Source organism: Zea mays, chromosome 8, assembly GCF_902167145.1.
Source record: "Zea mays cultivar B73 chromosome 8, Zm-B73-REFERENCE-NAM-5.0, whole genome shotgun sequence".
Classification (NCBI taxonomy): domain Eukaryota; kingdom Viridiplantae; phylum Streptophyta; class Magnoliopsida; order Poales; family Poaceae; genus Zea; species Zea mays.
Window position 1 is genome coordinate 93,830,731 of NC_050103.1, and position 72,089 is coordinate 93,902,819.

A 72,089-nucleotide genomic window follows, 5' to 3' on the forward strand; every position below is an offset into this window, starting at 1 on the left:
ACTTCCCTGCACCTGCTGCTATACTATCACTAGTATGGTCTCTGATGACAAACCCTCGGGCCCCTACTTTCAGCTCTGGTAGAAAAGCTCCATCACAATTAATTTTGAGGAAACCTTCAGGTGGTGGAGTCCATCGTTCTTGCATCTGTACAACAACTGCATTTCTTGGTTTCCTACCTTTCACAATTTTCTCCCATCCTGTCATGCTCATTACCGAGTGAACTACTTCATCAGTTGAGTTCATTTTTCCCCATTGATCACTTTGTTTCTTACATTCAACCAAGCCCAGAGTAAATAAATAATCTCCAAACAAACTGTCTTTGGTAGTTTAATAATTTCATGGACCATGTTCAGAGTCATTGCTTCTTTTAACAGAGTTCATCTGAATTCTTCTAAACCAAGACTCCTCCAGCATTGTTTAACATCTTTGCATTTTAGGAACAAATGGCCACCATCCTCGTCAAAACGACTGCACATTGGGCAACGTGTGTCTACTTGCATACCTTTCTTTTTCAAATTTGAACACAAAGGATGACTATTATGAGCTAATCTCCATAAAAATTGAACCACCTTTGGTTGGCATTTCAGTTTCTAGAGGCGAGACCAAATTTGTTGTACATTCCTACTTGCTCCATTTGAAGATTCACCCAACTGTCTCTGATCCATCAATTCTTCCTTATCTTTTATAGTGTGATAAGCTGATTTCACATTGAAAAGACCCTTTGTATCAGGGTGCCATGCCACGTGATCCTCCTGATCCATCTGAATTGGAATGGCAAGAATTAAATTTGCATCAATGTCCCAGAAAACTGCCTCAACAAGTTCTCTATCCCAAGAGCCAGTATTAGGATCAATCAAATATGCCACCTTTGTTAAGATAGTCCTTCCTTTTGGTGTCGCTGGTCTTTGATTTGCCCCATTCGGTATCCAAGGGTCCAACTAGATGTTAATATTTTCTTCATTTCCCACTCGCCAAATGAGCCCCTTCTGTAACGCTTGAACACCATGAAGAATACTTCGCCATGCATAAGAAATCCCTGATTTCTCTTTTGCCTTGAGTAGATTACCGTGTGGGAAATACCGTGCCTTCAACACTTGAGCACATAAGGAATCATGGTGATGAATTAAACGCCAGCCCTGTCGAGCTAACATGGCCAAGTTAAAACAATGTAAATCCCTAAAACCCATGCCTCCCTTTGATTTTCGTTTGCTCAACATCTCCCAGGACAACCAGTGAATTTTCTTCTCATTATCCTGGTTTGCCCACCAGAACCTTCCAATCATGGAGCTGATCCCATCACACAACATTTCGGTCAGGTCAAAAACAGACATCGCATAGGTAAGCATAGACTGAATGACTGCCTTAATGAGTACTTCCTTCCCTGCCTTGGACAGAAGTTTTATTTTCCAACCTTGAATCTTCTTCCATATTCTATCATTCAGATATGCTAAGGTTTGAGCTTTAGATCTCCCCATATAAACCAGCAATCCCAAATATTTATCATTCATGGCTTCAGTCTTTATATTCAATTTCCTCATCACCTCTTCCCTGATACTCTGCTTGGTATTCTTACTGAACATGATGCACGACTTTTCCTTGCTTATCATTTGCCCCGAGCAAACCTCATACAGTGAAAGAATATTTTGCAGGTGATTCACACTCTGTACATCACCTTTGATCAGAAGTAGAGAATCATCAACAAATAATAAATGGTTAACACTCGGTGCATTATTGCAAATACAGATGTCCCCCAACAGACCCTTCGCTTCCGCATCATAGAGTAAGGCTGAAAAACCTTCAGCGCAGAGGAGAAAAAGATAAGGGGATAGTAGATCCCCCTGTCTGAGCCCACATTGTGGCTGAATGATATCAGTTAAATCACCATTGATATTAATTTGATAAGAAATAGTAGTCATACACTTCATAATGATGTTGATCCACTGTTCATGAAAACCTAACCTCATCATTTTTTCTAAAAAAAAACCCCACTCCACACGGTCATACGCCTTACTGAAAGGGAAATGGGGTCAAACCTTTTTCCTAAATGATTTTGGTGGTTGAATGCCCAACACAAATAATTGGACTAACTAGTTTGCTCTAGATTATGTATTCTACAGGTGCATAAATATTCAACACAAACCAATAAAAGATCAAAGTTAGGGTTCAAAAGAAAGGAGCAAAAGAAACCGAAGCGTACCCTGGTCTGGCGCACTGGACTGTCCGGTGTGCCACCAGACAATGTCCGGTGCACCAGGGGCCGTACACTCCAAACTCCTCGGCTTCGGGTTTCTCAGAGGCCGCTCCGCTATAATTCACTGGACTGTCCGTTGTGCCACCGGACTGTCCGGTGCACCAAGCGGAGCAACGGCTATCTACGCAACGGTCGTCTGCAAAAGCATGAACAGTGCGTGAATAGTGCACGCAGAAGTCAGAGCAGGCGCCAGAGGTGCACCGGACAGTGCACAGTACCTGTCTGGTGCGACATGAAGACAAAGCTCCAACGGTCGAAACCGCCAGAACCCTAACGGTTGGGTGACGTGGCTGGCGCATTGGATAGTGTCCGGTGGCGCACCGGATTGTCCGGTGCACCCATCAATAGCAGCCTTCCCCAACGATTGAATTGGTGGTTGGGGGCTATAAATACCCCACAACCACCTCCACTCCAACCATCCAAGCATTCACAACAGTGCATTCAATACAAGAGCAAAACAAAACACTCCAAGACACAAATCAAAGCCTCCGATCCAATCAAAGTCCCCAAATCAATTCTAGTGCTCTAGGACTTATGAGAGGATCGCTTATGTTTCTTTGTTGCTCTTGTTGCTTGGTTGGCTTTCTTCTTCCCCATTCTTGTTCTCAAAGACACTTGTAATCAAAGCAAGAGACACCAAGTTGTGGTGGTCCTTGTAGGGGTCTAAGTGACCCGTTTGATTAAGGAGAAAGCTCACTCGGTCTAGGTTATCGTTTGAGAGAGGGAAAGGGTTGAAAGAGAACCGGTCTTTGTGACCACCTCAACGGGGATTAAGTTCTTTGGAACCGAACCTTGGTAAAATAAATCACCATGTCATCCGCTATATTTCTTTGGTTGATTTGTTTTCCCCTCTCTTTCGGACTAGGATTTATTTCTAACGCTAACCCCGACTTGTAGTTGTGCTTTAAGTTTGTAAATTTCAGTTTCCGCCTATTCACCCCCCTCTAGACGACTTTCAATTGGTATCGAAGCCCGATACTTCATTAGAGTCTAACCACTCGAAGTGATGTCGGGAGAACACACCAAGAGGGAGATCGTGACCGGCGAGAAGGCCACAAGACACAGGAAGGCTCCATCGAGGGAGTCCGACAACAAGCTCAAGGAGGGATCACCTCTTCACAAGTCGCATCGGAGTGGCGACAAGAAAAAGAAGATGAAGAAGGTGGTCTACTACGAGACCGACTCTTTGTCGCCATCCACCTTCGGCTCCGACACGCTGTCCGTCACTTCTAAGCGCCATGAGTGCAAGAAGTATAGTAAGATGCCACTTCGTTATCTCCATATTTCTAGACGCACTCCTTTACTTTCCGTCCCACTAGGCAAACCACCGGTTTTTTATGGTGAATATTATTGTATGTGGAGTGATAAAATGAGGCATCACCTAACCTCACTCCACGCTAGCATATGGGACATTATTGAGTTTGGAGCGCAGGTACCATCACTACTAGAAATATGCTTATTTAAGACACACATTTTAAGACGGATATCAGTGTATTTATAGAAGCATCTTTTATCGTATGGTGATGAGTAAGGTAAGACGGTTTGTTGGGGATCCGTCTTAAATAAAAGAAGTGTTTTGAGACAGTTACATCATAAGAAATGTCCTATATTAATTTAAGATGGATTGTTATTGAAAACCATCTCAAATAAATATACCTTTTGAGTCATTAAGATTGCAAGAATTGTCTTAGATTTTGGTTAGTATATTAGACACTTCTGTATATGAAACCATCTTAAATAAAGATATTATTAGAGTCGTCTAAACTATAAGAATTGTCTTAAATTTTAGTGAGTATCCAGACACTTCTAAATATAAAACTGCCTTCGTATGATATTTCTAATAAGACGTATTGTAAAAAAACGTAGTAAATAGTGAATTTGGCTTAGTTTGGTGATATATATGATATAAAATTTAAAACTTATCTCTGCAACTTGATACATATATAGTAAAATGGACCCACATGCGACCCGATCATTAACGTCACACAACAGACCTAAGTCATCATTTTACTTTATTTCATATCATTTACATACCAAGGGGTTTAGGGTTAATTGTTGAATATTGTGAGTGAGATGTACCATTTTCTATAAGTGTGTCTACATTTTGTTCTTTATCTAACTATTCTTTTAATAGATGCACGAGAAAGATAGACTAATACAGAGGCATACACTACAACACATGTAGCTACGTATTGCCCCCATGCTCTGTGTTGTTTCCTTCTCTATGGCCTGCACTGTCGATGTGCGGCGCAAGCGCTGCTACCTCCTCCTGAACCCCTCCGTGTGCACAAGGATGCTCTGCCATGCTGCCCCTAGGTGCTAACTCCCTCACCTGAATCGCTTAATTTTTCTCTCGCCTCCACCCAATCTCAGATCAAGTCCAAGCTGTTGGGCCCACTCTGATGACCCAGCCCCAAAATCCCCAATCGAGCTTGATCAAAGCTCGTCGATTCCACCGGATTTGACCTCCCGCCGCATTTGAATTCCTCACAATTTCCACTTCTAGTAGCTTCTCGAACCTTCTGGAGGCATTGCAGCTCCAACTCTACCCTTTCCCCTAGGGTTTCGTGTTTGCCTCGGCGATGGGGGACACCCCAGCCACCACCGCGGCGGCGTCACCCGCTTGTTCCATGCAAAAACAGAAATGCGACGATGCTAGCGTGGGCTGTGGCTGGTGGCAAAGATCGTGATGGTGTTGTCGGCGGTCGGGGAGGTGCATGGCAGGATGGAGCCCACTGCGGTGGAGCAGGCGCTTCCGGTCGAGGCACGAGAGATGCTTACCACCGACTTCGAGGGGCTTGTGCGGCCCAAGATCTGTTCTCGAGGAGGGGGTGCACGCGGTCGTCTAGGATCTCAGGCTCACTATGGGGTTTCGCCATCCCAAGGCCTCCATCGCTGACAGGCTCATGCTTACTAAGCGCAAGGTTTTGTAAACTCTCTGTCATTTACACCCATTCCTGCGCAGTTTACTAGCCATTTTGGTATGAATTTTGGAGATCTTAACTGAGGTGATCGTTGCAATATGAGAATTCTTGTATGACCATTATACTATATTAATTTATATGTCATGGCAATGTTGTTTGCATAGTGCATGCTATCGCTTCTGAATGATACGTTAGCGAATAATGATTCCACACTTGTGATGATTGCTGCAGAGTTAAGCTTAATAAATTTGTTTTGATGATCTTGCTCTGTCTGAAAATCCCACATTACAGTAACCTTTTCATACAACTAACCAATCATAATAATTCTGCATTTTGAATGCTTAGGACTACACTACTGGATATCGGTAAGCTTCAACCTCATCAGAATTTTGGCCTTCCATTTTAGCAAATACTATCGGTGTACCAATTTTATTTGCAGTTTGTCTTCAAATTTTATTTCATGTAATATAAACACTGTCTATAATATTTTCAATCCTTTTGCAGTTAATCCAATTAATTTTATGTTGAATCCGGTAGAGAGGGCTTCTAAGTTAGTAGTACACTCTGTGGCTATTTCACTAAATTTCTTATGTGCTTAAGCTTCCGTCAAATCCATGGAGTTTTTCTTAGTAAGACCATATTAACCTTGTCTATCTATATCCTCTAAGATCAACGGTGTTTTCATACAAGATTTACCGATGTACTGCTAATGTCCTATGCCAATGAAATATGGGAAGCCTGTAGATATATGGATTTTCATTGCTTTGCAGTCTTTTTTGTGTTTTGTTTCTAATTTTTAAATAGGTCTTGACCTGCCACCTCCACCTTCTAATATTTAAATAGGTCATGACAATACACATGAGTAAGACTATAGGATGATGACTTGGACTACTAATATTTCTGAGATTTATGTGAGAACATAATAAACAACATTAATATTTCTAGGAATGTATTATGGACTCTGACTGTATGACTATACCAATATCTGTACAGAGAGATCGCCCCTCGCGTAATAGCTGACGGGCAGGTATGCACTCCTTTTTGTATTGATTGAATAACTTGTAGAGTGGTATATTTTCAAAAAAGTAAGTTGGTATGATGCTTGATGTATATCAATGTATGACTACTCTATTTTCTCTTTGTATTTCATTTAGATAAGAAACATCAATATTCATGCTACAACAACAAACTAAATAATGTACAGAAGCACAAGATTCTCACTTCAGGGCTTGTTTGGTTATTCCTATCCCATGTCCTTAAAGCTATTGATTATGTGCATGAATTGAGTATGAGGTAAATCAATGAGCTTAATTTGCGTTTAGTATTCAAGGTCGTAATATGATACCAATACAACTTGTGTCCCCATTTTTACAGGTGCCCTGGCCAAAGCGAGTGTTCTACTGTACCCAAAAACTTTAGGTAGTTGTGTTGTCTTTAGTGGTTCAGTTCCTCTAAGTAAATCATTCGCTCAAAAGGTGTCATCTGAAGCTAGAAAGGTGATAACCCAAAGATATATGTGCTTATGTTTAGAACTTGATCTTCTTACTCTTATATAACCTAAGTATGAACTCTTATTTCAGACCGGTATTATGGTTTACTCTTATATAACCTAAGTTCATATGTCCTACCAAAGCGAAAATAGTTTATGAAGCATAATAGTTTTGCCAATACTAAATTCTTGAGTGGTATATGTGAAAGTACTATAGCTAAGACCGATCAGTATTTATTTAATTATTTATGATGAGATGTTAATGTCTAATGTAGTAATGTGACCACGCAGATCGTAGTTGATGTATAGGGTGTGTTTATTGGTTCATCATTTGAAATATAAGCTTCATACTTCTAACAACTATTAGCATAGCATATTTTTTAAACCTTGATTCCACAAGTTACTGTGAAAAGCTGCAGACCTCCTGACCTTAACTGGATGGAGCGTAGACACTGAATTTTGATGGCAATGATGCATGTCTATATTGTGAGAATCTGGGCACCATTTATTTGTTGTTTATATGACTTTTTGCAAGCACCAATCACTTCAATTTACCTTACCTTAGTTTCCTATTATCTTCTGAACACTGCCATCTTCTCAATAATCCTCTATGCTTCATGACTGTGGCAGTGCCTAGGAGTTTTCTTATTTAATATTTTATTCTTCATATTTGTATGATTATATCAGCCATCCTGATAAGATCTTTGGTACAATAGATATTTATTTGTGGTGTCAGTTATTCATCTTCATGTTGATTCTGTACCAAACTAATATATGTCCGTGTGTTTTCAGAAACCCCTTGTATGCAAAAGCTTCATACTGTCAAGGCTGCTACAATGGTCTGTTATAGTACTATCCACACTCAATAGCCCATCTTACCAACTTTGACTGGTTTAGTTGTCCCTCCTGTTAGTTTAACAATTATGTTGAGTGTTGACTCCTCCCATGAATTAGTCACCTAAAAAAAGGTAGTTAACAGGTGAATAAGTGGGTTGAAGAGGATAATAATTACCTCAATTATATTTCTGCTTTCATAACTTAGTTTACTACTTTGTATCAGGTCAACTTTGAGCCTCTGTAAACAACGTAATTGACCAAGAGCGGGGATGAGTAGAAGAGGATGATCCTGGTGTGTATATTACTATTCGAGCATTGCATGGTAGCATTAGAGAACTACGTCGCGTCGGATTCAGGTTTGCTATTTTCTGCGTATGATCATGGTTTTTGGACTACGCTGATGCATTTGCTATCAATTAGGTTCTTCAACTCTGTCCTTCAGCAGAGAGATCGAATTCTATTATCATCTTTGTCTTCCCAAAATATAACAACTTGGTCACTTTCTCCCGTTACAGTGCATGCATCAGACCAGGACATGCAGAAGAGTTGTGTCATTTTATTGATGGTTCATGCCCAGAAATTCTTAGAAAATTTATTCCATCATTCCATAAATTCAGCCAGTTGCAAGATTTTAAATAGACTGCCAAACTGTGGAGCAATTGGGGCACATAAATACTATTGACATCCAATCCAGGCTTTTAGCAGGCCTAACCACAGCTAGAAGAATTTATAGAGCAGTTGTTCGCATATTTGTTGTTCAGGACCAGGCACAACCTTATTTGTGTCAAATTGCATTCTAGAATTTTACTTTAAATTGCATCCTAGAATTTGCAAGAGTTAAGCAAAAAGAACAAATTGCAGGCTAGAATTTTACTTTAAATAGATAAATCAAATTTGCAGACTATAACTTTGTTGTTCTATAATTTGACATCCCATCTAGACTGTTAGCAAGCCTAACTGGAACTAGAAGTATTTTAGTGAAACAATCAGACAATACAATTCAAAAGATATATAAGCAGAATCATATGGAGCAAGTCCTTTAGGTTAAATACATTGCAATGACCATTCTGATGTATGTAGTCTATGGAGCAGAATCATATGTTGTCAGTGCAGCTAGCAATATACGCCTACAAATAATTTAATAGATGACATTTGTGCTGACATTTAAGCCCCTCTTCTCCCATTTTCTCTTATGCTTCTGTTATGTTACTTGGAGAATCTATGCTAAAATTTGCATATGTAGTCTATCCTATAAGATAGATGCATGCAGGCTCCATTTTTCTATGGTGAAAACAAAAAAAACGATGATATGGTCTTGATATTGTCTACACTTCCATGTTGTTGATTGTACGTGTTGTTTTGGTGCCTAATTGTTTTACTTCCACTGTTTCTTTAGGTGACTGGATTCTAAGCGAGGCTACTCATCGCCCGTAACTTTGGAAGTGTCGGTTAGTTGACATACTATTCACTTGTACCTCATGCGATTTCTTATACATGTACTTGTAATTACTGATTAACTAGACGTATAACTCAGATTTATAAGAAGGCAGAAAATGATGCAAAATCTAAGTGTTCTTTTGGATCTCACCAATTGTCAGCACGTCTGCTTATAGCGAAGTTCTAGAGAAGGTAAATTCTTTTGATAGATGCAAAATCTAGCATTATTTTATCCTTTTTACGCGTTCATATGACTTTTGTGATATGTCACGTTGTGAAGTGTTCAACTGTGTCTAACTACGTATTATTGCCTTCTCCTTTTTGTTGTACAGGAAAAGTTGGAATGAAACTCAAATTTTGGTGGATGCATAAGTGTGGAGACTTGAATTCATATATACTTAATTAGGCTCAACGTTAGCGCAAACAGTTGATGACCAAGTTTTTTCATTAGTATTTTAGTTTGGATTTAAAGTACACTTATGTATGAGTTATTTGACAATGCTTATTTATGATATATTGAATGATACTTATCTATATTATATTAATTATAATGTTATTAAATATATGTGTGTATGTATATTTCTCTTTCAAATTATTATAATGTTGTATCTAAAAATGATTATATAAATTGAAGAATGTATAAACAAGACAGTTTAAATCTTAATAAGACGGTTTCTAAAACGTCCAATATCAGTCATCAAAATAAGATAGTTTCTAAAACGTCCAATACCAATCTCCTAAATAAGATGGTTTTCCTGTTACAAGCGTCTATTATTATAGGATATTCTAGACAGTTTAATAAATATCTTGTGACTTATAATGTATGTATGTTCGATGGTTCTTTAGAAGAAGTGTCTTAAACAAAAACCTAATTCAAGACGGTTTATCAGACAAAATGACTTAACCAAATACCTTTTTAAATGGTTATGAATTAAAAACTGCCTTATATAGTATCTTTTTTAAGACAGTTATAACCATCTTAAATACGAGACATATTTTGTGACTCCATCAAATTTGAACACTTCATAAGCGTCTTAATAACTAAAAATTAACCGTCTCATATAACATGTTTTGTAGTAGTGCATCATCAGGGGACGAAGGCTATGATTCGGACGAGGTCACCCAAATCAAGCACTTTGATTCCCAAGCAACTACTATACTCCTCGCCTCTCTATGTCGAGAGGAGTATAATAAGGTGCAAGGGTTGAAAAGTTCTAAGGAGATTTGGGACGTACTAAAGACCGCGCACGAGGGAGATGAGGTGACCAAGATCACCAAGCGGGAGACGATCGAGGGGGAGCTCGGTCGATTCGTCCTCAACCAAGGAGAGGAGCCACAAGCAATGTACAACTGGCTCAAGACCTTGGTGAACCAAGTGCGCAACCTCGGGAGCACCAAGTGGGATGACCATGAAATGGTCAAGGTTATTCTTAGATCACTTGTTTTTCGTAATCCCACTCAAGTTCAATTAATTCGTGGTGATCCTCGATACAAGTTAATGTCTCCCTAGGAGGTTATAGGAAAGTTTGTGAGCTTTGAATTGATGATCAAAGGCTGCAAACAAATCATCAACTTGGAGCAAGGCGCCACCTCCACACTTGAGGTACAACCCGTCGCATTCAAGGCGACGGAGGAGAAGAAAGAAGAGTCTACATCAAGTAGGCTTCCCATCAACGCCTCCAAGCTTGACAATGAGGAAATGGCGCTTATCATCAAAAGCTTTCGCCAAATCCTCAAGCAAAGGAAGGGGAAGGACTACAAACCCCGTTCCAAGAGGGTGTGCTACAAATGTGGTAAGCCCGATCATTTTATTGCAAAATGTCCTATGTCTAGTGACAGTGCAGGGGCAATGACAAGAGGGGGAAGAAGAAGGAGAAGAAGAGGTACTACAAGAAGAAGGGCGGTGATGCCCATGTGTGTCGGGAATGGGACTCCGACGAGGATGCCGCCAACATCGCCGTCAACAAGGGCCTCCTCTTCCCCAATGTCGGCCACAAGTGCCTCATGGCAAAGGATGGCAAAAAGAAGAAGGTAAAATCTAGATCTTCCACTAAATATACAACATCTAGTGATGAGGCTAGTTCTAGTGATGATGAGGATGATTTGCTCACACTTTTTGCCAACCTCAACATGCAACAAAAGAAGAAATTAAATGAATTGATAGGTGTTATTCATGAGAAGGATGAACTCTTGGATAGCCAAGAGGAATTCCTTATTAAGGAAAATAAAAAGCATGTTAAGGTGAAGAATGCTTATGCTCAGGAAGTAGAGAAAAATTAAATATTGACTAAGGAGCTTAGCACTTGCCATGATACTATTTCCAACCTTAGAAATGAGAATGCTAGTTTAATTGCTAAGGTGGAAAACTTTAATGCTTGTAATGGTTCAATTGTCAGTCTTAGAAATGAAAATGATAGTTTAAGTGCTAAGATTGATAAATTGAATGCATCACTTTCTAGCCTTAAATAAATTGAGAATGATAAATTAATTGCTAAGGCTAAAGATTTAAATGTTTGCAATAATTCTATTTCCAATCTTAGAAATGAGAATGCTATATTACATGCTAAGATCGATGATCTAAATGCTTGCAAACCCTCTACATCTACTGTTGACCATGTTTCTATTTGCACTAGATGTAGAGATATTAATGTTGATGCTATCCATGAGCACCTAGCTTTAATTGAACAACAAAATGATCACATAGCTCAACTTACTACTAAAATTAATGAGCATAAAATAGAAAATGAAAAATTTAAATTTGCTAGGAGCATGCTCTATAATGGGAGACACCTTAGCATTAAGGATGGCATTGGCTTCCAACAGGGAGACAATGTCAAGCTTAATGCCCCTAAGAAATTGTCTAATTTTGTTATATTTTATATCCTACAGGTTATCCCAAACACAAGATTAGGAGAATTCATGCTAGGAAGTCTCATTTTGTTTCTCATCATGCTTTTATATATAAGAATGAGGCATCTAGCTCTAGGCAATCCACCCATGTTAAATTGCCTAAAAGGAAATCTCCTACTGCATCAAATGACCATAACATTTTATTTAAGACTTTTGATGCTTCTTATGTTTTAACTAACAAATTAGGCAAAATAGTTGTCAAATATGTTGGGGACAAACACAAGGGCTCCAAGACTTGTGTTTGGGTACCCAAGGTGCTTGTTTCTAATGTGAAAGGACCCAAGACCGTTTGGGTAGGCTCAAGTTGGATCATTGATAGCGGATGCACAAACCACATGACAGGGGAGAAAAGAATGTTCTCCTCCTACGAGAAAAACCAAGATCCCCAAAGAGCTATCACATTCGGGATGGAAATCAAGGTTTGGTCAAAGGACTTGGTAAAATTGCTATATCACCTGACCACTCTATTTCCAATGTTTTTCTTGTAGATTCTTTAGATTACAATTTGCTTTCTGTATCTCAATTATGTAAAATGGGCTATAACTATCTTCTTAGTGATACTAGTGTTACTGTCTTTAGAAGAAGTGATGATTCAGTAGCATTTAAGGGAGTGTTAGTGGGTCAGCTATACTTAGTTGATTTCAATAGAGCTGAACTTGACACTTGCTTAATTGCTAAGACTAATATGGGTTGGCTCTAGCATCGCCGACTAGCCCATGTTGGGATGAAGAATCTTCACAAGCTTCTAAAGGGAGAACATATTTTAGGACTAACAAATGTTCATTTTGAGAAAGACAGGGTTTGTAGCGCATGTCAAGCAGGAAAGCAAGTTGGTACCCACCATCCACACAAAAACATCATGACAACGGACAGTCCACTGGAACTACTCCACATGGATCTATTTGGCCCGAGGGCATCAAGCATGAGTTCTCTTCTCCCTACACACCTCAACCAAATGGTGTAGTAGAGAGGAAGAATAGAACTCTACTGGACATGGCAAGGACCATGCTTGATGAGTACAAGACTCCGGACCGGTTTTGGGCCGAGGCGATTAACACCGCCTGTTACTCCATCAACCGACTTTACCTTCACCGAATCCTCAAGAAGACATCATATGAACTCCTTACCGGTAAAAAGCCTAATGTTTCATATTTTAGAGTCTTTGGTAGCAAATGTTTTATTCTTGTTAAAAGAGGTAGAAAATCTAAATTAGCTCCTAAGGCTGTAGAAGGCTTTTTACTAGGATATGACTCAAACACAAGGGCATATAGAATCTTCAACAAATCCACTGGATTAGTTTAGATTTCTTGTGACATTGTGTTTGATGAGACTAATGGCTCCCAAGTGGAGCAAGTTGATCTTGATGAGCTAGATGATGAAGAGGCTCAGTGCATCGCGCTAAGGAACATGTCCATTGGGGATGTGTGTCCTAAGGAATCCGAAGAGCCTCTATAAGCACAAGATCAACCATCATCTTCCATACAAGCATCTCCATCAACTCAAGATGAGGAACAGGCTCAAGGTGATGAAGAAGAAGATCAAGAAGATGAGCCACCTCAAGAAGAAGGCAATGATCAAGGGGGAGATGAAGAAAATCAAGACAAGGAAGAAGATCAGGATCAAAGACCGCCACACCCAAGAGTCCACCAAACGATTCAAAGAGATCACCCCGTGAACTCCATTCTTGGTGACATTCATAAGGGGGTAACTACTCGATCTCGAGTCGCACATTTTTGTGAGCATTACTCTTTTGTGTCCTCTATTGAGCCATACAGGGTGGAGGATGCATTAAGAGACTCGGATTGGGTGTTGGCAATGCAAGAGGAGCTCAACAACTTCACGAGGAATGAGGTATGGCATTTAGTTCCGTGTCCTAATCAAAATGTTGTACGTACCAAGTGGGTATTCGAGAACAAGAAAGATGATCATGGTGTGGTGACAAGGTACAAAGCCTGACTTGTGGCCAAGGGTTATTCACAAGTCGAAGGTTTGGATTTCAGTGAAACCTATGCACCCGTAGCTAGGCTTGAGTCAATTCACATATTACTTGCCTATGCTACTTACCATGGCTTTAAGCTTTATCAAATGGACGTAAAAAGTGCCTTCATCAATGGACCAATCAAGGAAGAGGTCTATGTTGAGCAACCTCCCGGCTTTGAAGATAGTGAGTATCCTAACCATGTGTATAAACTCTCAAAGGCGCTTTATGGGCTCAAGCAAGCCCCAAATCATGTGTATCCTAACCATGATTTATGAGTATCCTAACCATGTGTATAACCATGTGTATGAATGCCTTCAAGATTTTCTTATCACGAATGGCTTCAAAGTCGGTAAAGCCGATCCTACACTCTTTACTAAAACTGTCGCAAATGATTTGTTTGTATGACAAATTTGTGTTGATGATATTATATTTGGGTCTACTAACAAATCTACTTGTGAAGAGTTTAGTAGGATCATGGTACAAAAATTCGAGATGTCTATGATGGGGGAGTTGAAGTATTTCCTAGGATTTCAAGTCAAGCAACTCCAAGAGGGCACTTTCATCAGCCAAACAAAGTATACACAAGACATTCTTAACAAGTTTGGAATGAAGGATGCCAAGCCCATCAAGACACCCATGGGAACTAATGGGCATCTCGACCTCGACATGGGAGGTAAATCCGTAGATCAAAAGGTATACCGGTCGATGATAGGATCTTTACTCTATTTATGTGCATCTCAACCGGATATTATGCTTTCCGTATGCATGTGTGCAAGGTTCCAAGCCAATCCTAAGGAAGTTCACCTTAGGGCCGTGAAACAAATCATGAGATATTTAGTATACACTCCTAAGTTTGGGCTTTGCTACCCCAAGGGATCCACCTTTGATTTGATAGATATTTCGATGCCGATTGGGCAGGGTGTAAAATTGATAGGAAGAGCACATCAGGGACTTGTCAGTTTCTGGGGAGATCCCTGGTGTCTTGGGCTTCAAAGAAACAAAATTCAGTAGCTCTTTCTACCGCCGAAGCCGAGTACATTGCCGCAGGCCATTGTTGTGCGCAATTACTTTGGATGAGGCAAACCCTTAGGGACTATGGCTACAAATTGAGCAAAGTCCCTCTCCTATGTGACAATGAGAGTGCTATCCGCATGGCGGAGAATCCCGTTGAACACAGCTGCACTAAGCACATAGCCATTCGGTATCACTTTTGAGGGATCACCAACAAAGGGGGGATATCGAGATAGCCTATATTAACACCAAAGATCAATTAGCTGATATCTTCACCAAGTCTTTAGATGAGAAAACCTTTACCAAACTTAGGAATGAGCTAAATATACTTGATTCTCGAAACTTTGATTGACACTTTGCACACATAGCTCATTTACTTACCTTTGATCTTCTCTCTTTCATTTGCTACGACTAATGTGTTTCCAAGTGTATTTTTATGCTAAGTCGTAGATTGAAAGGAAAATGGAGTATTCGGCAAAGACAACGCTTCCACTCAAATCCATCGATTTCATTAACTCTTTGCTGGTATTCCATCATCTCTCTACATTGGTCTAATCTTTCACTCATATATTGTTTGCCAAAGGGAGAGAGAATTTAAAGGGCTCTCAATATCTCCGTTTTTGGCGATTCATGCCAAAGGGGGAGAGAGTATTAGCCCAAAGCAAAAGGATCGCACCACCACCAATTTCAAAATTTTTGAAATAAAGTTTTCAATTAGTATCTTTCAAATTGGTATTCCTCTAAAAATTATATCTCAATTGGTATCTATATTTCAAATTGATATATATCTCAAAACTCTCTTGAAAGCTAAGAGGAGAATTTCATTAAGGGGAAGTTTTGTTTAGTCAAAGGAAAAGCATTTGAAACAGGGGGAGAAATTTCAAAATCTTGAAAATGCTTCTTATTCATATGCCTTTGTCTATTTGCAAAAAGGATTTTGAAAAGACTTTTTCAAAAGAATTTGCAAAAACAAAACTGTGGTGCATGCGTGGTCCAAAATGTTAAATAAAAGAAAGCAACCATGCATATCCATTGAAATTATTAAACTGGTTTAACTCCAAAGAACTTATGCACTTACATTATGCAAACTAGTTCAATTCTACACTTATATATTTGCTTTGGTTTGTGTTGGCATCAATCACCAAAAAGGGGGAGATTGAAAGGGAAATAGGGTCAAACCTTTTTCCTAAATGATTTTGGTGGTTGAATGTCCAACACAAATGATTGGACTAACTAGTTCACTCTAGATTATGTATTCTACAGGTGCATAAAAGTTCAACACAAACCAATAAAAGATCAAAGTTAGGGTTCAAAAGAAAGGAGCAAAAGAAACCGAAGTGTGCCCTGGTCTGGCGCACCGGACTGTCCGGTGTGCAGGGGCCATACACTCTAAACTCCTTGGCTCCAGGTTTCTCAGAGGCCGCTCCGCTATAATTCACCGGACTGTCCGGTGCACCAAGCGGAGCAACGGCTATCTGCGCAACGGTCGTCTGCAAAAGCGTGAATAGTGCGTGAACAGTGCGCGCAGAAGTCAGAGCAGGCGCCAGAGGCGCACCGGACTGTCCAGTGCGCCCATCGACAGCAGCTTTCCCCAACGGTTGAATTGGTGGTTGGGGGCTATAAATACCCCACAACCACCTCCACTCCAACCATCCAAGCATTCACAACAGTGCATTCAATACAAGAGCAAAACACAACACTCCAAGACACAAATCAAAGCCTCCGATCCAATCAAAGTCCCCAAATCAATTCTAGTGCTCTAGGACTTGTGAGAGGATCGCTTGTGTTTCTTTGTTGCTCTTGTTGTTTGGTTGGCTTTCTTCTTCCCCATTCTTGTTCTCAAAGACACTTGTAATCAAAGCAAGAGACACCAAGTTGTGGTGGTCCTTATAGGGGTCTAAGTGACCCGTTTGATTAAGGAGAAAGCTCACTCGGTCTAGGTGGCCGTTTGAGAGAGGGAAAGGGTTGAAAGAGACCCAGTCTTTGTGACCACCTCAATGGGGATTAGGTTCTTTGGAACTGAACCTCGGTAAAACAAATCACTGTGTCATCCATTATATTTCTTTGGTTGATTTATTTTCCCCTCTCTTTTGGACTAGGATTTATTTCTAACGCTAACCCCGGCTTATAATTGTGTTTTAAGTTTGTAAATTTCAGTTTCCGCCTATTCACCCCCCTCTAGGCGACTTTCACTTACTCATGTCGAGCTTAATTGCAACGTACCCATTAGCTCCTGATTTCTTATTCCTCATAGTGTGTAAATTTATAGGCTAGAAGAACATTCAGTAATCATTCTCCCCGGAATGAAAGCACTTTGATTTAGAGAAATTATATCTGGGAGGATATCTTTTAATCTATTTGCAAGGATTTTTGAGGCTATTTTGTAAATCACATTGCACAGACTGATAGGCCTAAGGTCTTTGACATGCTCTGGCTTGGGAATTTTTGGTATTAAGGTGATTACAGTATCATTCCAGTTTTGTGGCATATCACCTCCCCGAAGAAAATTCTTAACTCCAAAAATTACTAGCTGAGTGCCCGTGCGTTGCAACGGGAATATATAATACCAGTATACTACGATAACTTATATACAAAATATGTGTTATATTATTATGAGAAAATGTTTCATAATCAATTTGTGATCCTAGCCATACACAAATTTTGTTATTTTAATCTAGTTGTTTCACCACTACATTGCAACCATCAGTATTATGCAGACTTCGATATATGCCACGATTTGTATGGTCTCATCATTGGAGAGCACGTTCCATGCCGGAAGAAATTTTCTCGTACATCGTTAGTCATCAGACACGCACCACTATATGCTCTTGCTTAAACAAAAAGGTAAGTGTGTGTGTTTGCGAAGAGAATTAAAGGCAGGCCGGCACAAAAGCTACCCTGACGGTGGCGAGGATGACGGACTGGTCACTGTTGTCGATCCTCCTCAGCGTCACCTCCGGCGCCAAGATGACGCCACAATCCTCGATATAGTAGTCATCGAACGCGCGCGACATGACGAGTACCGTTGACTCTTGGTTGGGCTGCTAAACGAAGTGCACCCCGGGCTCATCAGCGAGGTAGTACCCCTAGCCGTTGCACCACCGGATGCGCTACTCCACTACATACATCTTGTTCGAGGACACTCACACAACGTCAGCAACGTCCATCGTCCTAGCGCACAAGAATTCATGTCTGGTCAGTAGTGACTTACGTGGCAGGTTAGGCTTCAGGTAGATGATGAGCTGGATGACGTGATGGCGTCGTCATCGGATGTGGTGTCTAGAACAACTCGAGAGTCGTCGACGTTGGCGACAACCATGAGGCCTGCTGCTTAACGATGGACAACGCGGTGCAGCTACTCTGGACCGTGTCCAAGCGACGGCTTCGCGGGAGCTTGTCGTACACAACAGCGCATGCGACCACGTAGGACAGCTTCTAGAGGTCAAACTGACAGCCACCAAGCTTCTTCTCGTCATCGATGAGCGACGCCAACGCGAGTGCCTCCTACTCATGGTGTTTGTTCGGGGTTTCAAGTAAGAAACATGGATTCATGCTTGGTGTTGGTTTATGAAAATGACTCACAAGTCTGATCCATGGAAAAAATATTACGAAGAAAAAATGTCACACATGCAAAAAGGGAATTTAAGTATAATACATTATTCAAACAAAAGAAATTGCATGCAAAACTCTTCTTTAAATAATATTACCTCCATCCAAAAATATAATTCAAGAATCTCGGTGATACTTATTTACTACTACGCATTGTGTAAGGGTAGCAAGTGAGCTTGGTGAGAGATGTAGTAGATGTGTTTCCTGTCATAGATGTAGACATAAACACACATGTGGTGTAGCGGTAACTACTCTTGGCTTTTACTTGAGAGGTCATGGGTTCAAATCCCCTTGAGAACATGCGTGTTTTTTTAATTTTAGCTAGACGTGGGCTGTACGGGAGAATGGAAATGGGCTTTGCGGGGAGGGGGAAATGAGAAAGACAAACATGAGAATGGTGGCAGAACGAGAATGGCAGAACAAGAATGGTGGCTGAACACGGGAATGACAGACTACTCTCTCTTGCAGCCTTTTTAGCTAGACGTGGGCTGTACGGGGGAATGGAAATGGAAATGGGCTTTGCGGGGAGGGGGAATGAGAAAGACAAACATGAGAATGAGAAACGCTGGGAATGGTGGCAGAACGAGAATGACAGAACAAGAATGGTGGCTGAACACGGGAATGACAGACTACTCTTGCAGTCTTAATAAGTAGTAGAGATTCTATCCCCCACAACTAACCAGTATTGCTTATAAAAAAGAGAAGGCATGCCATCAATACCTGGTGCTTTGAGGTCATCAATATTGTCCAAAGCTTTTTTGATCTCTTCATCAGTTACTTCACTTAAAAGATTTGCATTCTTTTGCGCAATGACCTTGACTGGAACACAGCCTACATGGATTTGATAGAGCAGATTCACAACTAGAGCTAGTGGAAGTAAGGGTGTTTGAATTAAAAAATTAGGCGTGGTCTAGTTTTTATAAATCTGAAACTGGTGCGCTTTTTTAAATAAATAGACAATGCGTCAACATGACGAGATATCGTTATTTCAATTGGTAGTCGCGAGTCGGTGGCCGCAAAGAAGCCAACGTAAGCTGGTGCACCAGCAAAGACATACATACTGTCTGCGCGCAAACCATTGGCGCAAATCTTAGCAGCTTTCGCCATTCTTCATAAGCATCAAATGCAAGCGTCTCCACTGCGCGCGTGACAAAACAACCACGGGACGGGAGTAGTGCCCAACGACACAGTTGACATCAGGGTCAAGGGGCTGCGAGTGAGGAGCCTGATGATAGCACTTGGACCTCTCTCTCTCTCTCTCTCTCTCTCTCTGTTTGTCTTCTCCAAACGGCATTAGTGCAAAACGAACGCCTGCACTGAGTCTCAGAAAACAAACCATGGAATGCCCACCGTCTGGTCAGCGAAGAATGAAACCACATAGGTCACTCTGTGTACAATTTATACTACATCATACAGCCAAGAATGTCTCTGTGCCCTCATTGGTTCCACCGATTAGTAAAAGGTACAAGTACAACACGTCATCTGAACCCATATTGGGTAGACTCGAAATACTACATGTAATGTGATGGTGTCGATTCTCCAAGAACTCTCCATCGCTGGTGTTGAAAGGTCACTAATGATACAGCAGTATGGAAATGCAGTCGACGACAAAACCAGTGCTCTAATTGGAGTATCACCGCCATAGCTTTTTCAAGGGCCAAAACTGTTTCGGTTTCTATTCTTCCTCCTCCACCTCAGGTGGCAACGTTGGGCTCTTTGAGCACACAGTGGTGTTATGGAGCTGCTTTATTTTGTCAGCGACGTTACAAGTACCTGGAATTAGATGAGAATTTGTCACAGCAAATTTCTGTGCTTATATTTGAGTCCAAATACTATGAACAATGTTAATTCTCCCGTATGAGTAGTACTGACACATCTAATATGCTCTTGGCAAGGTATAAAAGTATGGGCGTGCTAGCCATTTTGCAGCAATTAGAAGTATCAATATTTGATTGCAAAACTGATTCAGACTTACGTATTGCTATGATTATGAAAGAGAGTTTCTGAATACACACCTGAGCATTTCTTACTGTCCCATACAGCGATGGAGGTAGGGGTACATACTGAATCACACATTGCTCGGTTGTCTTCATGCTTTACATTCATAGCAAGCATCCATGCGCCGATTGTAACATCTTCATAATCAAACATCCTTAAGCTGGATAATGCAGGAATGTATAATGACTATTTCGAATACACAAGAAACAAAGAGCACAGTGAAGTCATAATAATATTATGTACACTCTATTACCATTAACCCTGTAGTTCATTTTGCTTTGATAAAAAAACAAACCCTACCGTTACACAAAAAAAAACTCTAGTATAATGCGAAATATTGATATCTGGGTGTGCCCTGCATATCTTTAACTTACATGCATACAGACCATCTAAATGGCATTCCTTAGAAACATGAAATCTTGGATTAACACACTCCCATATTAAGGTGAAAAGGAAGGTCAATCCAAAATATGAGAAGTCCGTAGCATGTTGCATGTCTAAGTACAAGCATACTAATGTTTGGGTGTAAGCCTGCTGGATGCACTTCAATTTTCCATGTTTTAGGTGAAAAGAGAAGTCACAAAATTATAAGTGACCAACCTATCACTCTTTGCAGTAGCTAGAGCTTCAACCACCTCAGAAGAAAGAGCATATAGTGAACCAGATGCATGCATGAAGTACTCGTTACCCAACAGTTCCCAAGAACTTTCGTACCTGAAATTGAAACAGGAACACTTCAAAGAATAGTATTAATGTGAAGGCAAAGGGATCAAGAAGCTGACAACATCCAGTACATCTTGGTCTCCTGTGTATGCAGTTTATTGTGTTACAGAAGCTGGGTTTACAGGCTCTTGTTCCTGACTATAGTTCTTGTGCATGGTGCTGCCATGCATTCAAAAGGGTGGACAACCAGTGTAGAAAAGTTTGAAACATTTCTGCTCTTCTGCTGGTTTGGGAGCTATGGAAACATCACAACGGTTGTTTATTCAACAGGGCTTCATGAGTTCAAACTTGGTGGTAAGGGCAGTAGTGGAGTAGCGTCACTTATGGTGTGCAGCTGGGGCCAAAACTTCCATAACATTTTCTAAGGCCTGCTGTCTCAGTTGTTTGGTCACCTTTTATTTTACTCAGTTGCGTGCCTGTTCTTTGGTTATGGGGGTATGATTGTGTTTGTTGTGTCACTTTGTGTTCAGTAAGAAAATAACAACAATGCCATGGATGCAAAAGAGATGTATGTCAATCAGTTTATAAGGCACATATGTCCCAGATTTTTTTAACGTAAAGGAAGGAATTCTGTCTTTCAATTAAGATAGGGATAAAGCAGGTTTATATGTACAGGATGCAGCATATGCATAGCGAAAAGACAAGATACAGATCCCCCTTTGCTCTAGCCCCGCCACCCACCCACCCACCCCCACCAACCCACCCCCGACCCCACACAGCGCGTGATGGACCTCTTTTTTTGCCCTATGTCCCGGAAATTAAACTGACCATTTTATTTGTAGTACATAGTTCCCAGAATAGGGAATGAGTAACTGACCATTTCAAATTTGGATCATTGACAACTGGTCCTTTTTTCATGCAACCGATGTATGTCTTGTGCTGAGGTCTTTCTTTTGCAAGAAGAGCAGCAAGTCTATCTGCCCTAGAAATACGAGTCATATAACAGGTCTAAGAAACAGCAATTGTACAATATAGTCACTAACTTCACCTGGGCGCAGGTAGATATCATCACTAGCTTTGACATAGAATTCTGCATTGAACATGTGGTAAGCTGCTTTGAAAAATGCTAACCTATCAAACAGGTAACAGAAGTGGGGCTGATTAGATTAACCACATGTAAGTTCACAGGTACCATATAACGATAAAGAGTGTACAGAAGCTTACATCGTCTGTGGGGGCTTTGTGGCCTCATCAGCATCAATAAACAAAAAGTCATGATAAGTATCCGCCTCTTTCTGAAGATCTTCCATTTTATCTTTGTCCTTTGGCCGTCTAGCGACAAACCTAAATGATAATCCAGTTCCATGTTCTAAACTGCAACACCGAAGAAATGGCCACAGTAAGCCCCCAATAACTTCAACATGATACAACAGAATAGTTCTTGCACATGAGCACAGATGTCCGAGTCCAACATCAATTTAGGTATTTGATTTGTCCAAAATACGAAGGGACATGAACACCGAGTCCAAGAACCCATTATGCTTGTGCATTCAAAAGTGTTACAGCTTCTTCATGCATTCTTTTGTTCAGGAACTATAAGATGCACAAAACGTAACATGGAAATAAGGTGATTAATTCTGTCCATACAAACTATAAGGCCAAGAAAAGGAAAACAGAGAACATTACTAGATTTGAAAGAGATTAATCAATTTTGCCTCATAATCACACATTCATGGCCCAGTCTAAAAAACAGTGAATTGTATCTCAGATCACTTTGGTCACACTATACCATAAATGTGACAAGCTGTCAGTAAACAATAAATGGTAAAACATTTTATCCTACTTTTCTCTAGGGCCAAGGAGTACAGTAACTGAATGCAGAGTCGTGTAATAGAACATTTCAAGAGACATTGCAACACTCAGAACTCCAAAAAAGATAAGGAAAAAATAAAAAGGAATGGAAAGAAAATAGCTAAACATACTTTCCATATAGCACACATACTTTTTCAATCAACTAATAACATAAATTTGTTTCAAATGAACTGTTTTGGATTTAAAATTATATCTACTCGGTGGATATCGAATCTCCTTTCTTCACCGAGTCTTCATATATACTTTCTACTATGCATTTCATGACACCTGATATACCAAGATTTGTACTGCACTTCGAACACGGGACTCCTGCTTTGAAATGATTAGAATTGCAATACAAATTAAATTTCAGTTCAAATGATATAACTTATTAATGCATTGTGACATGATGGAACCAAATTTGTATGGCTATTCGAAGTTTCCATCACTGCCTATATGCTTGTTACACCATAACCTCTTGTTCATGTTAACAATCATTCATGAGAATTCAAATTATAGTAAATGGCAACTAGTGGCAGAAACCAATGAATCAAATCGACCCAGCTAGTAAGACTCACACCACCCTGCCCAATTGGAGAAAAAAACTGCATTCTCAAATAGTGAGCATTTGCAATTGAAGCAGATGAGCCAGAGATCTAAGCTACAAACAACCTTATTAGCAGGAAATGCAAGTAACAGCAAGCGCACAAGCAACATCTTAACTGATCACACCATGGTAGCAGTTAGATACTAAAATAGCTAGAAGTTTTTAGTATATACGCGACACGAGTAGCAGCAATCTACATCATGAATCTACTCAGATCCAAAGCTTATGGAAGTGTGCGGAACCTTACGATGCCTTCGGGGTTGAGCGGGAACCAGGTAGCGCGGAGCGCAGCGCGTCGGGCAGCGGAGAAATTCCCATGCTCCGTGTGTACGCCAACGACAGCGAGCACCTTCTCCCTGTCGCCGGCAGAGAAGTTGCCGTGCGAGGAGGCCGCTAGGAAGGAACGGAGCGAATCCTCGGCGCGGCCACAGCGGAAGGCGACAGTAGGCGGAGGCTGCGGCAGGGACTGACGGTTGCGGCTGGTGGAAACGGCGAAGGCGAAGGAGGCAGCGGCGAGGACGAGGCAGGCGACGGCGAAGAAGAGGAGGAGGCGGTTGGTAGAGGCGGGGGAGGAGGGGAAGGTGGGGGTGTACGGCCGGCGCGGCTTGGCCTCGTCATCGGAGCGGCGGTAGGGGAGGAGATCTTCGTCATGGTGGCGGTGCTTAGGGTGATGGAGCGGCATTTTTGCGATTGCTTCTAGAGGGTTCTAGAAGGAGTGTGAAGGAAGTCAAGGAACAAGAAGCAGAGGAGGTTGAGAGTTGGTTTGATCTGATCTGACTGTTCGAGCAACGTTGCTTTGGGTTTAAGCTAGCTTTAATACGATAACCACGCTTTTACTTGGACAGTTGTATTGCTAATCCTTTTCACTGACTGTGCAAACAAAACACAATTACAAAAATAGAATAAAGTTTTTAAAAGCATTTAAAGAAGATGAAAAAGTTATTTTGAAACATAATACACATAAAAATGTTATTTTGAAAATTCACCATAACAAGGGTTTGAACTAACAAATTAATTTGTACATAATATATTTCCTTTAAATATGACAAATAGTCAATTTTATTTTATTTAACTATTTTGTATCAAGTTATAGTACTTTGCCAATTTGTATTTGAAATTGTCCTTCAAAATTGGTGGTTCTTAAAATAAGTCTTCACTACCTTCGTCAAACTATATTATTGTTGGTCACTTATTTTCAATTATTGTATACAATCAAAAAACAAAACAACACAATGTTAAAAAATAGAAGCCCTCATCCTTGAAGTGTTCTCCCTTTGGGACAACTGCTCAAGAACGAAGGTTTGATGTAATCAAATGGATTGCACACAAAAATATAACAACAAATTACACAATAATATGACGAAGTTAAGTATGATAACTCATCTCAAGTGTCTTTAGCGTTCCATTTCTTTTCACGCAAAACAAGTTTACAATCATACCTTCGGCTTATTAATGCAAGGTAGCGTGAAGGTGTTTCGGAGATTGAATTATGAGGAATTATAGCACCTGGCTAAATGTACTTTATGCAGGGTATTATTCATCTATTTATATGGCAGAGGTACAACTTCATATGAAATTACAAGTATGTCCACAAAACTTGTACATACGATTTACAAATGATGCAAGGGTATGTCTTCTATCTTTATCATCTAGGCTACAGAATCTTGTGAATACCTTCTGTCGGCTTTGTTTGACTTCTGCCTTCGCCCCCTGTATAGCTATGACGAAGCTAATGCCTTCGTCCTTTTTCCTGGTCTGTTCCGAAGATGACTAGCACTGAAGCACCTGCAACACCTAGAGATGTATCGAGAAACAATGGTTATCTATGTTTTTAGGATCTTCGAAAGATGAAGGCCCCAAACAGTAGCCCTTCGCAGTATTAGTTTGTTTCCTTGTAACGAGCTCAGACTGCGGAATGAATAGAGGCCTTATGCCGAAGGTTCGAAAAAATACCTTCCCGTCGTCAAATAGCGAAATTTCTGAAATGCGGGGCCATTTTGCAGTGGTAGTTTGCTTATAAATAGAACGACCATCGCAAAATATTTATCGTGTTATTCAGTTGTTTTGTCGCTTTGAGCCATTGAGCGTTGCGCTTGTTTTTAGCTTCGGTTGCTTCTGGTTTGAGCTAAGATAGCTGAGGGCAAGAAGAGTGAAGATCTTGCTCTAGTTGGGTTTTATGAAGTTATGGAAAAGAGTAATGCTATGAAGATTGCAAGCGAGATACTAGCCGAATTGTCGGATGATTCCGAGGATAGTGAAGATTTTGACTTTGGAAGTGATGCTAATGATGCCGAAGATCGGCCATGGAGACCGAGCCATGTTAACTTCAGGAAGTCAACCGTGAAAAAGGGACATGTTGAGGCTATGAAAGGTAAATATTTTTCATGGTGTATCTATAGTGAGGCCTGGTGTAACACCTCTGGTGTTACGAGAACTAAAACTTTTGCATGACATCATATGCATTAGAATTTCATTATGTATGATACACCTAGAATGCATCCACTAGGCTAAAATTTCAAAACAAACATGTGATGTAATGCTTGCTTGGGTTTATGATCTAGAAAGGGGATTCTTAACCCTAGGTTGGAGTACATCTCTCAAAGGACTAGAAGTTTGTAACCTTATGTGGTGAACATTAAGGAGTGATCTTGCTAATTTGGTAAAAGTGTTCAAGAAATAATGGCATAGAGAGATTGAGTTCTTAATGGACCCTAGGACACCCACAACCCTAATTTGGAACACAAAAACCCTAATTAGTGCCCTATAGGGTGATTTCAAATTCTATGCACTTTTTTCCAAAAGTGTATATATCAAAGTGGTAGAGTAATAAAAACTAAGCAACATTTATATTTGGAGATTTCCATGTTTTGTGGTGGAACTTGGAGTAATTTGCAAAACTCCATAAGTACCCCTACCCTTGAGCTCTGAAAAAACAGTGTGGATGAGCTAACTTTGGACTCTTGTATCTCTTGATGCATAAGGAGTTTGCTACAAGTCACCATAACAAAGTTGTAGAGCTACTATAGTAGTACAAATTTGATTAGTGACTTAGCCCAAGAATTGTATAGAAAATGGAGTAAAATTTCCTAGAAGTCGGGTTGTCAGTCAAGCAGTAACCTGAAAACAGACTATTAGTGGTATTTGATCAACTTTGGAGCCAAATTGTGCTTGATCTAGTGAGTAAATGACCAAGATCCTTATGACAAAGTTGAAGATGGTATATAGGAGAATAACTTTGATGCAATCGGGTTAGTAGTTCACCCCATGGGAATTGAAGAAAAATGCCCCTCAAGTTGCTCTATCATGCATAGTGAATGGAGTTCTGCGTGAACAGTAACTAAAGAAGATCCTAGGTTCAGAGAACCTTGCCGATGGCGACCTCCGCGCGGTGATTCGAGCTGGTCGTCGAGATTCATGCTCAGTTCGAGTGGGATATTACTGCGGGGATGAAAAGATCAGAGGGGGGTAGGATTGAGCCAGCCCTGCCATATCCACTTGCCTGGCGACGTGGTCGAGCGGCCGTCGCCATGGTGGCCACCGTTAATCTGGATCGCGCCATGCCATAGGCCATCTTACCACGTCGCAGTAAGTCGTGGAGAGTAGCCGGTACATTACCCCATTGCGCGCCAAAGTGAACTTGCCTCGGTAGAAATATCCCGCCGCCGTCGTGAACACCCTCGTCTCAAATTCGCGAAGCAGTGATTGGCTCCTTTAAATTGAGCACTCCCGTCGCTTCGCCTCTCTGTTATGCGCACATCCCACCCTCAGCTAGCCTCTCTCGTGCACCATAGCCTCCAGTCACCGGAATTCCCTGAAACCAGTCACCAACAATGTCGTGAGACATCTCACCGTGGCCAGCCCTTATCATGTTAGTTCGTGTCTCTCTAGGCCATGTTTTAGCATCCTCTAGTGCTAGTGAAGCTCACTAACTTGACCGATTGAACACTACTGCAGCAGGGCATCGAGAACATCGCTTCACCGCCATAGAGCACCGCCAAGAACGCCCTCACGTCAACTGGCCCTCCCGTGCTCTCTCCATCCAAATTCGTGCGCGTACCATACCTCCGATGAGCCAGTGATACTCACCCTAGCTTTAATTTAAACGCTACTGTGTTCTGTTGCTCGGAACGGGCTTGCCGGAGCTCTGGCTCTGCCGTGGTCCTGAGCAGATACAAATTAGGACCGGGCCAGTCGAACTACGTTGGGGAATATGCTTGGATGGTTTTGAGCATGGAGTCCGTGTGCTCGACACCACCGAAACAGGTCACTGGCGACGAGTATGCACGGTTCCAGCCAAGTGTTCGACCGGAGCACTATCGAGGACTTAAAGCCGTGAAGAGATAGAAATAAGAGGACCTATGTGAAATTGTGAGTGACACAAATAAATAGTGCCACGGACTCTTTACTGGATATTTAAAACACCAGGGGCCTTTGCGCAAAGTCTCAAGCACGGGCGCGGACGCGAGCGCGTTTCCGTCGTCCGTGGACCGGTTCGAGCCAGTTTCAGCCCAACCCTATTCATTGTTTTCCTTTTCTTTTTACTATTAGTTTGGGAAATTCATTAGAAATAGTAAAAATTGGTAAAATCATGAGACCAATTTTATTATATTCCTAAAATCAACTAGTATTTAAAGAAAATAATTCCAAGATTTTTATTTCAAACTCAGAATTATGTAGCATTTAAAGGCGCTTAAGTAAAGATTTTCTGAATTTTAGAAAACATTTAGTAATACAAAAAATCATAGATCTTTTTGGGTAGACTTAAAATATTGGTTATAGACTTTAAGTAAAGTTTGAAGTTATTTGGACACTATTTGACTAGAAAACCAGTAATTGGTTCCATAGGTTACCCATTTTAATGCTAACTAAGTTAGAGGTAACTTTGTAATTAAAGTTGAACTTAGCAAACTTACTTTCATCAATAGCCTACGAAGGTTAGTAAGTTAATCCTTAAAGAGTATTTCACTAGGAAGTCTTAGTGGTTAAATAGCACCGTGAAGGAAAGTTGTATTCAAGACACAACTTACTACCTTTTTGTTATATAATTGCATATCCATGACATAGCATAAGCATTCATGTACATGTATTATCATGTATAGAACACGAAGAAGAATCCATAATAGAAGAAGAGGTTGTCCCTCAGACAGAGAATTCTCTAGCAGAAAATAACTTTTACTTCGACATCTATGGTGAGGAAGCAGAAACTCCTACAACACAAGGCAAGCCCCGATGCATTATCCCTTTCCTTGTTGTTTTAAAATCTTTATCACCTTATATGATGCATTAGGTGATAGGAGTTGTGTGCTAAACAATTGATGCATTACCATTCCTTGGAATATTGGTTACCATTCCTTCTTACCAGATTTATTCAAACAAGTTTTATGATGCTTAGCCTTGCTATAGAAAACAAAATGTTTTGTTTTGAAAAAGGTGATTGAAAGGGAAATGTGCCCTTGGGCAATTTCTATAATGTTTTGGTGATTAAGTGCCCAACACGTTTAACTAAGTGCTCATGTGCTAAACAAAGTGAGAAGTGCAAATCAAGGCAAAAGGTACGTTTCTAGACTTAGTACATTATTTTGAGTACTAACATATTTTGTCTAAGTGCTAGAAACAGGGAAGAAAGAATTGGAAAAAGACTTGGCTCTGTGCAGTCAACTCCAGCTCGGCTTGGCACACCGGACCGGACAGTGTCCGCTGCGCCAGGCTGGTCCGCGTGAAAAGGCCACTCGCGGGACTCGACGGCGGCGTACGACTATAATGCACCAGACTGTCCGATGAGTCATCCGTGGCGAACTCGTCGCCCTCGGGAAAAGCAAAGGGGCGACGTGGCTATAATTCACCGGACTGTCCGGTGGTGCACCAGACTGTTGGTAGACACTATTGGTAAATTAAAGTTTGCTAGGGATGTCTACACTATTGTTAGACACCCCTCAATTAAGGATGGACTTGGTTTTTGAAGGGAAACCAAGAACTTAACAAGCCAAAAGGCTCCCATTCTCACCAAGGAGAAAGGGAAGGCCCCTATGGCTAGTAGTCATCAAATAAACCATGCTTTTATTTATGATAGGAAAATTGCTAGTCATAATAAGAGTCATATTCATGTTGCTTATAATGATTCACATGATATGTTTGCCTCTAGCTCTACTTTCATGCATGGTAGAAGTAGGCCTAAGAGAAGTAATGTTGTGCCTCATGTGCCTAGGACAATGTGCAATGAACCTTCCACCATTTACCATGCTTGCAATACTTCATTTGTGCTTTTATGTAAGAATGAAAAAGTAGTTGCTAGAAAGTTGGGAACCAAATGCAAGGGAGACAAGACTTGTATTTGGGTTCCAAAGGCTATTGTGACTAACCTTGTAGGACCCAACAAGAGTTGGGTACCTAAAACCCAAGCTTAAATTGCCTTGCAGGTTTATGCATCCGGGGGATCTAGCTAGATAATCGACAGCGGATGCACAAACCACATGACGAGGGAGAAGAAGATGTTCACCTCCTACGTCAAGAATAAGGATTCCTAGGATACGATTATTTTTGGATATGGGAACCAAGGCAAGGTCAAAGGTTTGGGAAAGATAGCCATCATAAGCAAGCACTCTATTTCAAATGTATTTTTAGTAGAGTCTTTAGGATACAACCTCCTGTCTGTAAGTCAATTGTGCCACATGGGCTACAATTGCGTGTTTACAAATGTTGATGTATCTGTCTTTAGAAGGAGTGATGGTTCATTAGCATTTAAGGGTGTATTAGACGATAAGCTCTATTTAGTTGATTTTTCGAAAGAGAATGCTGATCTAGATGCATGCTTAATGGCTAAGACTAGTATGGGCTGGCTCTGGCATCGCCGTCTAGCACATGTTGGGATGAAGAACCTTCATAAGCTTCTAAAGGGAGATCATGTGTTAAGACTAACCAATGTTTGTTTCAAGAAAGACAGACCTTGTGCAACTTGTCAAGTAGGGAAACAGGTGGGAAGCACTCATCACAACAAGAATGTGATGACAACATCAAGACCACTAGAGCTTCTTCACATGGACCTCTTCGGACACGTTGCCTACCTTAGCATCGGGGGAAGTAAGTATGGTCTAGTAATTGTTGATGATTTTTCCCGCTTCACTTGGGTGTTCTTTTTGCAGGATAAGTCAGAAACCCAAGGGACCCTAAAGCGCTTTCTAAGGAGGGCTCAAAACAAATTTGAGCTCAAGGTGAAAAAGATAAGAAGCGACAACGGGTCTAAGTTCAAGAATCTACAAGTGGAGGAGTATCTTGAGGAAGAAGGCGTCAAGCACGAGTTCTCCGCTCCCTACACACCACAACAAAACGATGTGGTAGAGAGGAAGAACAGGACGCTTATCGACATGGTGAGAACGATGCTTGGAGAATTCAAGACGCCCGAGTGGTTTTGGTCGGAAGCTGTGAACATAGCTTGCCACGCCATAAACCCGCTCTACCTACATCGCCTTCTCAAGAAGACCTCGTATGAACTACTTACCGGTAACAAACCCAATGTTTCTTACTTTCGTGTATTTGGGAGCAAATGTTACATTCTGGTAAAGAAAGGTAGAAATTCTAAATTCGCTCCCAAGGCAGTAGAAGGGTTTTTACTAGGGTATGACTCAAATACAAAGGCGTATAGAGTCTTCAACAAATCATCGGGTTTGGTTGAAGTCTCTAGCGACGTTGTATTTGATGAGACTAATGGCTCTCCAAGAGAGCAAGTTGATCTTGATGACATAGATGAAGATGATGTTCCGACGGCCGCAATGCGCACGATGGCGATAGGTGATGTGCGACCACACAAACAACAAGAGCAAGATCAGCCATCTTCCTCTACAACAGTGCATCCCCCAACTCAAGATGATGGATAGGTTCCACAAGAAGAGGCGCGTGATCAAGGGGGAGCACAAGAAGAACAAGTTATGGAGGAAGAAGCACCACGGGTCCCTCCAACTCAAGTTCGAGCAACGATCCAACGACATCACCCTGTTGACCAGATTCTGGTTGACATAAGCAAGGGAGTAACTACTCGCTCAAGATTAGCTAATTTTTATGAGCATTACTCGTTTGTCTCTTCTATTGAGCCTTTCAGGGTAGAAGAGGCCTTGCAGGATCCGGACTGGGTGTTGGCCATGCAGGAAGAGCTCAACAACTTCAAGAGGAATGAAGTTTGGAGCCTGGTGCCACGTCCAAAGCAAAATGTTGTGGGAACCAAGTGGGTGTTCCGCAACAAGCAAGACGAGCACGGGGTGGTGACAAGAAACAAGGATTTCGAGGAGACTTTTGCTCCTGTGGCTAGGCTAGAGTCTATTAGAATATTATTAGCCTATGCCGCTCACCACTCTTTCAGGTTGTTTCAAATGGATGTGAAGAGTGCTTTCCTCAACGGGCCAATCAAGGAGGAGGTATACGTGGAACAACCCCTGGCTTTGAGGATGACAGGTACCCCGACCATGTGTTTAAGCTCTATAAGGCGCTCTATGGACTTAAGCAAGCCCTAAGAGCATGGTATGAATGCCTTAGAGATTTCTTAATTGCTACTGCTTTCAAGGTTGGGAAAGCCGATCCCACTCTTTTCACTAACACTTGTGAAGGTGATCTTTTTGTGTGCCAAATTTATATCGATGACATAATATTTGGTTCTACTAATCAAAAGTCTTGTGAGGAGTTTAGCAGGGTGATGACACAAAAGTTCAAGATGTCGATGATGGGCGAGTTGACCTACTTCCTTGGGTTCCAAGTGAAGCAACTCAAGGACGGCACCTTCCTCTCCCAAACGAAGTACACTCAAGATCTTCTCAAAAGGTTTGGGATGAAGGACGCCAAGCCCGCGAAGACACCGATGGGAACCAACGGGCATGTCGACCTCAACAAAGGAGGTAAGTCCGTTGATCAAAAGGCATACCGGTCTATGATAGGTTCCTTGCTTTATTTATGTGCTAGTAGACCAGACATTATGCTAAGTGTATGCATGTGTGCTAGATTTTAATTCGACCCCAAGGAATGTCACCTTGTGGCTGTTAAGCGAATTCTTAGGTATTTAGTTGCTACGCCTTGCTTCGGGATCTGGTATCCAAAGGGGTCTACCTTTGACTTGATTGGATATTCAGACTCCGATTATGTCGGGTGCAAGGTTGATAGGAAGAGCACATCGGGGACGTGCCAATTTCTAGGAAGGTCCCTAGTGTCGTGGAGTTCAAAGAAACAAACATCCGTTGCCCTATCCACCGCTGAGGCTGAGTATGTTGCCGCAGGACAGTGTTGCGCGCAACTACTTTGGATGAGGCAAACCCTCCGGGACTTTGGCTACAATCTGAGCAAAGTCCCACTCCTATGTGACAATGAGAGTGCAATCCGCATGGCGGATAATCCTGTTGAACACAGCCGCACTAAGCACATAGACATCCGGCATCACTTTCTGAGAGACCACCAGCAAAAGGGAGATATTGAGGTGTACCATATTAGCACCAAGAACCAGCTAGCCGATATCTTTACCAAGCCGTTGGATGAGAAAACCTTTTGCAGGTTGTGTAGTGAGCTAAATGTCTTAGATTCGCGTAACTTGGATTGATCTATAACATACATGTGTTCTATGCCTTTGATCATGTTACTTTATGCATTTACATCCATTATTGTTTATGTGTGGTGCTCAAGTTGTACACATGATCCCCGGACCTCACAAGTCCATTTGCAAGTGATGCACATATTAAGGGGGAGATGTGCTACAACTTGACCCTTTGAGACTAACCTATGTGTTTGAGTACTCTTGATGTAGTCTCAAAGGTGCATTGAAAGGGAAAATGGACTTGGACGTTGCAAAGACTTCCACTGCACTCCGGTATTGGTGTATTTACTTCCAAGTTCTTACTTATGCTCTTATTGCCTTTTTGCTCTTAATTGACATTTTTGGTGAGGCAATGGGGTTAAAGGGCCAAGAATGATCCCGTTTTGGTGCTTAATGCCAAAGGGGGAGAAATTAAGGCCAAAAGCAAATGGATCAGCTACCACTTGTGAATTTTGAAAACAATAGAGTTAGAATTTTGATTTGTCCAAAATACTCTTATTGCAAAATTTAGTCTCTTGTGAGGAGAATTTTTGATTATGGGAAAAAGGGGGAGTTTTTGATACTTGATCAATTTGTCCATTGAAATATCTCTCTTTGTGCCTAAACAAGTGTGTTTGACTTAGAGATAGGAAAATGAATTTGATTTGCAAGAACAAACCAAGTGGTGGCAAAGAATGATCCAAATATGTCAAATCTTGTGCAAAAATGATTTGGTCCTCATTTGCATTGATGTTGCACTTATTTTGATTGCTTTTTGATGTGTTGGCATGAATCACCAAAAAAGGAGAGATTGAAAGGGAAATGTGCCCTTGGGCAATTTCTATAATGTTTTGGTGATTAAGTGCCCAACACATTTAACTAAGTGCTCATGTGCTAAACAAAGTGAGAAGTGCAAATCAAGGCAAAAGGTATGTTTCTAGACTTAGTACATTGTTTTGAGTACTAACATATTTTGTCTAAGTGCTAGAAACAGGGAAGAAAGAATTGGAAAAAGAAATGGCTCTGTGCAGTCAACTCCAGCTTGGCTTGGCACACCAGACTGTCCGGTGGTGCACCGGACAGTGTCCGGTGCGCCAGGCTGGTCCGCGTGAAAAGGCCGCTCTCGAGACTCGACGGCGGCGTATGGCTATAATGCACCGAACTGTCCGGTGAGTCATCCACGGCGAACTCGTCGCCCTCGGGAAAAGCAAAGGGGCGACGTGGTTATAATTCACCGGACTGTCCGATGGTGCACCGGACTGTCCGGTGAGCCAACGGTCGCCAGCGCAACGGTCAGCCGCGCAATTCGCGAGCGACGCGTGGCCTGCAACAACGGTCAGTTGGGCACACCGGACTGTCCGGTGCGCCAATCGATCCTGAGGACCAACAGTCGGATGCGCCAGAAAAGGAAGGAGATCATGCAACGGACAGCTACAGGGACTGCCCGGTGGTGCACCGGACTGTCCGGTGCACCACCCGACAGAAGGCAAGTTTGGCCTTCCAAGTTGGCCTCCAACGGCTCCTAGCTGCCTTGGGGCTATAAAAGGGACCCCTAGGCGCATGGAGGAGTCACCCAAGCATTCTTTGAGTATTCTAAAGCATCCAGACTCTGCTCCCACGCATTTGATTCTCTGTGTTAGCGATTTGAGCTCCATTTGAGTTGCGAACTCTGTGTGTTGTACTTTGAGCTCAAGTTGTGACTTGTGTGTGTGGTTGTGGTGTGGATTTGAGTCTTGTGTGTGTTGCTCTCCCCTCCCTTACTTCTGTGCTTCTTTCGTGATCATCATTGTAAGGGCGAGAGGCTCCAAGTTGTGGAGATTCCTCGCAAACGGGAGAAAGACTAAGAAAGAAAGTCATGGTATTCAAGTTGATAATTGGATCACTTGAAAGGGGTTGAGTGCAACCCTCGTCCATTGGGAAACCACAACGTGGAAGTAGGGAAGTGTTACTTGGCCGAACCACGGGATAAAAATCGTGTGTCTCTTGTGTTGCTCCTCTCTGTGATTGTTTGGGTTTGCAAGAGCTCGCCTCATAGACTTGATTAACTTGTGCTAATATCTCTTTAATCAAGCTTGTTGGAATTTAGTGTTGAATTTTACAGGATCACCTATTCACCCCCCTCTAGGTGCTCTCAGTGATGCTTCACACTCGATGGAGATTTTTACAAAGAAAAGACATATGATGGTGAATCCATCATGGCCGTGATGGGTTCATCATCTGAAAAGAGTTCCTTTGTCTGGTACCAAACTTTGGGTTTTAAATGATAAAGACGAGACCGGGCGGGTGGCTTGCACGAGGAGGAAGTATTGGTGTAGTGTTTCTATCTGAGTCATTTAAGGATCGAGCCAATGTAGGCTTAATGATCGAGGACCTTTTAACTGGCCACATGCCTCATCATGGGTAAGCTTTGCCTCGGTTGGACCAATACCAGAAAGGCTACCACGCAATGGGAGTGGAAAGATGGCGAGAGTAGCATGTACCCTCCATAGAAACAGGCTGGATGATGGAGTATCTGTACTCTCAGTTAGCATGAACCCATTCTGGTCTTGAGAAACCCGGGTACAAGTTGGCATATGCAAGGATTAAGTGCTACATATGTCGTGTGGTTGGAGATCCCCAGCTAGGTATTAATCGATTCGGATCGCCGTTACTTCTCGGACATGAAGACTTGGTCACTGCCCTACACATAGTGATAAGTGAACTAAAGGGGTGATAAAAAATGGCTAGTGTAGGCCAAGTGCTTAATCTAGAATAGAAGGAAATCTAGATACAGGTAATTACTTAACCTAATAAGTAAAATGAATTCATAAGGACCAACTTTAGTAAGCTTTGTGCAAACTGGGTCATTGATTCTTGCTAAACCTTACCTTGACTCCTAAAGGCCAGCATATCCTTGAGAGTCTTTTTTTTGGTCGGGTAATACTTGCAAAAATACACTCCATACTCAAGGTTTCCAAACCCTTGTTGTTGTAGGTGATGAAACTGCTGAGTTTTGTTGCTTCTGCTCCAAGGTTGTCCCTAAACAGGAGGAAGACAAATAAGAAAAACTTTAAAAGGTGTTTACCTTTGTGTGATGTAATAAGTTTAAGCACTCGAACCTGGTTATGTAATAATGACTCTTTCTATATTATACTTATGAATGTAAATTAAGTTATTGTAACTCTTTCGCTTTTACTCTGATGGTATGTAATGTCTGCGCTATGGGATGAATGCTCTTGGGCGATGTGAAGCAGATACAGGAAACCGGACCTGTCGAGCCATTGGGTGCACCTGCATGATTATCTAAGGTCTTCAGGACAAGGACATCCGTAGGTGGGCCTAATATCTTGGGAGGTTCCGTGACAGCTCGTATTAGAGCGATGCCCATTTCTTCGGACATTACTTAGTGCTTCAAAAGGTTTGAAACTACTTACCTTTGAATATTCTTTCATCCTTATATTGTTCCCTTCTTATAGCAACTTACCTTTTAAGAAGTCGAGTAAAGAGTGCAAAATACTAGGTTATATGTAGGAAGTATGGGATCAATTAGTAGTTGATACCATGATCGTAGAATCATGCATGCATCATGTTCAAACAATACTAAGTATTCTTCCCCTCTTATAGAGACATGGCTCATACGAAGACCACCCTTCGAAAAAGCGACTGAACCTCAGGGTGTGCCTCATCACCAGTTGGCTCCTCGTCATGAGGGGAGAAGCAGTGGGAGCAATGATCCCATAGGAGACCTAGAGGCTAGAGTCGAGCACCTGACTATGGAGTTGTGTCATGGAGGCAGGGAGCGTATGCGTGCTACTCGCCGCATTGCTGAGTTATCAGAAGAAGTAGAGCGCTTGCAGTGTGAGATTGTAGAATGCGATCGGGCTATTGACTGGGCTGTGAATTCACGATCCATAGCCTAGGATTGCGAGGCGACTACCGAGCCTGGGTGGAAGAGCTGAGTGTGGCCTTGGAAAATCTGCAAGCGTACAACAATGTCCTACATGAGAAGGTGCATGTGCTGTATGACCAGCTACACCCAAATGTGCCACCTGAAGTTACAGAGATGGGAGCTGGCGCAGCAGGAGCAGATGAAGGAGGACCCTATGGGGAGCTAGACATCTTCAGAGCGCCTCCTCCTATGAACATCATGGATGATCATCCTCCCAAAGCTAGCAGCAGATCTGGAGTGACCAAGAATGTGAAGGACTAGACTAGTATAGTGGTAGATTGTTTTCTTATGTAGTCTAAATAAGGAAAGTGAGTTGTATGGGTTGAGTATGTATATTTAGAACGAGCTTGGAATAATGTAATAAAGGTTTTGTAATTGTGCTGTGTAATAATCAAGTATGTTTTCTTCTCCAAATGGCGACAAGGACTCATGGTTAGAATGGGGCAGGGACTTCTCGGGGTAGTGGGGAGGAAACTCCAATCCCACCACCTATACCTTCCACTTTAGCAGATGTAACACCCCGTCCAATCCTTGGACCAGCGGTACTTACTCCTGGCAGCTCTCTAGGATCATATATTGTCCCCACAGACCAACACGAGTCTTTTGTACGCACTTTGTCCTCACTCATGCGCACCCAAGAAAACTTTCTAGTTGGTCACCCATCCCAAATTGCTCCAAGCTAAGCACGCTTAACTTGGAGGTTCTTTCGAGATAGGCTTCCGAAAAAGAAGATGCACCTTGTTGGTATGGATACACTATTAATTCTATTAAGCCTCAGGCCAGGATATACCATCCTAGGGGCCAGGATATCACAGCAGAGGCATTGCTGCCCTACTTAATGCTACTGCTGATAATACCCGGTTTCTCCGGGAGATGGCAGGAAACCAGATTCACCAGCAAGAAGGCAGAGGCCAAAACCAAGCCCCCAAAGACACTACTTACATGGAATTTTTGGAAACTCATCCCCTGTTTTCGTTAAAGCAAAAGAACCCCTGGAGGCAAATGAATGGGTCCGCGTGATGGAACAGAAGTTCGGACTGATCCGATGCATGGAAACACAAAATCATCTATTTGCTGCTCAACAACTTCGAGGTCCCACCAGTACCTGGTGGGCAAACTTTGTAGCTATTCAGCCTGAAGGTCATCTTATTACTTGGATAGAGTTCAAGCAAGTGTTCAGGGCACATTATATTCTAGATGGTATTCTACAAATGAAGCTAGAAGAATTTGTTTGTCTAAAGCAAGGTGGCGACTCTATGATGCAGTACCTTACTAAGTTCAACCATCTCTCTCAATATGCCATAGAACAAGTCAATACAAACTTAAAGAAGAAGAACTGTTTCATGAGAGGTCTGAATGATAGGCTGCAGTGGAAAATGGCCACCTGTTTAGATCTCACTTTCAACAGGCCCATGAGTACAACAATCTCAGTGGAGGCAAAGAACTCGGGGGCAAGTGAAGACAAAAAGGTTTGGACGTGAAGGAGGTGAGGGATCCTCTCAGGGATCCGAAAAGCGATCAAGTCTAGTGATTCGTTCCTTCAATCCAAATCGTTCTTTTTTCTCGCCCATCCTCCTATCCTTTTAAGCAGCCGATCTTCATTCATCCAACTGTCGCCCCTACTCAAACCATTCAGCCGGGTGCCCCTGGTACTCGTTTTCCAGCCTTACCCAGCTCATCTAACATTTGCTTCAACTGTGGAAAGCCTAGACATTTCATCAAAGATTGTCCTTACCCTAAGCAAAACAAGCCAAACTTTCAAATGACTTCTGGGAATGCTTCTCAAAGCAAGGGTAATATGACAAATGATCAGGCAGGTAAGGGTGAAAAGAGAACTGGACGGGTTTACTATACTCAAATGGCTACTACACCGGACGGAGAGCCCATATTGATGGGTACGTTTTCTATTGCCAATCATCCCACCATCATTCTTTTTTATTTTGGTGCATCACATACTTTTATGAGCAAATCTTTTGTTGAGAAGCATTGCATACCCAGCGTTGAATCAGAGAAGGGTCTTATTATTCAATCACCTAGGGTCCAAATTTTTACTAAGGAAGTAGTCTTCCACGTACCCGTTGTAACACCCCGGGATCCACAAACACCCCAGAATGCTACTAAACTACACATCTAATATTCATATATAAAATTTCGACAGCATCTCCTTTGAAAATTGCATAAATGGGGGAAGCAACAAAGTATAAATAGATATCATGATAAGAAAACATATAAGACATTAATAATCTGCTAGCAATGGGAAGACAACCATAACAACATGAACTGAATTAATCAGTGCGCACGACTAGTTAAAAACAAACATCCTTTGACAAGAAGTTTCTAATTAAATCATGGCTGCGTCTAGGCAGCATTATTATGAGAATGAAGGTGGATGTGCTGCTACTTCCCACTCCCCTTGATGAGCAACAAGCACCTGCATTGAGTAATGCAAGAGTGAGATGAAACATCTCAGCAAGCTAATTGTTCTGACGAGATATTTAAACCACAAATTGAATTCATCAACATTTTAAAAGAGTCACAATTAAAAATCAGAAATGCTTGTAGATATAGAACTCAGTAGTCCAACTATAACCAATACCATCTCATTTCCTCGAACAAACACAATAGGTTCTATAACACTTCCCTGCGTCAACAATACCTGCAAATATCACTTCAATGTATGCATAGGAATGCAATGTGTAGGTACTCTATCTTCATACCTCTGGGGGTATAAAACCACATCATCTGCAAATATCACTTCAATGAATGCATATGAATGCAATGCATATGTCCTCTGCCTTCATACCTCTAAGGGTATGAAGCCGCATCGTACCCCTTCTCGGGCAACGTACGATGCTAAGTTGTACCGGTACGGTCGGACCATAGGTCACGACAAAACTTCATATGCAAATGAGTCATGCAATGTATATGGCATGCTACATTTATCAATAAACTTCACTTCCTTCAGATACAACACAAACCTCAAATAATACTTCATTTACCTTCAGATACAATACCAACCTCAAATAATACTTCATTTACCTTCAGGGGTGTGAATTAATCTCATGAGTCATACTCAAATCATAATCATCATCAATATATGATTGAGCATCAGTATAATGCAAGCAAGTAAAGCATCACCATAGAGTCCAATTATGAAAGAATCTGATACTTCTGAATATTAGAGTGTAGGCGATAGAAATAACAGGTCAGAACGGAAGCAACCACCGCTACATTCACTTGCCTTCATCGAAGAAGAAGAAATGTACTAGACATGATCTGGAGTGTAGCCACCTGCTAGTGGGCATAAAACTTAGTACAAATATTTCACAAACATTTGCCATCAATCAACAAAACACTCCTACACTTGAAACCAAGACCCAGTGGAAAGACTCCCACCCTGAACCACATGCCATACAGCAGCAACGCTGTTTGTTAATTTTGTATCTTTAAAATTAAAACAGCGGTGATATCAAACAAATACTCTAGGAGTATCTACACAAAATACTCTACAACTTCAGTATTCAATAGATAATTAAATTCTGCCATCTACAAGTTCTAAAACATCTGACAAGATAACTGACTGAATCTGTTTTAGACAGCAGTATGGTTAACTTTAAAATTCGATATCTCCAAAACTGCTGAACCAAAAATTATGAAATTCTGCTGGAAGTAAGAACTTTTATCCCTCTACAAAAGTCTCCATAGTTGGAAGAGCCAATTCGGCCATTTACTAGATGAAACCCACCAGTGAACAGACCCACTCATTTTTGTCAGGTAAACAGGAACAGCCACAGTAAAACAAACATAACTGGAGTTTCACAAATCATATGAATGCACTCTTTAACAATCTGGAAAGCTTATAAAATTATCTACAACTTCTTTTACCAACCCACAGTTTAATTCTGTTGATAAAATTGCCTAAATCTTAAGAGAACAGATTCTGCACAGAATTATGAGACTGGAAAACTGCTATAGTAAAACTGCAATAACTTTCTGGTCGGATGTCCGATTGAGGTGTTCTTCGCGGCCACGGAAAGATCTACAAATTATCTACGACTCATACATAGACTTTTTATTTTTTTGAGGCCACTAAGACCACGGAAAACTGGCATGAACAGAAACTGTCGAATCTGCCATTCTGCAGAAAACTAAATTCGAGATCAAAACCTAACCCCACATCAAATCCAACCTCTAATCCTTTAATTCTCATGATCCACAACCTCCAAAAGCCTATAATTACAGGGAGGAACAAGGATCTCATCCATACCTAGGGTTTCCCCAAGAAATCTTCAAGAGGAGATGGGGAAGAACATCTCCTTGATCCTCTCTTCCTCTTCAATTCAACGTGCCCCTCCTTTTCTCGATCCTTGCTGCGTAGGGGGAGATCTTGGGGGAGGAAGCAATGGAGGATGGCTGCCATAGGGGGAGGGGGCGTCCAGCCAAGGGGAAGAAAAAGGGGGTGGCGGCCAAGAGGGGGGTGAAGGGAAAAAAAGGGGTGGCCACCTAGGGTTTTTGTGGGAGAAAGAAATGACGCCTCAGATGACTTCCATCTTTGCATCCAATGGCCCACAACCCTTTACCTCATCCACGCACCAGAGATTAACTTTTGGTCAACATTTTTTTTGGGATATTACACCCGTGAAATTAGGGGGACATGACTTCACCACTAATATGATAGTTATAAAATGACAAGATGTAGATGTGATTTTGGGCATGAATTGGTTAGCCCAAAAAGAAGCTGTTATCAATGCCAGTCAAAGGATTGTTCATTTGAGCTATGGACAAGGAGCCAGGCTACTAATTCATATATCTGCCCCAGTCAAGGCAACCAAACGAGCTTTTGAAGCCATAGTGCAAGAAGTACAAAACATCCTAGTAGTATGTGAATTTCTGGATGTATTCCCTGAAGATCTGCCCGGATTACCTCCTGAGAGGGATGTATAGTTTGTGATTGAGTTAAAGCCTGTATGACTCCTATTTCAAGAAGATCATACCGTATGCCTCCCAATGAGTTGGCAGAACTAAAGACACAACTACAATACTGTCACACCCGGTTTTGGAAGGCAAACCGAATGTGAACCATGTACATGCCAGGATTAGAAACTCACGTACATAGCGATTACATAATTGGACATCATCACACATTGCTCAAACTAAATAGCGGAAAGGTACTTTTATTACATCAAGATGTCCAAGACATCCATAGAGTCTATAACATAGTCATTAACATAATCAAAGTGCGGAATACGAAACATAGTAGAATAGGCCTTCACAGGCAGCTGACTGGGGGTTTGCCACTAAGATAACTAGAACTCGTCGTAGTCCTGGAACTCCTCAAAGTCCTGCATGTTGCCAGCATCTCCTTCTGAGCACTAAATACAGTAGGGACAACCTGGGGTGGGGTGGTTTTTAAAGCAAGGGTGAGTACACATCAATGTACTCAGCAAATATCCTATTTGGCTAAAGTGGACTAGCTGTATGTGGAGTTAAGGTTAAGCAGTTGCTTTTAGTTGGTCAAGTATTTATTACTATTAGTTGAGCCAAGTTTTAGTAATAAACCCAGTTATTACCCAAATGTACTCCCTCCAAGAGGAAATACCAGAGGTCATAATTATAACCATCATTATTAACCATCATCATAAAAGTATCCAAAGTTCTTCTAATCAAAGAGGATCCCAAGGCCGCTCTTAACCGTGAGCTCGGTTGATATACCGGTTTCTAACACTCTGCAGAGGTTGCACACTTTATCCAGAAGTCGTGATTCCCATTCTGCCCGGAGATCATGACTCTCCATTGATCACTACCAAGGTGACATGGAAGGGTCTCACTACATAGCTGTTACAAAGACTCCCCTGGTGCATAGCTGCTCATTAGGTTTCGCCAGTCATACAAATGCAGTACACCTCCCCAAGGTGGGTGACTAACAGAACCAAATTGAATGAACCTCTGCACCCCCCTTGGTAGAGCGAGCACTACGCCCCGGCTCCCATTGATGGCCCTCCGGCAAAGCCAAATATACCCCCAAGTTCATCTAATTATTCAGCTAAGGGCATCCCATTCCACCCTCATGGTTGCACTATTATCCTGGGTGGTCACTCAACGAACAGGTCCTTACGGAGAGGTACTCAAGAAAATGGCCTGAGTCCCCTAAAATATCACAAGATCATCATCGGGATAACATCATCGTATCATAAATATTCACATTATGTTCATTGATTAAAGTAAAGCAATAGCATGAAGCTAACCATAGTAACCCAAAAGGTAATCAAGGACAAGGTAAATACAGACTAGTCAATGCTTAGGTTTCAATAATGTAATGTAGGACGGTGAATTATAAAGTAAGTAGGACATAATAGGTCGGAGGACACTTGCCTTCACCAGGTTGTTGCTCAGAAGATCTTCGGCAACACACTTAGGAACGACGGGCTGCTTGTCGTCTAAATAAAGCGATCATACATTCAATACATTTGGTAAATGAAAAATGAACAGCACACCAATCATGTACAAACAATGAACCACATCTCAAAAGGAAAAGTATAAACTCAAAAAGGGAGTTTAAGTTATAGGGTGAACTAATCACATTTGGTAGTTTGTTATTCTCTAAGTGTTGTCTATCTCCATGATTACATAATCTAATTCTACTCATTTTAATGAGACATAAAAGTTAAACCAGGGATAAATTCATATACTACATATTATTAATCTCAGAAGATTAAATTTCCATTTACCACTAGGGTTTTACTTTTTATTTATCTTATTAAACAAATAAATTATCACATAAACTAACCTATAGCCTAGGCATAAAATTAGAATGCACAGATAGAGGATGAACATAATTTATTTGAATAGAGAATAATTCTATGAACATTTTGCAATTTGAATCACTAATTTTGGAGTTCATATGCAGAAGATATGAAATAAACAAGTTTGGAAGTTTAAAATACAAAATTAGGCCTAAATCTGTGATTAAACAAAAGTCCAGGAATCTGTTTGCAAGAAAATAGGGGTCTGCGCGTAAAACTAAAGGACGGCGGGTTGATTCTCGGAAACCCGAGGGGTTTCTTAACAAAATAACCACATGAACAGGTAACGGGATTCCTCGACCGCTAGATCACGGATCGACGACCGAGATTAGATCTCGCAGACGAGCACGCGGGTGCGGGTGCGCGGCGAGCGCTGACAGGTGGGCTTAGGGCGTCAGTGACCTGAGGTAGGACTGACGGACCGAGGCCCAGCAGCAGGGACACGGGTGAGGGGGCGAGTCCGAGCGGTCAGATCTAAATCGGGCGGTTAGGATTAGATTAGGTCTGCTTAGATCTGGGCCATCCAATCTCAGACGAAAGCCTGGGATATAACGGTCAGGTCCCTCGGCCGCCAGCGGTGGCGCCGCTCGCGTCCACGACGGAGGCCTACTGGAGATAAGGGCGCGAGCGCGCTGGGGCCCGCTGGGACGCCAGGAAGGGCTCAGGGAGATTCAGGGGAGTGCGGTGAACACGGCTAGGGGCACAACATTGGCACAAGGGCGCTGGGGGAGGGAGGTTCACGGTGAGGCGGCTCGACGGTGGCGCAATCCTACTCCGACGAGCAATCGCGCACATCCAGGGGCAGTCAAGGGGAAAATAGGGGCGGGGCTTGTTTGCTTACCTCGAGTGGAGACTTCGGGACCCTTAAACGGTGACAGGGACAAGGTGAGGGCCTAGGTCGACGGCGACGGTGCTCCGGCTACGCGGGGAAAGCTCCATGAGCACGGGCTAAAATAACCAGAGGGGGAGAGGGCAAATGGAGGCGCATCTCGAGTTGCGGACACCGAGGCAGAACTCACCGAGGCAAAAGACATGGCTGGGCCTCGACCGTGGCGGCAGAACGGACATGCGGGCGCGGTGAACGGCGGCGGTCTTCCAAGCTCGGGCAAGAGGCAGCACACGAGCGAAGGAGGGCTGGGAGGTGTCTGCGAGTGGGGAAAATGGCAGAGCAGACAGGAGGCGGTTTGAGTAGGGGTCAGACGCGTGGGTAGTGGCCGGGATTTATGCGGACATGGGCGCGGCCATGGTGAGCGTGCAGACCGGAGGTTAGAGGGAGGAGAGCTGACAAGCAGGGCCTGCGAGACAGCGGCACAGGCGCGCGATCGCGACAACGGGAAGAGGTGCCGACAGGCAGGGTCCACTGAGCAGATAGCGCGCAGGTGCGCGGGTGCGCGAGGAAAGGCACTGACATGCGGGGCCCAGGTGGCAGAGGGAGGGAAGGGGAGAGCGCGCGGGTGCGGGGACTGCCGCTGATAGGTGGGGCCCACCTATCAGGTAGAGCGGGCACGCGGGCGCGGCCCTGCTGGGCTAGACTGGGCTGAAAGTGGCTTTCCCTTTTTCTCCGAATTTCTAATTGCTTTTCGTTTTATTTTCTCTAGGGTTTTCAATACAAATTCAAATCAAGTTTCAAATTCAAACCAATTCAAACATGTGCATCAATTCAAAGGGTAATTTAGGCTCAGCATGATGCAACAATTCATGACTCACATAAGTTTTGACAAAAATAAATAATAAATCCCTCACTAATTAAGCTACATCTACTCAAAAGAAAAAGAGAGAGACTAGAGAGAGAGGCAAGGGTAACACCTGAATTTGGTAGATATTTAGAAATAAATTGTATACCCCCAAATTCAGGATGTTACAAAGACTTGCTGGAGAAGGGATTTATCAGACCAAGTTCATCGCCATGGGGTTGTCCAGCCATTTTGTTGAAGAAGAAAGACCAAACTCTACGGATGCATGTGGACTATCGGCCCATTAATGAGGTTACCATTAAGAATAAGTACCCCTTCCTAGGATCGATCTTTTATTCGATCAGCTTACTGGAGCCCAAGTATTTTCTATGATTGACCTTAGATCGGGCTATCGTCAGATAAGGATTCGGATGGAAGATATACCTAGGACAACCTTTACTACTCGATATGGATTATTCGAGTATTTAGTAATGTCTTTTGGGTTAACAAATGCTCCAGCCCATTTCACGTATTTGATAAATTCAGTGTTCATGCCAGAATTAGATAAGTTTGTAGTGGTCTTTATTGATGATATTTGATCTAATCTAAGAATAGAGAGGAGCATGCAGAGCATTTGTGGATTGTCTTAACGCGCTTAAGGGAGCATCGGCTTTATGCTAAGTTTAGCAAGTGTGCATTTTGGTTGGAGGAAATCCAATTTTTGGAGCATGTCCTATCAGCTAAAGGAATTGCGGTTGACCCCAGCAAAGTCAAGGATATTTTGGAATGGAAATCTCCTACCACAGTCCATCAGGTTAGAAGTTTTCTTGGACTAGCTGGCTATTACCATAGGTTTATCCCAGATTTTTCCAAGATTGGTTAACCTATCATAGTGCTATTGAAAAATGATGTTAAGTTTAGTTGGTCTCCCAAATGTAATGAGACCTTTTAATAGTTGAAGACACTGCTAACTACTGCACTGGTCTTAGCTCAACCAGATATTGAGAAGCCATTTGATGTATACTATGATGCGTCAGGCATTGGACTTGGATGTGTTTTGATGCAAGAAGGCCGAGTTATAGCTTATGCCTCAAGACAACTACGTCGACATGAGGAGCATTACCCAACGCTTGATTTGGAATTGGCAGCAGTGGTTCATGCCCTTAAAATCTAGCATCATTATCTGCTGGAAAATGTATGCCATATATATACCGATCATAAGAGTTTGAAATACATTTTTACCCAGTCAAAGTTGAACATGAGACAAATAAGAAAAACTTTGAAAGGTGTTTACCTTTCCGTGATGTAATAATTTAAGCACTCAAACCCGATTATGTAATAATGACTCTTTCTATATAATACTTATGAATGTAAATAAATTTATTATAACTCTTTCCGCATTTACTTCGATGGTATGTAATGTCTACGCTATGGGATGAATGCTCTTTCTATATTATATCCAAGACTAATGGAAGCTGGTAAAGCCACTTGTTTTAGGAATGATGACCAAGGGGTGTTATGGTTTAAAGATCGTATAGTAGTGCCTAAGGATGTTGAACTTCGTTACCAAATCTTTGATGAGGCCCATCTTAGTTGGTATTCTATCCATACTAGAAGTACCAAGATGTACCAAGATTTGAAACAACATTATTGGTGGACTAAAATGAAGATAGAAATTGCTCGCTATGTGGCAAATGTGACACTTGTCAATAGGTAAAAGCGGTGCACGTGAAGACTGTTGGACCCCTACAATCATTGCCTGTCCCAACTTGGAAATGGGATGACCTAAGTATGGATTTCATGGTTGGATTACCGAAGACATCCAAAGGGTATGATTCTATTTGGGTTATAGTGGATCAGCTAACAAAGACTACTAATTTTCTTCCATTTAAGGTTAAGTACCTAGTAGTTGCGTATGCTAAAGTGTATATTGCATGTATTCTGAGCTTGCATGGAGTGCTAAAGACGATAGTATTGGACCAAGGACCACAATTTGTATCCAAATTTTGGGAAGAGTTACACAAATCTTTGGGTACTAAGTTGCCCCATAGTTCGGCCTATCATCCTCAGAAAAGCGAACAAAAAGAAAGAGTAAATCAAATATAGGAAGATATGCTGCAAGCATGTGTTTTGTAATTTCCACAAAAGTGGGATGATTGTCTGCCTTTGGCAAATTTTTCTTACAATAACAGCTATCAAGAGAGTATCCAAATGGCACCATTTGAAGCTCTATATGGTTGACGATGTAGAACTCCTTTGAATGGGTCAGAACCAGGGGAATGATGGTTTTTCAGACCTGATTTGGTCAAAGAAATGGAAGAAAAAGTCCAACACATACGACAAAACTTGAGAGAAGCTCAAGCATGACACAAGAATTATGCGGATAAACGGCGCCGACCAATAATCTTTCAAGTTGGAGATCATGTGTACTTAGAGGTATCGCCAATGAAAGGAGTTAGTTGTTTTGAGGTTAAAGGGAAGTTAGCACCCCGATACATTGGTCCATTTCGTGTTCTTGAACGATGTGGGTAGGTTGTGTACAGACTTCAACTACCTGAGTCATTATCTACTATATACAATGTGTTCCACGTATCACAACTAAAGAAGTGTCTTTGAGTCCCTGATCAGACTATAGATAAAGCAGAAATTAATTTGGATATAGACCTAACTTATTCGGAATATCCCATCCAAGTTTTGGATCAGAAGGATCGAGTTACTCGAAAAAGGACCCTCAAGTTCTATAAGATACAGTGGAACCAACATACGGAACATGAGGCTTTTTTGTAAAACATTTTCCTAAGTTTCTATCTTCTTGTAATCTTTAAGGTTGATGTACTTTTTTGTAAAGCTAGAACAAACCCACACACACCCCCTGTCTTGTAAGAGAAAATAGAAAATAAAGTTGTGACACATTTCCTTTTCCATTACTTACACAGGAATCTTAAATCTCGGGACGAGATTCTTTTATTGGGAGGGGGAGGATGTAACACCTCTTGTGTTATGAGAACTAAAACTTTGGCATGACATCATATGCATTGGCATTTCATTACGTACGATACACCTAGAATGCATCCACTAGGCTAAAATTTCAAAACAAACATGTGATGTAATGCTTGCTTGGGTTTATGATCTAGAAAGGGGATTCTTAACCCTAGGTTGGAGTACATCTCTCCAAGGACTAGAAGTATGTGACCTTATGTGGGGAACATTAAGGAGTGGTCTTGCTAATTTGGTAAAAGTGTTCCAGAAATAATGGCATAGAGATATTGAGTGCTTAATGGACCCTAGGACACCCACAACCCTAATTTAGAACCCAAAAACCCTAATTAGTGCCCTATAGGGTGATTTCAAATTCTATGCACTTTTTGCCAAAAGTGTATATATCGAAGTGGTAGAGTAATAAAACTAAGCAACTTTTATATTTGGAGATTTCCAAGTTTTGTGGTGAAACTCAGAGTATTTTGCAAAACTCCATAAGTATCCCTACCCTTGAGTTTTGAAAAATAGTGTGGATGAGCTAACTTTGGACTCTTGTATCTCTTGATCCATAAGGAGTTTGCTATAAGTCACCATAATTTGATTCAGTGACTTAGCCCAAGAATTGTATAGAAACTGGAGTAATATACCCTAGAAGTCGAGCTGTCAGTCAAGCAGTAACCTAAAAACAGACGGTTAGTGGTATTTGATCGACTTTGGAGGCAAATTGTGCTTGATCCAGCGAGTAAATGACCAAGATCCTTATGACAAAGTTGAAGATGGTATATAGGAGAATAACTTTGATGCAATCGGATTACTAGTTCACCACATGGGAATTGAATAAAAATGCCCCTCAAGTTGCTCTGTTAGGCATGGAGTTCAGCGTGAACAGTAACTGAAGAAGATCCCATGTTTAGAGAACCTTGCCACCGATGACTTCCGCATAGTGATTCGAGCTAGCCGCCAAGATTCGTGCTCGGTTTGAGTGGGATATTACCGTGGGGATGAAAAGATCAGAGGGGGATTGGATAGAGCTAGCCATGTCGTACCCAGTTGCTCGGCAATGTGGCTGAGCAGTCGTCACCGTGGTGGCCGCTGTTAATCTTGATCGCGCCACGCCATAGGCCATCTTACCATGTCGTAGTAAGTCGTGTAGAGTAGCCGATTGCTACCCTAGGACATTACCCCATTGAGCGCCACGGTGAACTTGCCTCGGTAGAAATATCCCACCGCCACCGTGAACACCCTCGTCTCAAGTTCATGAAGCACGTAATCGGCTCCTTTAAATTGAGCACTCCCCTTGCTCTACCTCTCTGTTATGCGGCCATCCCACCCTCAGCTAGCCCCTCTCGTGCACCATAGCCTCCAATCACCAGAATTCCCTAAAACCATCATCAAAGCCGTCGTGAGACATCTCACCGTGGCCAGCCCTTCTCAGGTTAGTTCATGTCTCTCTAGGCCATGTTTTAGCATCCTCTAGTGCTAGTGAAGCTCACCGACTTGACCAATTGAATGCTACTGTGGTAGGGCATCGAGAACATCGCTTCGCCGCCACAGAGCACCGCCGAGAATGCCCTCACATCGACCGACCCTCCCATGCTCTCTCCATCCAAATTCGCGCGCATACCATACCTCCGGTGAGCAGTTGATACTCACCCTAGCTTCAATTTAAACGCTAATGTGTTCTACTACTCGGAACGGGCTTGCTGGAGCTCTGGCTCTGTTGTGGTCCTAAGCAGATACAAATTAGGATTGGGCCAATCAAACTACGTTGGGGAATAAGCTTGGATGGTCTCGAGCATGGAGTTCGTGTGCTCGACACCGCCGAAACAGGTCACTGGTGACAAGTACGCGCGGTTCCAGCCAAGTGTTCGACCGGAGCACTGTCGAGGACTTAAAGCCGTGAAGAGATAGAAGTAAGAGGACCTATGTGAAATTGTTAGTGACACAAATAAACATTGCCATGGACTCTTTACTGGATATATAAAACACTAGGGGCCTTTGCATAAAGTCTCGCGCGCGGGCACGGACGCGAGCGCGTTACGCCGTCCGTGGGCCGGTTCGAGCCGATTTCAGCCCAACCCTGTTCATTGTTTTTCCTTTTCTTTTTACTATTAGCTTGGGAAATCCAGTAGAAATAGTAGAAAATTGGTAAGATCATGAGACCAATTTTGCCTAAAATCAAGTAGTATTTAATAAAAATAATTCCAAGATTTTTATTTCAAACTCAGAATTATGTAGCATTTAAAGGTGCTTAAGTAAATATTTTTTAGAATTTTAGAAAATATTTAATAATCCCCAAAATCATAGAACTTTTTGGGTAGAATTAAAATATTGGTTATAGACTTTAAGTAAAGTTTAAAGTTGTTTGGACACTGTTTGACTAGAAAACCAGTAATTGGTTCCATAGGTTACCCATTTTAATACTAACTAAGTTAGAGGTAACTTTGTAATTAAAGTTGAACTTAGTAAACTTACTTTCATCAATAGCCTACAAAGGTTAGTAAGTTAGTCCTTAAAGGGTATTTCACTAGGAAGTCTTAGTGATTAATTAGCACCGTGAAGGAAAGTTGTATTCAAGGCACAACTTACTACATTTTTGTTATATAATTGCATATCCATGACATAGCATAAGAATTCATGTACATGTATTATCATGTATAGAACACGAAGAAGAATCCATAATAGAAGAGGAGGTTGTCCCTCAGACAAAGAATCCTCCAGCAGAAAATAACTTTTACTTCGACATCTGTGGTGAGGAAGCAGAAACTCCTACAACATAACGCAAGCTCGAGTGCATTATCCCTTTCCTTGTTGTTTTAAAATCTTTATCACCTTATATGATGCATTAGGGTGATAGGAGTTGTGTGCTAAACAATTGGTACATTACCATTCCTTGGAATATTGGTTACCATTCCTTGTTACCTGATTTATTCAAACAAGTTTTATGATGCTTAGCCTTGCTATAGAAAACAAAATGTTTCGTTTTGAGAAGGTGATGCTTCACATTGGATGGGGATTTTTACAAAGAAAAGACTTATTATGGTGAATCCTTCACGGTCGTGATGGGTTTAACATCTGAAAAGAGTACCTCTGTCAAGTACCAAACTTTGGGTTTTAAATGATAAAGGCGAGACCGAGCAGGTGGCTTGCACGAGAAGGAAGTCTCGGTGTAGTGTGTCCGTCTGAGTCGTTTAAGGTCCTAGCCGATGTAGGCTTGATGATCGAGGACCTTTTAACTAGCCACATGCCTCATCATGGGTAAGCTTTGCCTCGGTCGGACCAATACCAGAAAGGCTACCGCACAATTGGAGTGGAGAGATGCCTCCATAGCAAGAGGCTGGACGGTGGAGTATATGTACTCTCTGTTGCCGTGAACCCATTCTGGTCTTGAGAATCCCGAGTGCAAGTTGATATATGTAAGGGTTAAGTGCTACATATGTCGTGTGGTTGGAGATCCCCAATTGGGTATTGATTGATTCGGATCGCCGTTACATCTCGGACATGAAGACTTGGTCACTGCCCTACACGTAGTGATAAGTGAACTAAAGGCATGATACAAAATGGCTAGTGTAGGCCAAGTGCTTTATCTAGAATAGAAGGAAATCTAGATATAGGTAATTACTTAACATGGTAAGTAAAATGAATTCATAAGGACCAACTTTAGTAAGCTTTGTGCAAACTGCATCATTGATTCTTGCTAAACCTTACCTTGACTCCTAAAGGCCAGCATATCCTTGAGAGTCCCAAAAAAGGAGGAAGACAAATAAGAAAAACTTTGAAAGATGTTTACCTTTCCGTGATGTAATAAGTTTAAGCACTCGAACCTGGTTATGTAATAATGACCCTTTCTATATTATACTTTTGAATGTAAATTAAGTTATTGCAACTCATTCTGCTTTTACTCTGATGGTATGTAATGTCTGCGCTATGGGATGAGCGCTCTTGGCCATGTGAAGGAGATACAGGAAACCAGACCTGTCGAGCCATTGGGTGCACCTGCATGATTGTCTAAGGTCTTCAGGACAAGGACATCTGTAGGTGGGCCTAATATCTTGGGAGGTTTCGTGACACCTGGAGGAGGGAACATTGTTCCTCTTTCTGAAAAAGATGAAGTGGTTATTTGCCGAAGCTTTCTAAAAGCTGGGCTGTGTTTTCCTCTTTATAAGATGATGGTCGAGGTTCTAAAAAGATTCGAAATATACCTTCATTAGCTTACTCCCGAAGCCTTAATTAAGGTTGGAATCTTCATATGGGCAGTAAAGAGTGGCTACCGATGCAGAGGCTTCTTTTGATATAGACAAAGCTAGCTCTTCAAAGGCTGATTTAATAGGAGATGTTGCTGGAGAAAAGAAGATAAGGTTCAATCTTCAAAGGTTGAAGGTTCGGTAGGGAAATAGGGGTTGCTGGCACCCGAAGAAGCACCACTCTCAACCCATGAATACATTATTTGTCATGCTTCAGGTGGAAAATTAACTAGAGCAGATTGCTAAAGTTTAGCATTATGCCAAAGGTCTAAAATATCCTCTGGGCTCTTATGTACAGAGGCAATGATGAGGATGACTATCTATATTGCCTACCGGATAATAGAGAAATTGACGTATGCCGCGAGATGATGGATAAAATGAGAACTTGGATTATCTGCCATGCCCAAGGACCATCTTGCGGACTATTTAGCATACAATAATTTAAAGGTTTGCATACATTTTTTTCTTTTTTCCCGATAATTTGAATATTTCTTGTGTCATTTATTTTTTTTTGTTATGCAGCTATCAGGGACTTATTCTGAGCAAAGCATTAAAGGCCCAGAAGGATGCCAAAGACAAAAGTACTCGGATAGGACGCCGAAGACAAAAGTACTCGGATAGCCTTCGGAAACCTACGATCAGAGGTCATTAACCTACAACACCAAGCCATAGAGAAATATAATATTTTAATCTCTCTAGTTAACAAGCTAAAGGAAAGCCGTGCATAACTGACAAGATTTTTTGAAGAAAATTTAAAAATTTCGAAACTAAAAGATGAGAAGAAGGCTAGTGCAAAATGCATCGCTGACCTCGAGTCTATGTTGGTTGCACAAGTCGAGTCGAATAAATCTAAGGTGCTGAAACTGAAGGAAAAATTTGATGAAGTAAATGAAAACTTTGAAGTTGAAAAAGTGAAACATGAGATAGCCAAAGTTGAACGCAATAGGGTTCATAAAGATGTTGAAGAGCTTCGGGCGTCGAAGGAACAATGCTTCTCTGTTGCAGCACATTGCTGCAAGAAGCGGAAAAGTATGTTTGCTAGCGTTGGTGCTTTTTCAAATGATGAAAATTTCATTCGTGGCGATGCGAAAGGGGCAATCAGATGGATAGAAGGTGAAATTGAAGCTTTTGATGAAGTTCTCATTGGTAAGGGAGACTTCTGCGCCTGTGTGGGTGCATGAGAAGCAGTGTCCCTGCTTGAAAAAGCTGGCTGCGAGCATCTGAAAGCTGTGGTTCGACTGGACTTTACGGTTTTGGCTAATGATTCCTAAGTTTAATACTCATCTTAAAGGAGCAATCAAGTGAAGAGTTCTCTTTTCTCCTCTCTTCTCATCCTAACTTGGTTTTAGTTCTCACTAACACATTTTATAAACCAAGTTTGTGTTGTTTAGAGCTAGTTTTGCAGGATCACCTATTCACCCCCTCTAGGTGCTCTCAGTCTCCCCACGTTTCTGCCAGACTTGTGCCAACTCGGCAATTCCGGCTTTAGCAACTTCAGAGTGATACTGGATGTGGAACTGGTCTTCTAGCTGCTTCCATGTCTGGATTGAGTCTGCAGCTAGCGAGGTATACTAGATGTGGAACTAGTATTCTAGCTGCTTCCATGGCTAACCTTGTGAGAGATTGTGAAAAGAATCTCACCCATAATGGATCCGACACTGAAATTGTCCCAAGTTGTGTCAAGTATCGTGTAGCGTGCTCGATAGAGCTAGCTTTTTCTGATCCATTAAATTTGGTGAACTTAGGGAGCCGATACTTAGGTAGCAGAGGAATCCAGTCATACTCACTGGGATATGGCTTGGTGTAGCTAATTGCCCTCCGCCTCAAAATCATGCCAAACTTATCCCTGAGAATAACGCTGATCTGATCTGTAGTGGTAGCCCCTGGGGTCGAGCTTTCATGACTCGGCCTAGTGGCATATTTGTCCAACCTTGCCTGTTTCTCGACATCTGCTCCAGAAACTTCTGCTGCACCAAACTGCACTTGGTTTGTTGTGCCGACATGATCTCGGACACATACATGAATTCCAGTGTGGAATATGGTTAGGCAGCTCATTGAAGAACTGACTTTCATTAGGATGGCCACCCATCTTGTAAACAACATACATCAGCGAACCGAGTGGATGCGTCTCTAGGGCGGTGACTGAATATGGCATTGGCGGCCTAGTCTGGAATGGAATTTCCCCTTTGTGACTTCCTAGAGTTGGGCCTATTGGAGAGTATTGATGTTTCATGCTCTCTTGAACGACGTAGATGGCCACACGTTCAAACACATTCATTAGGGTCTCAGAATGTCGATGCAGCGAATGAGTCACCATATAGTTGATTTCCTAGCATAGAGCCCTGGTGCGCTCTTCCGAGGGCACCGAGAGGTCCATGTCGTCGAGGGCGCTTTTAGGCGAGAACTCCTTCCACCGGATGCCACAGTTACTAGTCCTCTCAAAAGGGTCAATGAGTGTTGGGGCGAAGGCGAAGACGCTACCCTTCGCTCGATGCCTTCGCCGTAATCGTTGGACCAACGGAGACAAGACAACGGGCAGGCTCACCCTTCGTCCCATACGTCACCGGACGAAGACCCGTGACGAGGTCGTCCTATCTTGCAACCTCGTCCAGCATGCAGGCCCACGACCACCTGACCCATTGTAACAGGCCCTGCGTGGCCGCTGCGCATTACGGGCCTAATTTGTAAAGGCATCCCTGTAATTACGGTCTGTAACCCCGCTTTATGGGAATATTCCGGGGATAACCTAGGAGTCTAAGGGCACATCCGTCCTTAACACAGGACGCTGGGCACTCAGATACCTATAAATACCCCCGCACAGTGCCCTTGAGAGGCTGGATGAACAGAGCTATTGCCATCACGTGCAGAAACCCTGTTAGCATCACCACATCTCCCCGTTGGATCATCTTGCGCCTGTGAGCAAGTTCCAACATTTGGCGCCCACCGTTCGTGCTATGAAAAAACCACCCGCGATGGCACCCAAGAAAGCTAGCTCGAAGGCTGACGAGGCTGCGAAGGCAGCACTGCTGGCCGCAAAAAAGGGCAAGGCCCTCGCACTCACCCACTCCACCCACCAAGAGGCTACTGAAGACAACGTTCTCCGCACCTGCGAAGACGACGCTCTCCGCACCTGCGGCCTTGAAGGACAACCGCAACCTCCCCCAGGCTTCGCCCCACCAGAGGGCGCGGACCTCACCGAGGACGGTGAAGTCCTCGGCGTTTCAGCGGAAGAACAGCTACAGCTGCGCGCCCTGCGCCTCAAGAACCGCAATCTCCAGAGGCAAAAAGAGATACTGGAGGCCAAGCGCCAGCGCGTGTCCGCACTAGCCAAGGTGCGGCAAATGATACGCGACGAAGAGCAGAAGGCCCAGGACCTCGAGCGGGAGATCGCGCTGATGCAGCGCGAAGGCTACCTCGGCCTGCAGCACGGGCCACCCCTGCAACAGCGCGCGCAAATGGAAGACCCGCACTTCGCCTTCCCACACGCCGCGCCATTTCAAGGGGTCAACTACCTCGACGAGCGAAGTCCCCTGGCGCCACATCTGCAAGTGACATCCTGGCCTGCCAACTTCCGGGCACGGACCTATCCCAAGTACAACGGCAGCACGGACCCAGCACAGTACATCATGAGTTATCAGGTCGCCGTTGCATCTTCCGGAGGGGACGACGCCACAATGGCCAAGTCTTTCATCATCGCCCTCGAAGGTCCAGCTCTCACCTAGTTCACCAGGTTGCCCTCACTGTCCATTGACTCCTGGAGAAGCCTCCGGGACAAATTCCTGCTCAACTTCCAAGGGTACCGCCCAGACACCGACGCCTTGGCCGAACTCTCACTCTGCAAGCAGCTGGAAAAGGAGACACTGCGGGAGTATTACCGCAAGTTTCTAACACTCAAGTCACAGCTGCCCTCAGTTGATGACCAGATCGCCATCCACTACGCCATCAGTGGCCTTCGCGCCGGCGTCCTTTACAGCCACTGCATCAGGGACCCGCCCAAGAACCTCCAGGAATTATATCAGCTATTTGAAAAATACGCCAAATCCGAAGAGCTCCACCAGCGCAAGGTCGAGTCTCAGAGGAAACCCAAAGATGCTCCACAGTCCAGCCGCACGTGGACGAGGACTCCGCAGCCAGACTCCGGTCGAGACAGCCGCAATCAGCAGCAAGTGCACAACATCGCCAACCAGCACCCCGCAGCTGACGCCCCTCGCCGCCAGGAGTATCCCCCCCAGGGCCACGGAAACGGAACTCGCGGTAGGGGTCGGGGGCGTGCGCAGCCGCCGCGCCGATTCTACTGTCCTTTTCATGGCGAAGACTGCGCCCACCAAACCAAAGACTGCCCAAAAACGAAGGCCACCAAAGACAGGATGGCACGGGCGCAGCCAGCCGACAACCCCAGAGTTGTCGCACACACTTATCAGCAACCCCCTCCACCATACATCCATGCCCCCGCCCCGCATCCACCGCACCACGCATACCAACACCACCAGGAAGTACAAATCGTACCTCCCCCACCCCCACCTCCACACCAGCAACAGCCAAACATCAGAACATATCTTGCTCATATCTTGCTTGGTGTTCTAGAGGCAGCTCTTCATACATGATCGGCATGTCTTGCACTCACCTAGACGTATTCGTCTAAGTGTTCACCATTTGGCACCGGATGTTGCAGATGCTGACATTGTTGGTCCTACCGGGCGTGCTAGAATGTGTTGCCACTCAAAACCCACTGGCGAGAGACGGTAGGCAACACGAGGAGCCAGGAGGCCTTCAGGATGGCTGGTGGGCCTCGGTCCCATGGTCAACGACCTGGATCCTGGCGTATGGCCTAGCTTCGAGGTTCGCGTGGCATGCCACTTGATCTATACCCGACCAGGAGGGTGTCGACGTGCTTCGAGTTGGTTTCCTACATACACAAACACATGTAAACGTCAGTTAGAGCCATGTGCGGCTCCCCGGGTCATATTGGCTATAAGAAGCTGGTCGTTCCCCAGGCTTGCATCGGATCCGTGCGTCAGTGACGCGTAGAGCCGATGGCTCTTGAGACCTCGCTCCGTTCGCACGAGGCGGATCCAAACCACTACCATTAAAGGCTCACTACACAGTCGAAACATTCTGCACGTAGCCAGCCCTAGCAAGCATGATGGACAACAGAGCGCCGGCCAGATCAGAGGCCTAAAAACCAGCATGAGTCAATTCCCAAAACAATCCCTACTTGAGCTGACACAAAGTATGCAGCATGTTATCAAAACATCCAACCCGTATGCAAGGCCTGAACAGGTCCTTGATAAATCAAAGACTAACCGTGATACTAGGTGAAACAGATCAAGGCACTGCCCTCATGCGCGAGAACTCGTGTGAGGGTGGTGAAATGCTCACAATCGGTAGATACCACACATACATGATGAAACCACTGATACCTCCATATAAATGTTATGATAAATAGCGCTTCTCGCCATAAAAACACTTCAGTACGAGAAAATCTAGAGATTTAATGAATAAGAACGACACCACCCTTATTGTGGGACACAATTAGGGTGGCATGGCACTTACCCATGGAAAATACTAAGAACAGGGGCAACGACGCGCCAAAGCTTGTAGTTGCAAAATATGTGGAGGTTTACGATTACCCTGATGAGTGACTTAAGGTACATATTTATAGTCCAGAGACTCACTAACCATAGTGCATTTGAAAATGAACCCTATCTTCCTATTCTTAAGGTTCAACTTATTCTACTAGAGACACGACCACTTTGGTCTAAAAAACTCCCGTGCAGGGGCCGGTCCTCCAATCTCCCGGATTGCTCCTTGTAGCCCATTCTATGTTGCGGCCATCATTGGCTAGGCTAAAATCTGGTGATAACACATAGATGGAAGAAACATTTAGGCTCCGTTTAGATCCTTAGAATTAAATTCCATTCTAATAATCATAATTTTGAGACAAATAAATTAAGCTAATATGGTTCTATGTGAAATATATTTGTATACTACTATAAGCCATATGAGGAAGATATTTCTATGCTATATTTCTATTATACGAGAGCGAGCCGAAATGTGACAGTAGAAACGTAGTCTGGTGGTACATAAAATCAATTTTCATCTCTCACTCTATAAATTTGAGATAGGTTTATATCTAAATTTTGGATAGTGGTGGGATGTTAAATTGCAAGCCAACTAAGTTTACTCTATTAACTAGATTCTGATTCCTCCAAAATGAAGGGATCCAAACGGGGCCTTATAGTAATTGATAAATCTATCATAACCATAGTTAGAGATTGTGAAGTATTTATGTGTTGTGTTAGAAAATGGAGAGAGAGAGAGGGCGTGCGCGCTTGCACACGAAGACATAATAATTAATGTATCATTAGTTTTATTTAGGTATTATGTGAGGGTAGAAATTTTATTTGGCACTGTAAGAAATCTAATAGGCACTCAGGGGGTATCTTGTTAGGCATAGATCTAGATTTGTTCGATATTGGGGCCATTGATGAAGGAGAGTTTTATGTTAAGTTCATTTTGTGCAATAAATATGATTGCTTCAAGTGGGCTTTAACAATTGTCTATGGCTCGACCCAAAATGATAAGGAGGTTTTTTGACTGAATTGGTCCTAATGGCGAGTCATGAAACCTTACCTATTTTAATAGGTGGTGACTTTAACATTCTTCATGGACAAAATGAGAAGAGCCAATGGAAATTTGAACAACGCTACCCTTTTTTATTCAATGCAGTTATCGATGGCCTTGATTTAAAAGATTGGAGATATCGGGTAGACGATACACTTGGGCAAATAATCTCCCGTGTCCAACTTATGAGAAGTTGGATAAAATTTTAGTTGCCACTAAGTGGGAGCATAAATACCCTTTATCCACGGTTATCGGGCTTAATAGGGATTTATTGGATCACACTCCTCTTCTATTGAATATAGGTGAATCTAATTCATGTGACCACACTTCTCATTTCAAATTTGAGTTAGAATGGTTACTTTGCGATGATTTTTTCGATATAGTGGCGAATATTTGGTCAAGTGTAACGAAGGGGAGCTCCCCGATGGAAAGGTGGCAGGCCAAAATCCACCGGTTGCGGTCACCTTAGGGGATGGGCTAAGCATACCAGCGGGGTAAATAAGAAAGAGAAGCATGAAATTATAGGTAAACTAGATGAGATAGACAAAAAGGCAGAAGTTTCCAGTTTATTGCCTCATGAGCTTGACTTGAAACACTTTCTTCAAAACAAGTTAGCTCAGATGCTTCGGGAGGAAGAGTTAAAGTGGTATCAAAGAGCTAAAACACAGAATCTTATGCAAGGAGACTCAAATACAAGATACTTCCATTTGGTTGCTAGTGGGAAACACAAAAAGTCTAAGATCTTCCAACTAAAAGATGGTGACCAATTATTTATTAGGGATGCAACACTGAAACAACATATTATTTTCTATTATAAGGGTCTGTTTGGGCCACCTGAGGAAACATATGTTACTCTAGACAAAACCCAAATACAGGATATACCCTAGGTGTCTGACATTGCAAATGCCGCATTGGTCTCACCCTTTCCGAAAGAGGAAGTTCGATTGGCTATTTTTCAGATGGAGCATAATAAAGCTCCAGGGCCGGATGGTTTCCCTACTAAATTCTATCAAACCTTTTGGTCCTTGATGAAACTCGATCTCATGGCTTTGTTCGCTAATTTTCATAAAGGTGATCTCCCTCTTTATAGTTTGAATTTCGGCACAATTATTTTGTTGCCAAAATCAAAAGATGCAGAGACGATTAAGCACTTTCAACCCATTTGTCTACTAAATGTAAGTTTTAAGATCTTTACTAAAGTTCTTACAGATAGGATGTCAAGTGTGTCAAAGGAAATCATTGGCCCGTTTTAATCTGCTTTCACTCCTGGTCGGAACATTCTAGAGGGGTAGTAGTGTTATATGAAACAATCCATGAATTACATATGAAAAAAATTAGTGGTGTTATTCTTAAGATAGACTTCGAAAAGGCCTATGACAAAGTGAAATGTCCATTTGTGCAGTAGACTTTACAAATGAAAGGATTTTCTAGTAAGTGGTGCTCAAGGATAAATTCGGTCATGACTGGGGGTCATGTGGGTATAAAAATTAATGATTAGGTGGGGGAAAATTTTCAAACAAGAAAAGGTTTACACCAAGGTGATCCCTTGTTTCCAATTCTTTTTAATCTTGTAGTGGGTACGCTTGCCATATTAATTAAAAAGGCAAAAGAGAATGGCCAAGTTGATGGTCTTATCCCCCACTTAGTTGATGGCAGGCTATCTATCTAACAATATGTGGATGACACTCTGATTTTTATGGATCATGATATGGTTAAGGCAGAAAACATAAAACTTCTCTTGCTAGCTTTCGAACAAGTCTTGGGCCTAAAGATTAATTATCACAAAAGTCAGGTTTTCTGTTTTGGCCAAGCTAGAGATGAAGAGTCTCATTATATTAATTTGTTTGGGTGCCAAAGAGGGTAATTTTTGTTTAAATATCTTGGGATTTCCATGCATGTTAGGAAGCTCAACAATGGCTGTAGGAAATGGGTGACGCCTAAGAGGGGGGGTGAATTAGGACTTCTAAAACTTTTACTAAACTAGGCCACAATTAAATCCCTAGACCAAAACCTATGCAAATAATCAAACTAGAATGTGCAGACTAGGTTTTGTCTAAGTGTTGCTATCTCTACCGCAAAGGCTAAGTTTCAATCTACACTAGATAAGTATGAATACAAGATTGAAACTTAAATGCTTAATATAAATTCGGAAACTTAAAGAGCAAGGTAGAGATGCAAACTCTTGTGGATGATGCCGGTATTTTTACCGAGGTATTCGGAACCACGCAAGGTCCCGACTAATCCTCGTTGGTGCCCCTACGCAAAGGGAAGCCCACGCGAGGGCCAAGCACCACGGTCGAGTAACTCCGTAGAGAGTTGCGGGCCTTCTCCACGCGCAAGTGGTGCTCCGCTTCCGGCTCCTCTCGAACGCTCCCCATCGTCTCCACAATCGAGCTTCCGGCCGAAACGCCGCGGGCCTCGTTCCCTCCGGTACACGGTGGCGGCCGTGACACAAACGCGGTTGTCACGGTCTCGCAAGACTCTCGCCCCACTCAGTACAATTTCAATGACTCATGCAAGAGCTGAGGGGTTGTGTGGTTTGTCTAAACTCACTCAACTAACTAGGATTCACCTAGAGCAAGCGCTAATGCGGTCTAACTAACCTAAGCACTTCACAAAGCACCTACGCTAATCACCGAGTGATTCTATTAAGCACTTGGGTGTTTGAGCACTTGGAAGTGTCTACAATATGCCTTGGTATGTTGCTTGGGCTCCCACACCTTCAAATGGCCGGTTGGGTGAAGTATATATAGGCCCCAACTCCAAAATAGCCGTTGGAGAAAAGCTGCAGTTCTCTGCGGCACACCGGACAGTCCGGTGGTGCATCGGACAGCGCACTATAGCCTGTCCGGTGCGCCTAGCCGTTGCTCTGTCAGAGCAGGTGACCGTTGGCGCTGTAGGCTTTTTCCACACCGGACAGTCTAGTGCTCACATCGGACAGTCCGGTGGTCTTCTCTCCGGGTGCCACCTGGAATTAGCCATTGGGCTGGAGTTCCATGGTGCACCGGACAGTCGGGCGTGTGGGCACCGGACAGTCCGGTGCGCCTTCGCACAGACAGTCCGCAGCAGCACACTTGGACTTTTCTTGGATCTTCTTAATGTCTTCTTTTGAGGTGTTGCTTTCCTCAATTCCTTAGTCCAAGTAAATATTGCATCCTGTGAACTACGAACACAAACACTAGAAAACTTATTAGTTCACGGATTGTGTTGTTCATCAAACACCAAAACTCAATTAGCCAAATGGCCCGGGATCCATTTTCCTTACAATCTCCCCCTTTTTGGTGATTGATGACAACACAACCAAAGCAAGCAAATAATACAAGTATTTGAATGAAAATATGCAATCTACTTGCTAGGATGCATGTTTGTCCCCACAATGTGAAATTATGGACTTAAGCCTCCCCCTAACTCCATAATTCACTTACTTCCTATTTTAGGACCAAATAACCAAAACCACTTGAGAAACCATTTGTAGATATAAAATTTTAAAATTTGTGGTGTTTGGTGTTTGATATAGTTTTCATTGCTTTGGTCCCTAAACTTCTTCCCCTTTGGCATCAACCACCGAAAAGGAAGACATTAAAAGCATGTAGGAAGTAAATAAAAGCTTGCCCTCATCAAGAATTATCAGATGATACCACTTGAAGAATACTAAATTAAACCACATGAATGATATCAGCTGAAAGGATTACTCCCCCTAAATGGGTGTTCTCTTTAGAAAGAATTTTCTCCCCCTTTTTAGAGATGAAGAAATACTCCTCCTGACAGAGATCATCTACTTAGGAAAAAGCATGTGAAAAATAGAGGTGCAAGACATGATTTGAAAAGACTAACTTCCCTTATGCATAGGTAACAGAATATGAGTTAACCACTTATGCATTTTTAGCAACATGGAAGTATATGATATGAAATATAGTCTAATCAAATATTGGAGAAGACATGTAAATGATACTAGATGTAGTCTCAAAAGATACCGATTGAAATTCAATGGCGAGCTTGAGAGACATGAGAGTTCTTGGAGATTTTGCAGTGGAAGATTGTTGTCTTTCTCTGGGGACCTCATTTTCCTTACAATGAGACTATCACATGAAATAGACTTGAAAAGGTGTTAGTCTCAAAGTATTAGATTATAGAGTAACCTCCCCCTGAAAGTGTGCATACAAGTTTTGAATACTTATAGGAGACATGCACTTTGATTTGATATCAAGAGGGGCAAATTATCTATAATCCAAACTTTGGCACATATAAGTTAAATGATACAACTTGTAGAAATCAAAATTTTCAATTGATGCATCATTTACTATGGAGTGATATAGAAGCTATGTGCCGTGCTTAACTAAACATTTAAAACCATGTAGGTTTGCTTATGTGTATGAATTGAAAACAAGCAATCCTACCATATGATTCACCTAGTATGCATAATTTAAAACAAAGGTAAATAACAAATGTAATACTAGGCAAGGAAGGTAAACTAGATACAAGGTAAATAGATACGCATATCTAAAAACAAGAAATACAATAAATCTAGTTACCTTAGTCATGAGTGGGAAATTTGGATCCAAAATTTTCACTAACCCACTTGGCAAGTAAATTTGATCCAATATGATGTATCCCATGATATACATCCCAAATTTGCTAAGTCTCCAAATTTCCCGAAGACCTTTGGTCCACTCACTTCCCTTTCGGGATCCAAACCTTCTTGGTGCTTTTCATGGTTGAAATTATTTCCTTTGGCACCCAGATGCGTTTGGCCCCTTTTCCTTTGTTGGCTTGCTTGTTGGCCTTGATTGCTATCACCTTTCCATTCTTTTTCTTCTTGATCAAATATGGTGTAGCATCCTTTTTGTTCACCTTTTTGATGTAGGTGTTGGAGATTTTGCTTGTTGGCTTTTGCTTGAGCTTTTGCCTTTGTTTATCCCTGGTCATCGCCTTGCATTGGAAAGACTCGTGGCCTTCCTTGTGGCATAACATACAAATCACAGTTTCTCCCTCCATAGGCTTGTTCACTCCCGCAGTGGTGTTATCCTGTGGAGGTTGGATTTGTTTGGCTTTGCCTTTCTTGTCATACAAAGCCTTGCCAAGGCGAGCCACTTCTTGCTTTAATTGTTCATTTTCCATTGCAACCTCATCCGAACATGTCTTTACAACAATATTCTCAACAACGACTTGGTTGCAGGGGTTAGAATCATCAATTAAATGAAAGCAGGAAGTAGAAGCATCTTTCTTAATTATTTCAGGTATTTCAACTAAAGATGCTGCTGGGGTGTTACCAATGTTTTCTAGCTTAGTAGATAGCTCATTATTGTGTATGCTAAGAATTTCTATTTTCTCTAGCAAATTTTCAATAGCTTCTTGGGAGCTAGCTAACTTAGCCTTAAGTTTTTCATTCTTTTTAAAGAGGCTATCATCGGTAGCAGTGGATGGAGCACTAGATTCTAATAGCTCAATTTTAGTTGACAGCTCACTATTTAGGTTTGCAAAAGTTTCAAATTTTTCTAGCAAACCTTTATAATCATTTTGGGAGCTAATCAACTTATTTTTCAAAGTTTTAAGCTGAGCTTTTTGCTTAGTGCAAACATCCTGGAAAAATTCTACGGCTTCCACAAGCTCATCTACAGAGGGCTTTCCCTCACCTTCATCATCACTACTACTTTCATCACTAGAGGATGGAATGCTTTTGTTACCTCTTGCCATAAGGCATTTGTGTGATGACCGTGATGAGCATGATGAGGACCGGTGGCTGCGCGTCCTTGGAAGTTCATCTTCACTTGAAGAATCATCCCAAGTTCTAACACTTGTTAGCGCCTTGCCTTGGCTCCTCTCCTTTTTGGGTTTGGCCATATTTGGACAGTTGTCCCTGAAGTGGCCCTTCTCCCCACATGCGAAGCATCCTCTCTTCCTTTGCTTTTTTCCTGTCAATGTTAAAGAGAAGATCCTTGACCTGCAGGGGCACACCCATTAGATTAATCTTGCGGATCATCCTCATTACCTTTCTGAGGTGTCAGATTGTTTCTTCGTCCTCGGAGGATGATGTGCATGGTTGATTATTTTCATCATCATCACTTTCTTCTTCTTCCTCTTCTTCGCTTGAGGAACTTGAAGTGGGAGCCTTCTTTTTGCCCTTCCTTTCATCACATGCAAAAGCATATGGTCTTGTGGAAGTTGGCTCCTCTCCCCGTCTCATTTTTCGCGACATCTCAAAAGCCACGATTTTCCCAATCACAATGGTCGGGGTCATGTTGCTCAAGTCCTCCATGTTGTGAAGGATAGTGATGATGCTCCCATATCTTTGTTGTGGTAGCAGGGAGATAATCTTCCTCACAATGTCTGCATCACCTAGCTTATTAATGCCAATAGAATTGAGCTCATTGATAATTAGATTCAAACGAGAATACATGTATCTAACAAGCTCATCATCTTTCATAGCAAAAGAATTATACTCATTTAAGACTAGGCAATGTTTTTGCTCATGGACATTTGATGTGCCGTCATGGAGATCATGCAATTTTAGCCAAATCTCATTAGAGGTTTTCAAGGTAAATACTTGATTAAAAATATCCATGCTAAGAGATTCATACAAGCAATTTTTGGCTCTAGCATTTAAATGAATTTCTTTTTCCTCACTCGTGGTGGGTTTCTCGGGATTCTTGAGGGGTTTCATCCCGTCACGAGTGACTCTCCAAACACCTAGATCAATGGCCTCTAGGTAACAAGCCATTCTAGCACTATAATATGGGAAGTTAGTGCCGTCGAAGTGTGGTGGCCTATGGGTATCCATCCCTTCCTCTAAAAAGCGTCGGCTCTTTTAGCGGTGAAGCTAAAGCGTTTCAAATGAGCCCAACCGGGCTCTGATACCACTTGTAGGAAACGGGTGACGCCTAAGAGGGGGGGAGGGGTGAATTAGGACTTCTAAAACTTTTACTAAACTAGGCCACAATTAAATCCCTAGACCAAAACCTATGCAAATAATCAAACTAGAATGTGCAGACTAGGTTTTGTCTAAGTATTTCTATCTCTACCGCAAAGGCTAAGTTTCAATCTACACTAGATAAGTATGAATACAAGATTGAAACTTAAATGTTTAATATAAACGCGGAAACTTAAAGAGCAAGGTAGAGATGCAAACTCTCATGGATGACACCGGTATTTTTACCGAGGTATCCAGAACCACGCAAGGTCCCGACTAATCCTCGTTGGTGCCCCTATGCAAAGGGAAGCCCACGCGAGGGCCAAGCACCACGGTCGAGTAACTCCGTAGAGAGCCGCGGGCCTTCTCCACGCGCAAGTGGTGCTCCGCTTCCGGCTCCTCTCGGACGCTCCCCACCGTCTCCACTATCGAGCTTCCGGCCGAAACGCCGCGGGCCTTGTTCCCTTCGGTACACGGTGGCGGCCATGACACAAACGCGGTTGTCACGGTCTCACATGACTCTCGCCCCACTCGGTACAATTTCAATGACTCACACAAGAGCCGAGGGGTTGTGTGGTTTGTCTAAACTCACTCAACTAACTAGGATTCACCTAGAGCAAGCGCTAATGCGGTCTAACTAACCTAAGCACTTCGCAAAGCACCTACGCTAATCACCGAGTGATTCCATTAAGCACTTGGGTGTTTGAGCACTTGGAAGTGTCTACAATATGCCTTGGTATGTTGCTTGGGCTACCACACCTTCAAATGGCCGGTTGGGTGAAGTATATATAGGCCCCAACTCCAAAATAGCCGTTGCAGAAAAGCTGCAGTTCTCTGCGGCACACCGGACAGTCTGGTGGTGCACCGGACAGTCCGGTGGTGCACCAGACAACGCACTGTAGCATGTCCGGTGCGCCTAGCCGTTGCTCTGTCAGAGCAGGTGACCATTGGCGCCGTAGGCTTTTTCCACACCGGACAGTCTGGTGCTCACACTGGACAGTCCGGTGGTCTTCTCTCCGGGTGCCATCTGGAACTAGCAGTTGGGCTAGAGTTCCCTGGTGCACCGGATAGTCCGGCGTGTGGGCACCGGACAGTCCGGTGTGCCACCGGACAGTCCGGTGCGCCTTCGCACAGACAGTCCGCAGCAGCACACTTGGACTTTTCTTGGATCTTCTTAATGTCTTATTTTGAGGTGTTGCTTTCCACAATTCCTTAGTCCAAGTAAATCTTGCATCCTGTGAACTATGAACACAAACACTAGAAAACTTATTAGTTCACGGATTGTGTTGTTCATCAAACACCAAAACTCAATTCGCCAAATGGCCCGGGGTCCATTTTCCTTACAATGGCGATTGGAAAATCATTGAAGATAAGTTTGAGAAGAAGCTTAGTAGCTGGAAAGGAAAGATTATATCGGTGGGTGGTCGTCAGGTGTTAATCCACTCCATCCTTACGAGCTTAGCTATGTTTATGATATCCTTGTTTGAGGTCCCCAGGGGAGTTTTACAAAGAATTGATTACTTTCGATTTAGGTTCTTTTGGCAAGGAGAAGAGCATAAGAAGAAATATAGACTTGCTAGATGGGACATCCTATGCCAACCTAAGGAACAAGGGGGTTAGGAATTCAAAATATTGACATTCAAAATAAGTGTTTGCTAAGCAAGTAGCTCTTCAAGTTGATTAATGAGAATGGCATGTGGCAAAATGTTCTACGAAAAAATACCTAAAGAATTATACTCTATCTAAAGTAATGTATAAGACAGGGGACTCACATTTTTGGTCAGAGCTCATGAGAGTTAAGAATCTTTTCTTAAGCCTTGGTGTTTTTACCCTTAAGAATGGTGAAAAAAATATGGTTTTGGGAAGACAAATGGTTAGGAAATCAATCCCTCATGTTTTAGTACCCATCTTTATACCAAATTGTTCGGCATAAAAGTGCTAGAGTAGTTAATGTTTTCGGATCCGTTCCTTTTAATGTATCTTTTCGTAGGTCTTTAGTGGGCCATAACTTGATTTTGTAGTATAACCTTGTTCAGCGTCTTGTCTATGTTCGATTAATTACTGATAAGGATTGTTTCAGGTGGAACCTAACTTCATCTGGTCAGTGTATTGTTCAATCGATATATAGGACTCTGATTAACAATAGTTATGTTTTCTAGCACAAAGTTCTTTGGAATCTAAAATTACCCTTAAAGATAAAGGTTTTTGCATGGTACTTACTGAAAGGTGTTGTGCTCACTAAAGATAACTTAGCAAGACGGAATTGGCAGAGGAATAAAAGATGTGTGTTTTGTGATGGAGATTAAACGATACAATATTTTTTTAACTGTCATTTTGCTAATGACATGTGGCGGCTCATCTATTGTTGTTTTGGTTTAAGACCACCATGTTCATGTCATGTATTTGGGAGTTGGCTAATGGGGGTGGATTCAAAAACTAAACAGCTTATTATTACAGGTGTTTCGATTTTGTGATGGGCTATGTCGATAAGTAGGAATGATTTAGTTTTTTATCACACCCCAATGCTAACTCGTTTACAGGTACTCTTTAGGGGAACTTACTGGCTCAGGTTATGGGCCAAGCTGCAGAAAAGTGAAGAGGAAGAAGACCAAATAAAGAACGCTTGTCGACAATTAGAGACGATGGCAATGGAGTTTCTTTTATCTCCATGAATGGAGGTTTACAAATAGGATTGCGTTGTAACCAAACCATATATCCTTATGTTTTGGTGGGAGGTTTGTCCCTCCCTCGACGTATTTGGTTGAGTTATTGCTCTTGTAATAAGTTGGTCATATCCTCCCAGTGAGGTGAAAGCTGGATATTGGTTTTCATCATCTAAAAAAATTATATAGGTACGAACATGTACTGTCCTAAAGATTATACACTACAGGACTCGTCTTCTTTGCCTAGTGCCACAAACACTAGGCAAAGCCTCTTTTACACTCGGCAAAGTCTTTGCCTAGTGTTGCACTCGGCAAAGAGAATTTGGCAACGAAGGGATCGGCAAAGTGTCTTTGCCGAGTGCCATTTCTTGGGCACTTGGCAAAAACTTTGCCTAGTGCCACACGACACTTGGTGAAGAAAAGTTTACATGACGGAGAGAGGCACGGTAATGGAGGCTTTGCCTAGTGCTGCACTCGACAAAGGAGCCACCTCTGCCTAGTGCAGCACTAGGCAGAGGGGGCTTCTTTGCTAAGTGCAGCACTAGGTAGAGGTGGCTCCTTTGCCGAGTGCAGCACTAGGCAGAGACGGCTCCATTGCTGAGTGTAACACTAGGCAAGGTAGTGACTTTGCCGAGTGCAGCACTCAGCAAAGTGTGTTTCCAGGCTACCCGCGTTTCTTACCTTGCCGAGTACTATGGTTATTGCACTCGGCAAAGACCCTCTTTGCCGAGTGCAACACTAGGCAAAATGATCAGAGCCACCCTTTTTATTTATTTTTATATATTCCATCCAAACAGACAGAAAATACATATCAAACACCACATACATATCATCAACATCACATGTAAATCAGCAACAACGCAAATATATCACAAACATCACATATGTCACCATAAGTTCACAAACATCACATAAGTCACAAATAAGTTCACGAACATCACATGTCTCACAAATAAGTTCACAAAGATCACAATATATCACCAACGATACATATCTCACAAATAAGTTCACAAATGACTCACGCAATTAGGCTCAGTTGGTGAAACATGAGGATCGTTCGGTGCCACCGATTGATTCTGCAAAACATGAGAAGACATTGCATGTGTGAGACAAGATAAATATATATTATATTTAACTAAAACTTTCATACTCTAGTAGGTTTCAATTAGTGCAGTGGTTTGACCCTAAGCATGAACATACAAACTAAAACAGTCGAACTCACAGGAGTGGAAAACTGAGATGGAGGTGGATTGGAGTGAATAGTGAAGGTGATGGAGCTACACCAGTTGCGGACTTCTGCGTCAAGGTCCTCGGTGCTTGGATTGTATTCAGGCCCATGGACCTCCCTTGCCATCGATGTGTACTCACTGAGGCGACTGTGGATGGTTCCGTCATTGTACGCCTCCGGCCCATCCTTTGGGTTATAGTTGACGTCGGACGTCGCCTTGCCCTTATGGGACATAGCAAATGCCTTGAAGATGGAACAAGTCTGTCCACCATGTGACACCGACTGCGAGAAAACCAGCAAGATGATTAGAAATTATGCATAATTAAGTGTTACAATAAATAAATGAATTCACATACCCATGCTTGTGCATATCCGTTGAGGCTGCGGCTGCCTTGATGGTGTGGTACACTTGGCATCATCAAACGTCGATCCCGACAAGTGTTGTGCACCTCCTCCCACTCGTCGGAGCACCATTTGTCTACCATCCGTTCCCAACACTCGGGATGCGTGGCACACCAATAAGGAATCATCTATAGAAAATCAAGTACATGACATATGAGAAGATGAAATTAAGGCTACCTAATCTCAAAAGTAATCGGTATTATTGTTCTGTATTTACCTCCAAGTACTGGTCTCGAGTCAACTTCATGGTTCTTGCGTCCTTTTTGGAGACCTTCTCTCTAAGGATGGCCCTATGGTATTTTATGATGGCCTGGATGCGCGCCTCATAGTGCATATCTACGACGAGTTTTTTACAACATCTGGTAGCCAACTAAAAGTTCCCTTTGCCCGGGAACAGGATCTGGATGTCGCCTAGAGGGGGGGGTGAATAGGCGAATAAAAATTATCACTTTAATTCTTACTCTACTCGAAGACTAGAACACAGTGGAATGAGAAGACCCTTCGAGTAGGTTGCAGCGGAATAGAAAATCCTGTCTCAAAATGTCCTGCACTTCAAATATAACTTGTACCCCAGATAAGTGTTGAAGTGCAGATATAAAAGCGAGTAAGACAGAGATTCAGAACACAATACAAAACAGAGCACACAGACGCAGGGATTTATCCTGAGGTTCGGCCAAGCCTGAAACGCTTGCCTAGTCCTCGTTGGAGTTAGCCACACCTGGGCTTGGAGTCTGTTTCAACTCCTTCCTCCGTTTGCTTAGATCTGTCAGTACGACAGATAGAGCCTTTCACTATGTTGAGTTGGTTACAACGAAACCGCGACTGCTTACAATCTTCTTGGCAGCACTCCAGCAGAGTAATGATACGCTCAAGACTATGCTCTAGCTCTTAGCAGCACTCCTCCGCTCTCTAAAGGCTTATAGCTTTGCCTTCTACACAAACTAGAGAGATTCACACAAGAGGGAGAGTGAGAATTGATCCGAGTGATGTATGCTATTGTTGGCTGCACTTGTCTCTGTTGGAGGCGCTTAGGAGTCCCTTTTATAGGCCCAAGGGGCCTAGGAGCCGTTGGAATCCCATTTGGAAGGCAATACTTGCTTTCTGTCGGGTGGCGCACCGGATAGTCCGGTGCATCACCGGACATCAACTGTTCACTGTCCGGTGCAGATCTCCTTCCAAAATTGGTGTAGTCGACCATTGTAGACTTGGAGCCGTTGGCGCACCGGACACTGTCCGGTGCACATCGGACAGTCCGGTGTCCCCATCCGACCGTTGGCTCGGCCACGCGTCATGCGCGGCCGACCGTTGGTCTGGCCGACCGTTGACTCACCGGACAGTCCGGTGTCCCCATCCGACCGTTGGCTCGGCCACGTGTTATGCGCGGATTGCGCGGCCGACCGTTGGTTCGGCCGACCGTTGGATCACCGGACAGTCCGGTGCACCACCGGACAGTCCGGTGAATTTTAGCCAAACGCCGTCGACGAATTCCCGAGAGCGGCCAGTTGACCACACGCCGGCCTGGCGC

At 42.6% G+C, this 72,089-nt stretch overlaps 1 protein-coding gene and 1 pseudogene across 1 annotated transcript; one reads left to right on the forward strand and one right to left on the reverse strand.

Annotated features, from left to right (window-relative positions):
* Window positions 1–4,834: 4,834 nt before the first annotated feature.
* Window positions 4,835–5,292, forward strand: LOC109941523 (uncharacterized; annotated as a pseudogene).
* A 14,484-nt stretch (window positions 5,293–19,776) lies between these two features.
* On the reverse strand, window positions 19,777–24,258 carry LOC100192460 (transferase). Its single transcript, NM_001137680.1, has 7 exons — window positions 23,812–24,258; window positions 22,336–22,485; window positions 22,160–22,242; window positions 21,989–22,088; window positions 21,049–21,162; window positions 20,466–20,608; window positions 19,777–20,223 (listed from the first exon to the last, which is right to left on the reverse strand). Exons 1-7 carry the CDS (start codon window positions 24,249–24,251, stop codon window positions 20,126–20,128), a joined length of 1,128 nt encoding a protein of 375 aa, NP_001131152.1. The 5' UTR covers window positions 24,252–24,258; the 3' UTR covers window positions 19,777–20,125.
* Between the last annotated feature and the right edge of the window lie 47,831 nt (window positions 24,259–72,089).

Excerpts from the sequence above, each read along its gene's own strand:
- LOC100192460 (NM_001137680.1), bottom strand. The coding sequence starts at position 24,251 with ATGCCGCTCCATCACCCTAAGCACCGCCACCATGACGAAGATCTCCTC. Across the intron at positions 21,163-21,988 it reads AATGATCCAAATTTGAAATG|GTACGAAAGTTCTTGGGAAC; the intron begins GTCAGTTACTCA and ends TTTCAATTTCAG. Across the intron at positions 20,224-20,465 it reads GGACAGTAAGAAATGCTCAG|GTACTTGTAACGTCGCTGAC; the intron begins GTGTGTATTCAG and ends ATCTAATTCCAG.